The sequence below is a fragment of the Amphibalanus amphitrite genome, unplaced genomic scaffold (assembly GCF_019059575.1).
Source record: "Amphibalanus amphitrite isolate SeventyFive unplaced genomic scaffold, NRLGWU_Aamphi_draft 000172F_arrow, whole genome shotgun sequence".
NCBI lineage: Eukaryota > Metazoa > Arthropoda > Thecostraca > Balanomorpha > Balanidae > Amphibalanus > Amphibalanus amphitrite.
Genome location: NW_024881667.1, coordinates 756,554 through 828,642, shown reverse-complemented (window position 1 = coordinate 828,642; position 72,089 = coordinate 756,554). Strand labels below are relative to the sequence as shown.

The following is a 72,089-nucleotide window of genomic DNA, read 5'->3' as shown; positions in this document are numbered from 1 at the left end:
GACTTGGCTGCTTCTGTCTTGTCGTTTGTCACAAACTGGCTGCCAGAGTGACTAAGGACATCGACTTCTATCTTCAACCATGAGCTAAACGCCTCCAGGGTGGGTCGCACTGGTCGGAGCCTATGCACTTCTCGGCCCCACTCTCGACCAAGCTCGACTGGTAGCTTTTCCACCACTCTTCTCAAGTTTTCGCTGCTCGCTAGGTCGCTTGAGTAGCCCAGGTTACGAAGAACTGTCACCGTGTTGTGGACGACTGAGTAGAATTGCTCCATGGCTGGGAGATCCATGAGAGATGGCGGGGTGCAGGTGAAGACCTTCCGCAGGTGGGCCTGTATGATGTCTTCGTCTCTGCCGAAACGTTCCTGCAAGGTCTTGAGAGCCTCCTGGTAGAGTTCCCCGTCGAAGAGCATGCCGTTGATTGCTTGTGCAGCTGGTCCTTCTACCGCGTTCTGAAGGTGTGCCATGCGCTCGGAGTCTGACAACGATGGCTGATTGTGCACCAAAGCTTTAAACAGCCCAATCCAGCGTGGCCACTCTTGAGCGCTTCCTCGGAACATCGGCAGGGTCAGACGTGGGATGCTCTTCACAAACGCCGATTGTTGATGAAACAAAGGCTGTTGCTCAGAGCGAACATCTGTCACCCAGTTAGCGCGATGCTGTTCGTTCTTGCTGCTCGGCAGCTCGGCGTTGTTTGCGGCTGTCTGCTGCTCAGGTTGCAGTGTTCGGCGCTGTTCTTGTGGCGGTGGTCTACGCTGAGGCAGGTCGACCGTTACTGGACCCTCCGCCACATTGCACTCCCTGGGGACCAGAGCGACGTTCTCGCCATCGAAATCGTGCCGTCTCTCCCACTCAAGGTCGCTCTCAGCTGCCTTGCAGAGACGTGCCTTCACAAGCGCTCGTTCAACCTCTTCCTCCATAGCCTTCTCCTCCAGCATGTCCTCTTGCTCCTTCAGCATGTCCTCTTGCTTCCTCAGCATGTCCTCTTGCTTCCTCAGAATGTCCTCTTGCTCTTTCTTCAGCATGTCCTCTTGCTCTTTCTTCTGCCGCTTCAGCATGTCCTCTAGCTCTCTCTTCTGCCTTTCTCGTTCCTTTCTTGCCCTGAGATGCTTCAGCTCGAGGGCCTTCATCTCTGCAGTTATTTCAGCCTCCCTTGCCACTGTTGAGGCCTTTGAGCATTTTGAAGCCCGGGACCCACTGACCTTACTTCCGTCTCGCCGTGGAGCGAGCGACATCGGCTTTTCCTCTGTCTCGGACGCTGAGCAGCCTGAGGACTTCAACTTGATGGCATCTTCTATAGCCTTGACTGTTGAGGCGTGCCTGGCAGTCATCCGGGTGGCATACTCTTCCGACTCCTCTATCTCTTCAACTTCCTGCATCTTCTCCATACAATCATCATTTATCTTCAGGACGCCGTCCAGCGCCGTGTTCAGGGCCTCAAGCCGCTTCCTAAGTTCCTCTTCGTTCGCACGGCAAGTGATTTGTGTCTCAGCCGCGTTACAGGCACGGGTGAACTGGGCGGCCTTGCGGCCACGCTGCAGCTTCAGGACCTTCAGCTCACTGGTGGCTGTTCCTTCCTTCACTCCGTCATCGACCCTGTTCTGCGGCATCGCCTTCCCGTTGCTTTCCTCTGTTGAGTCTTGAGGCGTCAGGGCTCCCAACTCTCCAGCAGCACGTCCATTCTCTGCTCCAGCGCCGTCGCCGCTCCGTAGCATCATCTCTCTGTCTTCTCCCTCCTTTGAATCTTCCATTAGTCTTCACTTAGATCCTGCAGGGGGCGAGTTGATACCACTTGACGAACACTGGCGAGGGTTGCTACTGCGGGCTGTGCCTCTGGACCTCTTCCTCTGACTTCTCACCTCTGGCCGGGATCATCCGGCCCGGAGGACCAGAAAATGTTGCAGACGTTCTTCAACTTGACTCAGTGGACTGTATAACTGTGTGTGTGTTGACGTCTCGCATCATTTGGTGTGGCGACCGGGGCCTGACAGGATATAGGTTGATATGGTAATGAGGCGAAATTGGGAATTTATAATATAAGAAGTGGATGCTATATGAATGGATATAATTTTGGATCAAGGTTTAAGAGCACTCTTTTCAGAGCGACAAAGGAACCCTCTTTACAGAGAGCATGTTAAGACCTAAAAGTGTATGCAGAGCCCTCTTTTCAGAGAGACAAAGGAACCCTCTTTACAGAGAGCATGTTAAGACCTAAAAGGGTATGCAGAGCCCTCTTTTCAGAGAGACAAAGGAACCCTCTTTACAGAGAGCATGTTAAGACCTAAATATAGAGCCCTCTTTACAGAGAGACAAAGGAACCCTCTTTTCAGAGAGCAAGAGGTATTAGGAAAATAAGGAAACAGATAGGAATGATAAGTAGACCCGGTCACCGTGAAATAGAAGACTGCATGCGAACTGACTGTGTGCCACTCTCCCCGTGCTCTTATCCGCCGCTGCACTCCACTCTTCACCATTCACAGACACAAGATTCTTCCGAACTGGTGAGTATTGCAGATGGCGAATAGGCGATGACAACACAGTATCACTGACAAGAAGAGTTGGCCAGAGAGAGCGAGGCAGCGCTCTCTCGGCGCCGAAAAGTAAAGAAGTGAGAGCGAGGGTTGCTCCCGCCCCGTTTATGTACTGGGTCGGGAGGACACAGATGGCGACGGAAGTGATGAAAATAACAAAGAAGCTACACACTACACGGCGTCCTGGTAACCCTACCACGCGGTCGGCACATGTCGGCCTAACGGCTCCGACCCGCCGGGGACACAGTTCCACGTGCGACGCCACGCCAGCCCACCCCCTCCCCCGGGTCAGTCCCTCCGGTAACAGCGCGTCCTTTCATACAACTGCAGCTGTAAGACACGGTCGCAGGGAGATAGGAGCGTCCCGTCACCCGATCACTGCCATAAAGTCTCTCGCGGACGGCCCATCTGACGGCGGCGTGGCAGGGGGATGGGGCGGTGGCGGCGCGGAGCGGCGCCGGCCGGGATCACGAATCGGCCCGGCCCGGCAGCTACGATCAGAGCCGAAATGAGCCGCAACACCAACTACCTAGTGCAGTTTGTCGGCAACAGACACCTATAGGATATAAAAACTCCTCATGATAGCGTCAAAAACGCTTAGATGTGTCATTTTACAGTGACACCGTGCAGGATCTTTTGACACGACACCTAAAATGGGAGTCAAAATTTTGGGAGTCAAATGACCCTTGGGTATGTGATTCTGACCGAGATCATTTTACACTAAAAAACGGTGTATGGACACTGTTTTTCAGAATCGGATTACACCATGGGTGTCAGTTGATTCCCAAATAGGGGGTCGTGATTCCCGGGGGGAGTAATTATTTTTCTCCGTGTACTCATTAGGCGGACTGAAAAGGCTCCTATCGCCCATTTTCAGCTCTGCCAGATATTTCCACTGTTTTCTCATTATATCTGCCATAGATGGGTCCAGAAACTAGAAGTCTAGGGAGGGCAGGTCGAGGATTTTGATACTGACGGCCCTGGTCGTGTCTGATTCGCTGTTTTTCTTTCTCTCTGAAGACTGATTCTTCAGAGTCTGCACTTACGCCAGATAGACCGTTTGAAGGTTATTTATGACTACAAACTTGTTCGTGCGTTATTTAACGTCTTTCTGAGGTATCTCCTTGATCATCGTATGCTTCAAACTGCCTCAATGCTTCAAAATCATCGTTTTGTGTCGTTCCTTACTGAACGGCAGTGGACCATGCGTGCCCGATTGGTGGGACATTTTCAGGCTCCATTGGGGCCGAGGCCGTCGGTGAAAAGGGACAAATGATGACACCATACAAAATGTCCCAGATTTATCTATCACGTGCATTGCTTTTTTGCACGCGATTTTTCGATTTAGGGACCATCATTGACGTTTACTTTTTAACAGTTAAAAAAAAATCACCCTGTACATAGGTAGTATTGGATGTCAGCTTTGGTAGCGATTGTTGTTCATTCATCTGATTTATTAGACTCTCAGACGTTGCCTTCGATTTAAATTTCGATGCTTTCGATTCTATTTTGTTTAAGTAGCCTATCACAATCCACCAATAAATTGGATAGATGTTAGAAAATTGTATCGATTTATGTTGTGTTAAATCTCGGAAAGTCTTGCTCTGTTCCTTATTCATTATTTGTATCTATATTTGTTCTACAACTGATGGGTTATCACCTTTCACTGAATGTCACCGTGTTACCGAATATGCATTTCAATCGGTGGTGAATGCAATTTCTTTTTGTGTGTTAGTGTCTGACTGGGGTTTCACTAGCATCCAGTTCCGTATAACAATACCATAGATGAGTAACATCTTTCAACAATAAATTATTCTGGGAAGCATATTCTGCAACGATATCGAGTTCCTGAATTCCAGTTCTGAGGTACTACATCTAGCTAATAAAGTATTCGATACGATTTCTGAGAATCAACAACGCCGCACAACATATATATGTCTATGTATCGTGTCAGACATTGTGATATTTATTCACTTTCGATGACAACACAATAGCAAATATTATAAATAGCCAGACGTTTCGGCCTCAGGGTGCCTTCGTCAGTGACAATATCGAGATAGGTACTAATACATTAATAAATTAATCAATATCTTTTACACTTTCAAAATACACATGACCTGGACATTTTTCAACCATTCTGCACATGAGACTCTCATGAGAGTCTCATCATATATGTCTATTTAAAATGAAGGATTATCACTTAGATTCGGTTTTCGCGTGACATGCTTCTGCCGCAAAAACATCCAGTTGCTCACATACAGTTGCTCACATATGTTTATCTCTTTTATCACTTGAGTGTTGCAAAATCTTCATCCAAACATTATTTGAACCACGGCCGGCTCCGATTTCTCGAATAAAGACAGAATTTCTCGAATTAGCAGCAAAGCCGACCGCAGCAAAACAACAATAATTACATAACTGCAAAGTTCGAAGGCCTATTACAACATTTTTGTGTGTGGGTAAAATAAGTTTCGTCCCTGAGATCCGTGCCGAGCTCAACAGCTTGGCCTTGGTGTCTAAAAGATGGTTGCTCAATCCCAGTGTTTATATACATATATATATATATATATATATATATATATATATATATATATATATATATATATATATATATATATATATATATATATATATGCAACAAACTTATGCCAGATTAAATATAGCGAACAAACTAATAAGTGACGTTTCGACTTTTTATTGCTAAAGTCTGCTTCAGAAGTTAACTCTGGCAAGCCATATCTGCTTCTGGCGCAGCAAAGACAAAACAAGGCGAATCGCAAAATACACTTCTACACACAACGAGCAGAAACAAGCATGGTCCTCCGGTTTCCTGGAAATTCAATTGCGGCTGTATCCACCAGGTGCAAACTACCCCACCTAGCCCTATGCATCCGCAATAAAATACGGTGGATATATCATTAATTTACCGCACCATCGTCGGTACAGTCAACGGGCGCAAATCACACAGTCGACAGACAGCCCGCAGTACACCCGTGCTCTGCGGCACAGCCTACTTGTCAGGCAGCCACTAAGGATTTATGATTAACCCTCGCATGTGTAGGGGGGGGGGGGTCGGATGGACCCCCCCCCATGGTTTTTCGCGAATAACTCGCGTAAAAAGCGGCCGATCGCGACGAAACTTTCAGTACCCTCGCATTGATCAATTTGACACCTACCCTGAAAATTTCATGACCCTGACCCAAATGACCTTTGACCTGTGACCTCTTTTCCGAGACCATGTTTGGCCGGAATCGCGATTTCGCGTATGTCGGCTCGCACTAGCCGCGTGTTTGCAAGCTTTTCGTGGTTTCAAACGTTCAAACATGTGATTTGATGTTACTCCCGTCTGTGTCAAGGTCACCTGAGGGTCAGGTCAGGTCATTGACCTTTGGTGACCTCGGGTGACCTCGGGTCACTTTTTCGAGTTTTACATGTTTCTAAGCTAGTTTTTGGAGCTGAATTCGAATTTAGCAACCATTTGAACATTTACGAAGTAGTTTTGGTGACTTCGTAACATGTTACGAAGCTGTCAGAGGCGGTTGACACGTACTACGAATACCCGTCACGACGCCTACTGGTTGACCTGACCTGACCTGACCCGACCTGGTCTAAATGCTTCAAGACATCATCTGTGATCAAAACTTACACGATATTCGTGATCAGCACCCCGAAAAACCCCTTAGCACCCACACTTTACGACTTTCTAACAGGTCCCGATTTTCCCGACTTTGGGTCATTGACCTGACCTGGAAGGTCAACCAATGACCTAGGACCTTAAAATTGGGTATCATCGGCTTCCTCTCGTCACGGGCAACACGCTCGTTTTTTCCGCGAAGCTCTAGCTCGATCAGGGGCGAAACGGCAAGGGGGGGGGTCCAACCGACCCCCCCCCCCCTACACATTAGAAGCTGGCAAACGCCGCACACATGCGAGGGTTAAAACGCTGTACCATCGTCAGTACAGGCATTGGGCGTAAACAACACAGTCATCAGGCAGCCCGCAGTACACCCGTGCTCTGCGGCACAGCCTACTTGTCAGACAGGCACCAGAATACCTGACAAGAGCCCTCGATCTGACGTTTCTAAGTACTATAGCGAACTGTTTCGAAACGGAATAGAAATCGAAATCGAAAAAGAACAGGCATATCTTGAGGAAATCTGATAGGTTAAAAAGTATTTTCAAGAGAGATTCAATGGTAGCTTACAAGAGGGGAAACAACCTAAAGGATCTACTAGTGCATAAGAAAACGAGGAGGGCACTTGCAACCCGGGGAAGGCAAGACTGTGGAGGCGATTGCGTTATCTGCAAAGCCTTCTACGAAGGAGAATCTGTCCCTGGAGCACAGGGACCTGTGCACTACGATAGAACTATTGGTTGCAAAACTTCAAATTTAGTGTATGGGATCTGGTGTGAAAAGTGCAAGAAGGTGGTTTATGTAGGACAGACGGGAGACACTATATACAGGAGGGTTCAGAACCATCTCTCATCAATTAGGTGCAACAGAGTTGGGAGAATCCCGGTTAACAGGCACTTTACAGTGGAAGGGCACACAGAGGGAGACTTCAAAGTCGTTGGACTAGAGAGAACCTGGGGTAACTCAGAGGACCGTAGAAAATTTAGAGAGATGAGATGGGTGGGGTTACTGGGAACACAGAGGGACAGTGAGGGAGAGAATGTAAGAAGGGAGGGTTAGGTATACTCTAACCGGCTGCCCGGTGCAGGTACGTTTTGGTCCGACGTCGCAGTCTTCCATGGGTGCCTGTGGGGACGTGTCTAAGTTTGGCGCGTCCCCGCAGTCACCCATCTTAGGTTGCACCGTTGGGTGCGTGGGTCCTTGCAATGTACGGCCGGCTTTAGAGGACAGTGATTGACGTCTTACCTCTCGAAGATGCCTCTAATTTGTGCCGCTACTAGATAGTACGTAGAGGGCCTGTTGTAGCCCGCTCCAGCACCGTTTTCGCCAAATGTTTACTCTGTGGCTAAAGAATATAGTCGGATCGCTAAGGCAGTTTATCGCATTATTCCGTTTCGAAACAGTTCGCTATAGTTCTTAGAAACGTCAGATCGAGGGCTCTTGTCCGGTATTCTGGTGCCTGTCTGACAAGTAGGCTGTGCCGCAGAGCACGGGTGTACTGCGGGCTGCCTGATGACTGTGTTGTTTACGCCCAATGCCTGTACTGACGATGGTACAGCGTTTTAATCATAAATCCTTAGTGGCTGCCTGACAAGTAGGCTGTGCCGCAGAGCACGGGTGTACTGCGGGCTGTCTGTCGACTGTGTGATTTGCGCCCGTTGACTGTACCGACGATGGTGCGGTAAATTAATGATATATCCACCGTATTTTATTGCGGATGCATAGGGCTAGGTGGGGTAGTTTGCACCTGGTGGATACAGCCGAAATTGAATTTCCAGGAAACCGGAGGACCATGCTTGTTTCTGCTCGTTGTGTGTAGAAGTGTATTTTGCGATTCGCCTTGTTTTGTCTTTGCTGCGCCAGAAGCAACCCCAGAAGCAGATATGGCTTGCCAGAGTTAACTTCTGAGGCAGACTTTAGCAATAAAAAGTCGAAACGTCACTTATTAGTTTGTTCGCTATATATATATATATATATATATATATATATATATATATATATATATATATATATATATATATATATATATATATATATATATATATATATATATATATATATATATATATATATGTTACAGGCAATGTGTGGAATCAGGCATTCTATAGAATGCCTAGGCATTCTATAGAATGCCTGACCGACCAGGCATTCTATAGAATCCCTAGGTATTCTATAGAATGCCTGACCCACCAGGTATTCTATAGAATCCCTAGGCATTCTATAGAATGCCTGATTTTCAGGCATTCTATAGAATGCCTAGGAAATGCACGAATCTTTCCAACATATCAGTGTATGTTGTATAAGATTATGAGCACAGACCGACATGTAACATTACTATTTTCTGCCAGGCTATACCTTGCGGTCAGCTATTTATGTTCATTCAGTCAAATGTTCATTCAGTCATTCATGTTCATTCCGTCAAATTTTCCGGTCAGGTATTCAATCTGACCTTATTAGGTCAAATTGTATCAGGATTTCATTCTGAGAGTACAGAGTATTTATCTTAACGCTAGAAAGACGATGGTGGTAATGTCAATATCGGAAACGCCTTTGGTAAAAAAAAAATTACACAGAAAAAAGTTTGACAAATCGTCCATTTTTGGAGGTGTTTGGTTTCTAAGGAATTGATTTAAGGTCAAACTGGAGAAAACGGATACGAGCCAAAAATGGACAAAAATTGGCCTGACCTAAAATGGCTTAGCTATTTGTTTTAGATATGGCATCCTTTCGAACATTGCCAAAGAAGAAATGGAGTAAAATTTCATAATTTTGACGACCTTTCTAATACTGCGATGGCCCAGAAGTCAAGCTGGAAGGGGAGATCGAACAACACCTAATCCGGCTCTTGTTACGGCCGGGCCACCGCCCGGACGTGGAATAATGAACCATTTATTCAGGTTATTCCCTGCCATTACAGTGTGGGTTGAGCTGTCCATTGTCCATGTATATTGAGAGTCGTTACACGAAGTGCTTATGACGACATAAAATGTGACCTTTGGTGTATTCTTCACCTTCATTTCTAATATCAGAACAAAGCCATCGTCATTCGCAATCACTTTCGATTCAAGCCTACGGTCCACCCTCCCAGCCAACACTCTTCTAATGCAGCTTCGTATCTGTAGCAGCATAATCCTCCGAGGGTAACCGTTGAAGCGACTGGTTGGCCTGTGGCTCTCCCGCGTGCCTTGCGCCGTGGCTCTCGCGTGCCAACGGGATTGGATCAGTTGCTGCTTGCGGCGCACAATTTGGTGGTCGGCATAGCCCAATTTCTCCCTCGCTTCCTCTCAACTCATTGCCCTGAAATGGTCTGAAAATTAGGTAAACAAATAGCATTACTGCCACTGACCCCTAATTTTCGAAGTGTGTTTCGGACAATCAAAATACTTAGGCATTCTATAGAATGCCTGGGAGCTTAAGCAAGGCATTCTATAGAATGCCTAAGCAGTCAGGGATTCTATAGAATACCTAGGGATTCTATAGAATGCCTGGTCGGTCAGGCATTCTATAGAATGCCTAGGCATTCTATAGAATGCCTGATTCCACACATTGCCTGTAACACACACATATATATATATATATATATATATATATATATATATATATATATATATATATATATATATATATATATATATATATATATATATATATATATATATATATATATATATATATATATATATATATCATTTTAGGCTCAAGAGAATTGTGGCGGTTTGCACGATCGATGCAAAACATCCTCCTTCTTGTCCAGATTGTTGGACGTTGGCCTGTACTCCGCTTGGTAACCACATTGCGACTGTTTTGCCTAAAACCGCAATGGGAAGTGCTGCTTCGGTACTGATGTAAGTTGTGCAGAGCTTAGAAAGTCATCCAGCAACAGCGCCGACTATCGTGAGAAGAGGACAGGTTACTGACGTTAAAGTTGAAACAACAGTGGGCCAAGGACCCACCTCTGGGAACTCCAGCACTGATATATGGCCATTCTGGGACTATCCGGGCATCGCGTCCCGTTTCTGCCCACAAGAGGATGGACTGGGATCCAGACGAGTTTCCAGTGGTCCTATTTGGCTTCACAAACTTGGTTTGGAGCTGCGTCAGCGAATCAAAGGTGATTAAGCACTATAGTCCATTTTATTTCAAAAGGCGCACGGCCCGAAAATCGATTTTAGAATTGTCACGTGCAAAGTGATGGTTTTTACAGAAATCAACGAACACCGGCTTGGCACGTTTCGAAATCAGACTGGTCGGCTCGGTCGGCTGGTCTCTGACTTGCGCTAGTTTGGAAAAAAGGTATAGACATACGACTCATAATGAGGAACTGTGAATCGAAAATGCTTCCACACGGAGTCTAGCCAGCACTAAACAAATGATTAAGATGATCACGTGGATGACCTGTTTGCAGACGTCCTACAAAAGTAGCACACCGATTGGCATTTTGTTTTACGTTTATTTCTGTTGAGTACAAAAGAAACATGAGCCAGCATATCTGCCGATATATTTCAATGCTGATCGATCGATTTCTGCATTGGGAAGAAGTCGGGTATGCGCCTACTAAGTCTGGAAAGACTTAAAAGACGACTGAAGTTTGTACGTAGTATGCGAGAACACATTGTAAAACAACAATATGGAACGTCACCAGGTTCAGCCGCTAACAATGGCATGTTTTCCATGAGCTTGCCGTTCAGAATTCCGGCCTCCGACAGATTCTGTCTTGAATGTATACCTAAAGATTTGCCGCTTGCTAGTTTCTCAAGTGATGAGCTGGCTGTGGAATCAATGCTACTCTAGGAGTGACGTTAAATTTGCATGCAAAATCAACATAATGGCGCAAATCTATGAATTTACTAACATTCTGCAATGCGACACGATTTATAAGCTAAATTGAACAAGTTGCTCTGTTGCAGCTGTACTGCGCTGTACCAAGAGCGCTGTACTCAGGGGGTGTCGAAGTCTAGTAGGAAAATCTGGCAAATTCCCTGCGTGACGTCACGTCGGGGATGACCGACGGCACCTTGCACTGAAAGATACGGCAGAACGGCTATTTTTGAAAAATGATTAAAAATACTTTTGTGCTGTTATGACGCATAAAACGCTTATCAGCATGTTCCTCATCATGTGATAAAGGCATATCCGTGGTCGAAAATAGCTGAGCCCCTCCCAATTTCCAACCACCGACCTCATAAGCAAAGGATGTAAGCGTAATCCTTAAGGGCGACTTTCCTATACATATCCGTACATATGCGTCCTTATGGAAATCGGTAGTGTGACGATTGGCGACGCGCGCGACATCTGTGTGGCGACCAAGTGGCGACTGTGGCGACACCTGGTGGCTGCTTTTCTGCTGTATGTAGGAATTGGGGTTTTGCCAGATGTGGTTCCTACTGCTACACCACTATGTTGACCCAATACTAGAAAAGTTATTTTGCTAGTAAAAGGCAAGCAAATTGAAAGTTGATTTATAAAATTGCTTATGAATGATTACGAGATAATAATAAAGAAATTTTGATTGAATAATTATTTAAATAATCAACCGTGAAACTATATTCTGGTAGGTTTAGTAGAAATAAGTCCGTGCAACCTTGTATTTAGGGCCTTGGCTGTACTGATCTTTCAAAAATGGCCGAGAAATTCATTTCAGCTTGCTTTATTTTCTAGCGTCTCGCACGTGCCAACTCCAAAATAATACTTCGGGCCATGAGCCTTTTGAAAAAAAATGGACTATAAGTACATTTATTTAACATCGATAGAGCACTCATTATCTTCAGACACCCAAGTCAATAGGTATTTACACTATATAACATTTGAAGAAGTCCTTTACTAAACTGTTCGAATGAATTAATTCCAACGTTGACGCTTTGATATAAGCAAACTATACGCAGCAGCTGGCATTATCAGTCGTGTGCACCTGTTTTGTTTATTGAGAATGCGTATCTTTATCTGTTTTCTCCATGTGTCTTCATTATCTCCGGGACTTTCTCGAGTCGCGCTTGTTTAATGCATCAACTTTCATGTGAAGGAGAGTCCTCAGCGTCATAGATGACCGTCGCTGCTTATCACCGAGGTCACTAGGCGACAAAACATTAACCCATCGCGACCGTTGGCCAGGAAGACGTCCGGATGCCCTCAAGCATCCCTGCACCGGAACGCAGCGTGTTTGTCAGTCTCGTTCAAAGAACACATCACAGCACGGTCAACAGTCGTGCTCGCTGTCATACACACAGACGAACATACACACAGCTTTGTGAAAACGAGTGACGCGGCGGTCGGCGACCTCCGCCGCCTTATCACAAACAGAAGCCAGCCTCGCTCGCGCGTCAAGGCCACACAATGCACCGACTGCAGGCTGACGGCGATTGACGGGGCTGGGTGCGCAGGGGCGACGCAACGAAACCGCAAACACACACTGTGAGGCTGAAACAACTCGATTGAAGCACTAAAACAAAGTTTGTTTACTGCATTCACTATCCAACTGGCAGAGTCCATTGATGCCAACTACACTGAGCGAGCTCTTTTCAAGAGGGTGAGTTATTTTCAACCCTGCAGTCCCGACTGCAAACACGGTCCAACCTTTTGCCGAACCTGTTTGCGCCCCTGTTTGCGCCCTTGAAGTCGGCTACGTCTGGCTGTGTCCGGTGTCAGCCGGATCGGTCCGGTTTTTGCTGGCAGAGTCCGTGACCTGGGCCGTCAGTATTGGGAGGTGCGCGAGGGAAGACGCTGCGGGCCGGCAGTGGCGACCGGCGCGACCGGGCGCAGATACGACGCGTCTGTGTTTGTGAGAGGTCCGCGCAGGCGAGGGATGTCGCCGGCAGTCTCGTGTCTAGTGGATTTCACAGCGCCGAACCGGAGGAAGAAACGGGTTAGGTTTCAGGAGTAAGTAGATGACTTCAAGTGACTTGAGAGGAAGGTTACCTAATGTGAATCGCCGCATCCAGTGTGATTTAGTAATTCTAACGTGTTTGAATGTACAAGACAAGATGTTGGTTGGTTCACTGCACTGGTGACATTTGTCGGGGAACACAGACGCCTCAATGGCGAGTTTTCATATTTGTGCACGTTGACGGGCACCGCTAAAACCCCTAATTTTTGTTACATTGCGGCGTATATGTAATATTTTGCAATGTGCTATTATGTTATATAACATCGATAATGTTGCGGTTCGTGGGTGGCCTGCAGCGGCCAGCAAAAAAGAAAATAAATAAATAAATAAATGAATGTATTTCTAGCCAATTTCCCAAAGAAGAGCTGCTTTGGAAACATCGCGTCCTATTGCAATTGTCACGACAGTTTTTGTCGGGACTGAGATGGTGCCATGCAAAACTTGCATTGTGTAACGACGCACCGCTTTACATAGGTATTATACGCTTTTACCTGCTAAGGTTGCCTCAACCATTGTCATGAGGCATTTAGCAGCCTTGCCTAAGATGCATCATAGTCAGGAGCCTGCCAATAATAGGGTTAACTCACCAAAAAAAAAGAAAATTAACGTCCGTATTTTACTATTTTCAGTGAGCTGACAGCGTATGACACGCTTACCTCTCCATCCGATTTTCAAACAAACGACGCCCTCGACGTGTCGCCGCGCCCGGCGGCGCTGCCCGAGGGGTCAGCAGAGACCGGCGACGGGTCGCTGACCTCATACCCGGCCCAGACGAGTGCGTGGATCACCAGGACGCCTCTCACAGCCACATGGCACCTGCCCAGCCTGCCGGCCGCCGGTCTGGGAGGTGGTGTGAGCGGAGAGGACCCAGCGGCCCAGACGTCTGGGTGAGTGGGTTTGGCTGCTGCTGGGTCAGTAGAATGGTGGGTGTTTACTAGAGGCAATTTGTTTGGTTATTGTGGTAGGTGGAATGACCAATGATTCACAGGCGTAGAACGCATATTTACTACGATTAACACGCCCAGTACTGCATATTGTGTAGAAGAAATAAAGATTTGATTTGACAAATAAAATGAAATAAAGATTCATTCATAGATTTGTAAACTACAGCCTAGAATGTCTTACAATTCAAATGTTGCCAGAACATTCAAGCGCGCTGCGCACTCACCACAACAATCCATGGAAGCCGCGCTCTTTCGCAGCGGCCCGATTAGTTTACACCCCATGACGTGAATGGTAAACACTGGACGGCAGCGGCGTACCCCGGTCGCTGAGGGAAGCGCAGACGGTGACGCATCACGCGCTGTCCTCATGTGCGCCTCCAGAACTGCCGGGGGTGATGAACCCCGCCGGACAATAACCGAGTGTCCCGCATTTCAACCGGTCTTAGATCGTCACATACGACTGATCTTTATGTGGTCATTGGGAGAGTGCAATGTTTGAAATAAGCATGACCACTTAGGTTGGATGCAGGCCAGTGGCGGCGCCACGAATTTTCGCCAGTGGGGGCAAGCTTGAGACTGACCCGACTGTTGTCTGATAACGCCGATCTGCAAAATCCATGAGCACATTGTCCCTAGATGTTGTCATTCAAAATTATTTTGGTTTTAGGTTTCATGCATAGGCGTATTGAGTTTAACCATTAACCCTCGCGGGCCCGGAAAGGGGGGGGGGCGTTTTTCGCCTCCCCTGGCGAATATTTGCGATACCTCACGAACGCTTAGGGATAGAAAGACGAAGCTTGCTGTACCTCATCCCCCATTAGTTTGACATCTTTTGAAGCAAAAAATTTGGACCTAGCCTCCTTGATAATGTCTCAGAGCCGATTTTTCTAGACTCCTGCACGGCAAACTTCGTCGTCACAGACGTGAACTTCAACCAGCTGCCAAAAATTGAGTTTTAGAGATAAAGACAAATTACGAGCACGGTTGTGTAGCATTTGACCCAGAAAAAATACTTAAGTAACTTTGGTGACCTGAGGTCAGAGGTCAGGGCAACGACCCCGAGCTGGGGCTTTAGTTTCTTTTTTTTCGCAAATAACTTCAACAAAAATGGTTCTGGAGCTACGGCAGTGGTACCTTCGCATTAGTCTTGTCGAGACGCGTCGAATGACATATATATTGTTTGGAAAAGGTCAAGTTTTATGTTGACCTCATGTGACCTCGAATGACATTTGGTTGATTTTTACACATGGAAGGTCATTTGTGATGATTTCGTAGCCGCTGATCACGATTCTTGGCCTCTGGCATCCATTTTGCTGTAAGCATTCATTTAGAGCCTCAGTATGGCAAAACATGTTTTAATTATTATGCCTGACTTGAATAGTGAAATAGCCTCTAGCAAGGATACTCTCTTGTGACTTTGACCTCGTAGCAGTCTTGTATCGTAAGCTTAAGCACAAATAGGGGTCCGCTAAGCTTGAAAACATATCAAAACATCTCGGAATTTAGTATACAAGATATAAGAAAAAGTGCAAAGTTTGTGGTCAATTTTGAGCATGATCGTGACCTTGAATTTGAATGTTATGCACATCATCGGAATCCACGGATTCTCTTCTTTTGTTCAACATCCCTTTTAGCCGATTTTATGCACCATGCCGTCCTCTGGAACACGTACTTTGAGACCACTACATTAATGCCGGTTTTTGCCTTTGACCTTGAATTCTGACCTTGAAAACTGACCTGAGGTCAAAAAGTTTCGGTGCTTTAGAATCTTCTCATAGATACTTTTCGTTTGGTACCATTTTTGTTTCAGTAGCTGCCTTATTAACGGAGTTAAACAGGGGGGGGGGGGAGGGCTACCCCGGGCTGCGGTGGTTAGGATTACCCCCGGGCCGCCCGGCCGAAATAAAACTATAAAACTAGATTGCGAGACACAAACCTGTGAAAACTACTGAAAACGTTATGTTGTTCGTTGAGATGTAAAATGGTGTGTTCCTCAAAACTATAGTCAGTACCTATTTCTCATTTTCCCCGTAGTACGTATATATGTGCGATTCTCTCACATACGATTGATATAGGTACGAGAATAAGCTCCATTAGGGCGACCCACATACAATTCCAGATAACCCGGGATATACATACCTATCACATTTTGTCATACCTCTCTGAGCTCAGTCTCAGTCTAAGGGTTCCCAAAAGAGGGTGATCTCTTCTCTGGCCGACTTTTGATAAACTGCTTCTCAACCTCCTCGAGATCAAGCTCTAGGGCAGCCTTTTGGTGAATGAAAATGAGTAGGAGAATGAGTGGGAGTACGAGATATGCGACAGACGGTCCGAGAACGAACGTTCTGCTGACGCACTTGATACGAGGACCGTCAAAAACAGGCGTACTATTATAACCGCCTATAATGAATGTTGCACCGGTCTTCTGTTCCCATACATCAGCCAAATTTTGTGGGGGCAAAAACATAGTCTTGCCCCCACGGCCTCCTGCCAGTGGGGGCAGTCTGCCCCCACTGCCCCCACGGTGGCGCCGCCCTTGATGCAGGCGTCCGAAAAGCTGAATTATGTGGTAATGTTTTAGCTTTCTAAAGGGGTTTGCATTGGTTGTTCTGTATTTAAGTGCCGTGGAAATTGGTATGACAATTATAATTTGCATGCAGGTTTCGTCACCAGTCACCAGCCTTCTCATTAGATTATGAAGCAGGATTGTTTGGATTCCATCTTCAGAGGTGAAAAAAGGTGTCAACTCTCCAACCGGTGTTGGAGACAGAGTCAATCCAATAAAGGAAGGTCGTCGGAGACACAACCACTTTGATACCTAACAATCTCGTTTCATTGTTGTCGTCAAATTCTTCTCGTTTTATTTGATGGACGCAAAAAATCAAATCATATTGAGTCTTAGTTCATTACGAGAACTTCATACTCCACAGCACAGAGCACTATATACACTATACAGTATACATAGACTGCCCCGGAGACACCGCACACAGAAGGTGGTGAGAAGGTGATGACTCCTAGAGCCGGGCGGAATCCATAAAGACGATTCTCTGTGACGCTTGCCGCGAAACTAGACCTTACGGCTGTCTCCGGAGACACGAAAAAATTTCAGTAGCGAAAACGCTAGCACAAACCCTGCGCACTTGTGACAACGCGGCGCAGCTTCTGAAAATACCGTTGGGATAGTAGCGCGACAGTGAAGTGTGCTTGAAGTGACGGAAGAGAGTGGTTGGATCTTAGGATCTACCTAGGTAAGAATAAAATAAGACAATGGTTGAGGTTGGGGAATAATTATCGAAGTTGAGGAATCAATAGGTACCTACTGAGGAAATATCGAACTTTTTAAACAAAAGTAACATATATTGTACAAAATCCCTTGTTAATGATTTTTATGATATAGTTGATGCAGAAACAGTCGTTTTCCTTTCATTTGTTTTATATTTCAGTTCAAAGTTCAGTTCTGATTGACTGATTTAGGAATGCATGTGAAGGTGGTACAATACATTGATTGCATTTTATTCTACAAATACTTCAAAAGGAAAACAAAAGACAAACCTGAAGTTTCTGTTGCTGATTGCACTTCTCTGTGAATTTCAAGAATTTTAGATTAAGTATTCATTAGAAGTTTTATTTAAGCTTGATGTTGTTTCTTATCCTAGCTGGTCCTAGCATCAGCCCATGATGTGTAAAACTTGTTTCTATGTACCCATTATACAAACCACATGGTTTGATATTTGCAGATTGAGGTGCACAGCCTCAATGCAAGCATTTGCATTTTGCAACAAGCATTTACCTATATTATTGAACCATTTCTGGACTTTCTGTTGGAAGTGAAGGGCAAATACTCCAAAGTCATCATTTTGATTTTACAAATATTAAATCTTTGTGGTCTATATCAAAGCACCCATTTTGCTGACACTATCAGGTAAGGACAGAGATCAGTCTAAATATGTGCATGCATCTCAATAATTTAAAACAATCCAAATCTTCATTGGTGCTTATATCAATGCAAATCTGCTATTTTCATTGGCTTATTCCCATGCCTTAGATTTCTGCATGGCAGAGCAAGCATTTATTCAAAGGTAATTATAGCTTTAAAATAGTAGGGATATGCGAGATGACGTTTTCATTATCAATGCATGACTTCATTCCAGTAGCCAAATCAGTCCCTTGCAGTTCTGCATTTCTCGACCTGCCAACGGTGGCCATGGCGGCTGGTAAGGCCCCGGTCCGGCAGTTGGCAGTAGCGCCACCTACACTGAAGGTCGGCGGATCCCGAGGCCACGGGCCGGCCTGGCCCGGCCGTGGCGGACGGGCCGGGGAGCGGGCGGCAGGGGGTGGGGAGGGGTATCCGGGGACGACGGGCAGCATTGCACTTTATAAACAAGGTTGGTATAAATAATTTGCCTGTAGTATCCGCGAGTCATTTTAAGGCAGGCGCGACGTTACCCAAATATGACTTGCTTTTAATTGGAGAGTTGGTAGGCAAATTAAGGCATTTGCGTGTTGCTCATTAACTAGCCCTCTGTTTGGAATAACACCCGGTAATGATGCCCACAAGTGCAGTGCTAGCCTGCTTTTTTGTCTGTTTTAGGTATACATAGAAATGATTGAACGCCCTGCTAACCTTAATTTGTTCGTAGGTAATTCTTACGATTTGCTTGAAGTACCGACCTCCGAAGGGATAGTCCTTTCGAAAGCTGATAATTGCGTCCGGCTTTTATTTTAGGAAAATAACACCCATTGTATTCATAAGCATTGCTGATTTAACAGCAAAGTAAGTTGAAAATTTCAATTACCTTGCCTTTGTGTAGATGAAGGAGAGCAGCCACTAGCACACACGTCTAGCCGATCCCCTCACAGCCTCCACACTGCTGCCCATTGCCCAAGGACCGACCGTAACATCTGTGTGCCATGAAATGGTACAACGGCGTCTTTTATCAGGCGGACCCCAATGCGAACGCCACGCGGACCGTCCGTAATCGAACGGTTGGTCCAGGACGACTGACGCAGGGCTTAGCTGATTTTGTCTGGTCTGACACAAGCTCTATAAGCATTGGTAAACCATCAGTTCAATCGTTTTGAGTTGACCTCGCGATTAAAGCATAAAGGCTAGCCATTAGTCTATCCCAGAAACAAATACACCCTTCGCATTTGTTCGCGGAATTCGTGGTAACTGCGGTTCAAAAGCATGGGAACACAGTATAAACATAACCAGTATTCCAATGGGTATTGTTGGGTCCAGATGGCAGAAAGATGGCAGAAAGTTTTTGAAGGTATAAAAGGAACACTCCCCCCAAAAGCAACTCCAAAATCCAAAATATTCTGTTTCCACTTTTTGAACTTTTTTCAGCTCTTGAAAATACTTCACCTTTTATCTAACAGAACTTGATTGAGTGTCTTTCAAAGCCAGAAAATTGTAGGGGTTGTATAAATAAGGGCTTCGTGTGCTGCTCAGCCAAAAAAGTTTACAATTTGCCTGGAGACAGAGCCAGTATGCCAGCTTATACAGTTGGAGACAGCGTAGACATTTTTTTCACCTCCGTCCATCTTCACTAGACATTTTAACCGTGCAATACGTTTTAGCACTGTTCCGGGTCTAGGGTCATGTTACCAGCAGTCGGTCAAAGGGTCAACTGAATACCAGCCATAAACACGACCCACTGACCCGTACTGTGCCACCCGGCGGTACAGATAACGAGTGTTGCTGTATTCAGGGGCCCTGTGGTGTCTGTGAGCGGTCCAAAGGGCACGGAATGAACTCCGTGGTACGATCCCATCCTGACCCCGCCTACCGCAGGAAGGTCAACAAAGGTGCAAGATTGCTGACAATCTATATGCCACCGTTTGAAAACTTGCAGACTTTTCAACACGGCAGCTAGACTCCGCCGCTTCTATCAGAACCCGGCTGTTGTTGTTGTTGTTGTTTGTTCCCTCCAGGTCGACCTCAGTCGACTGTAGCCTGACGGCTCTGCAGGGTCCTGAACGCGGCCGCCAGGGCCGCGACAACTCCGTCGCTCCGCACCTCTTCCCTGTTGGGTCTGATTGTCCCGGTGAGTCGCAGCCTGGCGCCCATCAGGGCCGGGCACTCGACCAGGACGTGGTACGGAGTATCCGCCGTCTCTCTGCACAGGGGGCAACGGGCACCCTGGCAGTCCACGTCTTCGCACTGCGGGCAGTGTCGCGACGGGTTCCGGCCGATTCGGTGGAGGTACTGGGCGGAGCCTGACCAGTGCCCCGCTCGCAACTGGTGCACATCCACCGCCTCCGCTCGATCCAGGTGTCTGACTGGTCCCGGCAGCTTCGCTCCCATGAGGCTGCGGTACCATCCGCGCGGCCAGTCGCTGACCCACTGGTCCCGCGCCGTCCTTGCCACCGCGCGGTACACCGTCATGGCGTCGACGGGGACTTCCTCTTGGTCCAGTGCTGAAGCTTGCTTCGCCAGCTCGTCCGCTCTCTCGTTCCCGGGCAGGCCGCAGTGGGAAGGTACCCACTGTAGGTAGGTACGCCTGCCGCGGGCCGCCAGCTGTTGAAGCGCCGCCCAGATTTCTCCTCCTATGAGGGTTGTTTGGGTAGAGGGGCCACCCCGGAGTGTCGCCAGAGCTGACTGGGAGTCCGTGCATATCACGATCGGCTCAGGAGGGAGGGTTTGTCGGTCCAGCAGGAACTTCAGCGCTTCTCTGAGGGCTACCATTTCAGCACGGTAGCTGGAGCAGACGTTCCCCGCCGGCACCGTGAGTAGGTGCTGCTGGCCGTCCGGGTCCTCGATGAAAACGCCAGCGCCGCCGTTTGTGATGCCTCCCTCCACCGAGCCGTCGGACCAAACCCAAGTCGCGCACTGTGGCAGACTACCTAGGTGACAGGTCGCCGCGTCTCTCTTCTGTGTGGGAGTCGCATTCAGTGGTAGTGGTCCCACGTCCAGGCTGATGGTGACCCCGCTCTTCACTTCCCACGGGGGGACGCTCGCCTGCGATACTGGGTCGATAGGGGGGCCGACACCGGCCGCCTCCCACATCTCTCGTCCCAGGGTTCTCCAGCCCGTCACGGATCTTAGACGGGCCGGGGCGTCCGACGCGGCTACTCGATGGAGCGGCTCCTCCGGGGGGAGCGCAGTCGCCTTGGCCAGGAAACGCGCAGCCAGTGTCCTTCTCCTCACCGATACCGGGAGAAGGCCCGCTTCCGCCATGAGCGCGTCCGACGGAGTGCTGCGAGTGCACCCCGTGACGACTCTCGCCGCTGCTCTCATTTCCCTCTCCAGAAGTTCCACGTGGGAGGGCGGCGTGGCAGGAAGCCAGGCTGCTGCGGCATGCTCCAGGGCTCCTCGGACATAGCCGCTGGCTACTGTCCGGAGCAGGTCCTCCTCGAGGCCCCAGGAGCGTCCGGACAGCTGACGCAGCTGCGCGATGCGTGGGCGGACCTTCTTCCTCAGCTTATGGCAGTGGGGGCCGAAGTGGAGCAGACGGTCTAACTGCACGCCGAGTAGGCTGATGGAGTCCGTGGCTGACACTGTCTTCCCCGCCATCTTAATCTGGCAGTCGACTGCGTCGCGGTGCCACTGTGACAACACCAGCATCTGGGTCTTCTCAGCTGCAACGACCATCTTCGACTTCTTTGCCCAGGCGAGAAGGGCGTCTGCAGCCCTCTGGGCCCTGTCCTTGGCTAGGGCCCTGTCCTGGGCCCTGTCAGAACCCGGCTCGGCTTTCCGCTCACCCCTTGCCGGGTCAGGTCACGTGACCGGTGGCCGCCGGTGGTCCGGTGCGGGTCACCGACCAATCAACGGCCGCCACGAGCACGCAGCCCAGGCGGCCGCCCAGGCCAAGGACAGCGGTCTGCAGCGGGCGGGGACATGATAGAGGACTTCCGTCGCTCCTTCAACACCATGTGCACACTCTGACAATATGTGCTGACAAACTGACCGAGACAGACACCGCTGTCATACAGTTGACATACATACATACATACATACATACATACATATGTTACAGGCAAAGTGAAAACTCGGGCATTTTGCAAAATGCCTAGGCAATTTGCAAAATGCCTGACCCGCCAGGCATTTTGCAAAATGCCTGGGAGTGGGTTTTCATATATTCCACCGTTTTTGTTGACTACAGGCGTTGATCATAAACGTTCCACTGTGACTGACCCCACAACACATTTCTCATGTGTTGTGGGCACATGTGACACATTCCACGGTCACGAATACAGGGTGTCACGAAATTGTTGCGAGATGTTGTGCTTGTGTCCCGAAATGTATTGCATCGTAGTTGCGTTAGTGCTCTCCAGCACCTGGCTGACAAGTTATCAGCGGCCACATGGTCTGTCCCCGCGGCACCTGGTGAAGCTCAAATAGGCCTCTGTAGCCCATCATGCCCCAAACGAGAATCCCCAGTGCCCAGTGAGTGCTTCACCGTCTCGACGGTGCAGCGCCTCTGAGCTGCTGTTGGCCCAGAACTGCTTGTCTGGACGGTTAGTGACTAAGAAGAGCTCTAATAGCCGTTTTCACGACGGGCTATCCGGCGAGTGCACCTAATTTGACCAAATCTGCACCTAATCTCTTTTACAGCAAATATATTTATTTTATGAATTTATTTCAGTGTTTTAACCGATGATGCTCTCTGATAATACGACAAAGGAGGCATATAAGCAATTAGTACCTACAACCCTAGCTGATAGCTACTAAGAGACACTGAAGTCTGAACCTCATTTGACCAAATATGCACTTAATCTGCACCAGATGTTAACCAAATGTGTACCAGATGGCCGTCGTGAAAACGGCTAATATCGCCTCACGGCCTCATCATTAAAAAGTCTGAATCTCTAGTCCTGAATGGTCCAGATTTGGTGGGTTTTGTCGAAATCCAGCTGCACCACTAATGGATGACGATAAGTCAGGGTTGCAGCCTGATGTTGAGCGGCTTCAGCTTCATGGTAAAATCTTCAGATACCGGGGGATGGCCGATTTAGATGCCCTGGTGCCGGACCCGTTCAAATTACATCCATTCAGCACTCAGGAGGGGCATGGAGGGACAAGACCGCGTCAAACGCGTATCAAGTTCGTGACACTCTGAATACCTACGTGTCGAGAAGGAGCCAACGCTGAATGGACATGAGCCACCGTCTCCGTACCTTTCGTATAGGTATACGGAGTTGTAGCCATAAAAGCTGCGATGTCCAGTATTCTGCCCTCGTGGGCAACTGTTCCGGCAGAGACGATTGATAATGTACGTAAACGTGTAACAACCAAATTTTCGCAAATTGGAAGAGTATTCTTTTCTGATCAATATCCACCCTGCATAGTATTTTCAAAAAGCCACCAAGAGCTCTTAGAAACAGTACAATCATCGTACCGAGCGCATGTTTACCCACGAAACCACGCCCGGTGCTCGGCACCCGACGGCCGCTGGGGCTCAGTGACCTGAACTCGGCTGCGCTACCCGGAGAACGCAGTGTCCCCTCGCTTGGTGCGCATTGACAGCAATGAACTTTTGTAAGCGGCAGTTACAAATGATGCTTACCTATACATCGTCGCTAGTGCGAGTTTGATGCCAGGCATTTTGCAAAATGGCTGGGAAAATATTTCAGGCAGTTTGCAAAATGCCTGGTGGGTCAGGTAGTTTGCAAACTGCCTGGGCATTTTGCAAAATGCCTGGCCGGTCAGGCATTTTGCAAATTGCCTAGGCATTTTGCAAAATGCCCGAGTTTTCACTTTGCCTGTAACACATACATACATAAAGGTTTATTTGACCACGTGACAGTCAACGACTGGTAAAAAGGCCGTACATGAGCTCCTGTGCAATGGTGGCACCACATGAAGAAGTGAGAAGCATCACAAAAATTAAAAACACAGTGCATTTCAAAAGAGCTCCGAGCATATCTACGTGGGGATCACATCCTGTTCATTAGATCTACATATGAGTACAGGCACAGTGGACTTTTTATACCGCTCAGTTTTGGCCCGCGGTACGACAAGCTTTCGCTGCCGGCGCAGAGGGCGCCTCACATTTGCCAGCTGCTCGCCCGGGTACAGTGGGTGGACGGGGTTGGCGAGGATGTCGGCCGCCAGCTTGCAGAGGGCAGCATCGCGACGCTCACTCAGCGTCTCGAGGTTGAGGAGCTGGCAGGCAGAGGCGTAGTCGGTGTAGATTTCGTATCCTATCATGATTTTGCAAGCTCTTTTCTGGACTTGCTCGATTGCTTGTGCTTGTTGCTGTGTCAGTCCCGTGTGCCACAGCTGAGAGTAGTATTCCAGACACGGACGAATGAAGCTAATGTAGATGGCGCGGATATCGCTCAGATCTGCATGGAACTGACGGAGGACTGTGAGCATGAACAGCCTGCGTGAGGCGTTTTTTTTTGTGATATGATTTGTATTTGCCGTCCGCTTTAGGTCAGAAGTAGTATAAACGCCGAGAAGTTTCATGGTAGGGACGATAGGTACTGGTTCGTTGTTAACCCTATTAGTGGCAGGCTCCTGGCTACCCCTATTAGTGGCAGGGGGGGGGGCTGTTTACGACCCCCCTTGATATCTCGAGATCTAACGGGCCGATTTTCAAAATTCAAACGGCATTCGATTTGGCTCAACGTGATCTACATTTCTAAAAAAGAAAAATTAAAAATGTCAATAGGGGGGGGGGGGTAGAGGGGGGTAAAAACGGGCAAATTGCAGATACATTTTAGACTGTTTATCACGGCCAGGTTTCTGAACCAATCTTAACGCAACTTTTGCCGATCGATAGAGAATGAACCAGGAATTCACATGGATCCTAAAAATATGCATTTTCAAAAATCATAGGCGGATACAGATCATTGAGATTGGGGGTACACAAAAAGCATAGTAAATAAGGTTTTTGTTGGTACTGTTTCTAAAAAGGGTGGTAATGGTCTTGTTATGTTACAATTTTCTTATGAGAGAACGACTACAATTGTATTGGTCATGCATAGGCGGTGTCAGGGCACCTATGTTGGGAGGTAAAACATAACCCCCCTTTTTGGACGCCTGGATCCGCCTATTATAGCAAAAACGTGTCAAAGGAGGATGCACAATAACTTTGTATATGTTATCACATGATAGCTTTCATTCACTGTTCGTAAAACTGCAGGTGCAGCATCGTGATCTTCGCCCGAATGACTCGCTTCACGAATAGGACCCCCAATTCCCAGTGCTCTGGAGCCGCCCCTGGTAAAGTTATGAACTTGAAATTTTCAGGGAATGTGCCTAATTTAGTTTTAGGAAAAGTCAGAAAATTTCTGCATCGTAGCTTCAGCGGTTTCGGAGATATTCCCGAAAAACCTGAGGGGTGGATGAAAACAACCCCCCCCCCCCTGCCACTAATAGGGTTAAGGGTTACTGCGCCGTCCATATCCGTGTTGTGAGAGAAGTTGCAAATGAGCATATGACACTTTTTTCCGTTGATAGAGTGGATGCGGCCGTCTGGACTCTCTGGAGAACAATGTTTGCGTCTCTTGCAGGTGACAGGATGCCGATACTGAGGTCGTCCACATACTTCCACCGATGATCTTCGGTAACATAGCAGTCATTTATATGAGCCAAAAATGCAATCGGGGCGATTTTGTCCCTTGGGGCGTTCCACACGTGGTAGTGAGCTCTGTTGAGACAGGATTCGAGCCACCAAGTCGAACGACCTGTTTCCGGTTGTTGAGGAAGCTGGCTTCTGTATAGGCACGGTGGATGGACGAACTTGCTGGTCAAGTAGCTTCCTGAGCACGACAGTTGATATTCTATGACGCAGGCACAGTGACAATGTCGCCACCCTCGTGAATGTACATTCGTCAATCAGGAACGGGTTGATCCGATAGGGACTCTTTATCCACCAATTACCAAGGCCTCAGCGCTGCTAGCCGCCGCCTAGTACTGGTAGACTGTGCCGCATGGCTTGAGTGCTGAGCGGCACAGTCTATCCAGTATCCACGCCGTTTGGCACAGGCTTGGGTCGCCGGGTGACTTTCACCCCCAATTTCGTGATCTGAGCTCATGGCTCAGACAGACACCTCTGTCACTCACCCGACTAAAGACGTAGACACCGTGTCAGCGTCACCACTTGTGTGCTCCCGAGCCCCGGCCCCAGGTGTGACGGTGCCGCCCCCTGTGCCCTCTCCGGCAGGTGGTGGGACCGCAAGGTGTCGTCCATGTATGTCTCGGCTCCACTGACGGTGCTGCCCTCTGTGCAGTGTCAGGACGCCGTCGATATTATGCTGGAGGAGGGCCTCGACCAGCTGCCCGTGGTCAGCCAGCCGGGGTGAGTGCTCTACCCGGCCACCTCGGTCACTTCACAACGGCTTTTTATATAAAGCTACTAAAAGACGTCCAATTTATATTCCAAGCAAGTAGTTAAGGTACATTATTTCAATAGAAAAACACAATTCTAGCGAACACCTACTGTTTAGCCTTCGCTTGGATAGGCATAGCCACATTTAGCGACGCTTTATACAGCCGTTTTATACACATGGAGTTTTATAATAAGAGCGTTAACCCGCGCCCTGCTGGGGGGGGGGTGTTTGAACACCCCCCCTTGTGGTTTTTCGCAAATATCTCAAAAACGGCGGCGCGGAGCGCCGCCGTTTTTGGTACACCTTATCATACATCAATTCTACACATGTTGTGAAAATTTCAGACCAAGGTCATGCAAGGTCAGGTCACCAGGTCACTTGAAGTGACCTTACCTCATAAAAAGTTTCAATGTCTGTCATAGCTACACCAAGTGACCGATCGCTTTGAAACTTTCAGCGATTGCTAAGAGCAATAGCATGTACAAAATGTATATCATAGAATTTTGATATCGATGACCTAAGGTCAGGTCAATTTTGCGACCTCCCCATTATAAGTCAATGGGAGAAAATTGAAATGCGCCTCTTTTGGACGAAAGACATTATAAACACTCCCAAACACTGAATTACAAGTGGTTTAGACACACTGAACATGAAAATGGTGTCCGTGACCCCTGTTCCCAGCCAGCAATTCGCTTGGGCTGAACTGTGGCAAACGTCGGGCAGCTTGGGCTTAGCTTGGGTTTGCCCACTTTGATCAAAACCAATGTATTTTTTACTAGGGCTGAGCTGGGGCATGCCGCAGCTATGCCCACGTGCGGATAGCAGTAGCTCAGCCCGACATCTGCCCGCGCATCCAAAACAGGCTTAACTTGGGCGGAGCGCGGGCTGATCAAGCTGGCTGTGTCCTTCGGCTAACTGGAGTAAAGCCGGAGTTTAGCCATACTTGTTCGGCTGTTCGCGCATGCGCAGTTCTGCGCCAATCATGTGCAGCGTTTGTGACAGTCTGCGCGCTGTGCGACGAAACGACACACCGGTGTTGGGGCATTTGGTGGTTGATGTTTGGGCGCGTGTGACAGCGGGAAGAAGGGATAGTGCTCATTGCTCTTATCAAGTGGACTGGCATGGAGTTTTACGGTAGGTAATTGTATTGAATGGTGCGCTTGATCGTATGTAAACGTCATTATTTTGACTGAGTTTCACGCCATCAAACATGAAGCTGAATAGCTGTTCAGCCTGGCGACTTATACCCTCGCTCAGAAAAGCCGCATTCCGTGCCTTTATATATATCTTTGTGAAATACCAGCACTTCTGAACCAGGAAAATGAAATACAAAACACAAATATTTGTCTACTTATCACCGAGCACGCTCATTCTCTGTCCGCGTTGAAAAATTCGAATGAACATTTTATACGGATCAATGAGAAGTGCTGTTACAGTATTAATGCAACAATAAGTTATTTTTCAAGCAAACATGCATTGTAAATTAAACCAATTGATCTCTTTTTCAGGTACGTACCATTAGAGCAAATGGTTCCAAAAAATGGAATAGTTATACAAACCAGGACCGGGTGGACGCCGCTGTCGCCCTCGCCAAGTGGTTTAGCGGAAACTGCCTGCTTATAATTAAGTAGGTTTACCTACATATACGGAAACTGCGCCGAAAGCTGGCCGACCACCTACTGCAGATGTGTGTGTGTGTGTGTGGAGGAGCCAGACGCCTCCAAAGCTCCCATTCACCAGAGTGAAGTTCTTTATAAACGATTGTTTGCTAATTGCTTTATGTCTTATGAGCGATTACTTGCTGTCCTTACTTTATGCTTTCGGTTAAGTGTTCAATCAAGTATTATGAACGCCGAACGGGGAGGGAGGCTAGCGGGTCTTGTGATTGATTTATAGTTTTGATGGCGCTTTTTCATGACTCATGACATATTATTGAGCTGCAGTTTGCAGTCCACTGTTTCATGTATTTGTGTTTCATTTGACGTGTCTGTAGTCGTTTGAAATAAACATTCAATCAAAGTCAACCACTACTTTCCTTTCGCAATGCTCGATGACCGGTTAACAGAGCATATGAGTGACCGTAGCAATTTTAAATATGCATTAAAACCACACAACCTGCTGAAAGTGCATTGCCTGCTCCTTGCTACTTGATCCAGTGTGAAGCAAAAGCAAGATGAAGTCAAGTCGAGACTTGAGAAAACAGGAGCCGTCACTCGAGCCGAACCCGAGCAAAGCCACAGCAGTTTGCAATGTATAAACCCCATTCACTTCTATGGCTTAAGTCGGGATAGACAGGGCACACAGAGTGGGCTTGCCGGAGTTCAGCCCGCTCGGGCCCAGAGTAATCTCCATTATATAAATGGATTCACTGCTCGGGCTTAAATCGGGCTAACGCCAATCGTCGCTCAACTAGGGCTAAACTATGGCTGCCCGGAGCTCGCAGAGCGGGCATACCTCCGGCAGAGCATGGGCTTTAGTCGGCGTTTCTGTGTCATACGCCGACTTTAGCCCAAGCCCTAGCCGACTTTAGCCCGACTAAAAATCTCGGGCAATCCGCACTTGAGCCTGCTTGGGCCCGGAGCAAAATTGCTGGCTGGGTTTATGCCCTGAGGTCATCTTAGGTCACGAATAGTATCTAACAGTTTTTCGCAAATAACTTTTGATAGAGGCATGCTAGAGCGATGAAAACGCCTTAGATGTGTTCAGCTCGACGATACCGATCGACTGATATGCAACATGACCCTTTCCGGTCAGGTCATGACCTTGACCTGAGGTCAAATTTTCAAGTTGACCTTTCAAGGTCAAATTATAGTTTATTCGATGCGTCTTGACGAGAGGAACACGATGCCGGCAAAAGTAAGCTCGTACAAGGCTTGAGTCAAAAGTTATTGCAGAAAAACTGTTTCCGAAAAATCGGCTATTTTTGCAGTTTTTGCCCCCTGCAGGCAAAACCGTTGACGTTAGGTCAAATCTGAGAGAATTTCTTAGAAAGGGCGTTAATAGGGCTATCGAATGCGCTTTTCCGGGGCGCTGTAGGTTTATTGGTTCCCGAGTTATGCGCTGGCTTCTTGGAAATTGTCGACATTCGACCTTGAAATCGGCGAAATTTTGCCTTCAATGACCTCTGGTGACCTGACCTTTGACCTGACCAAAAAATTGACCGAAGTGATTTCCTCATTATTTTTGACGCTCTTTCGAACGCCGCCTTCCGCGTGTCGCTACGTGGCCCAGGAGCCGAGTTAGAAGGGGGAGGGGTGTTCAAACACCCCCCCCCCCCAGCAGGGCGTGGAAATCCAGGACCCCCAGCCGGGCGCGGGTTAATTTATTTATCCAATTCTTGTGTTAACCCTCGCCCATATTGGTGTTTTGCCAGCCGCGAACGTATAGGGGGGGGGGGGGTCCGTTGAACCTCTCCCAGACGGGCAGCCGGCCGGCTGGGCAGTTGCCAGGTGTCAATCAGTACGGGTCCTGCCGGGTATTCGTAGTACGTGTCAACCACCTCTGACAGCTTCGTAACATGTTACGAAGGCATCAAATCTATGTGCTTCGTAAATGTTCAAATGGTTGATAAATTCGAATTCAGCTCCAAAAACTAGCTTAGAAACATGTAAACTCGAAATAGTTAACCGAGGTCATCAAAGGTCAATGGCCTGACCTGACCTTCAGGTGACCTTGACATCCACCCTAATGCTTGGGACCAACATCATATCACATGTTTGAACGCTTGAAGCCACAAAAAGGCTGCAAGCGCGCGGCTGATGCGAGCCGACATACGCCGAATCGCGATTCCGGCCAAACATGGTTTCGAAAAGTAGGTCACAGGTCAAAGGTCATTTGGGTCAGGGTCATGAAATTTTCAGGGTAGGTGTAGACTTGATTAACGCGAGGGTAGTGAAATTTAGTCGCGATCGGCCGCTGCTTTTTGCCGCGAGTTAGTCGCGAAAAAAACGAGGGGGGCCCGTTCGACCTCCCCCCTTACCGGGCGAGGGTTAATACCAAAAGATCACCAAAAAATCAAAGAACCCACTTAAAGACGAGGTCGAAGTCAAACCGATCCGTACTTACATGCACGGCTACATTACGTTCTTTGTGGCGTCTTTGCTGTCCTACCGACTCTGTAACTCTACCCTTCTGAGCACCGAACACTTGTTGACCTTCCCTCGCCTTCCGTGGAACATGGAAGATCATACTCCAAGGTACTGCCGAAAAGCTTCGTGAGGATGACAATGAACATTCCAAGCATTGTTTTTTTTTCGACACAGCAGCTGCAATGCGGAATTTATTTACCTGTTGACATGCAGGTATGTCAGGCGCTATCACTAAGTGCTTTCACACTACTGTGGCTCAAGACCGTTTAGTAATACCTGAAAAATGAAAATCAATTAACTAACGGCGAAACGTTTACATGCCACATTTCTCCTCTACACACAAACAAACAATCGAGCAGACAAACAGACACGTTGATCAGCCCAAGCCGAAAAGTAGGCTTATTTAATTTTGTTTGTGAATAGTTCCCTATAGCTAGGCTCGCGTGGTTTGGGCATTCCGTGATGAGTTATCTCATCCCGCTGTGACACCGTGCCTTTCTGCTCCACAGGGAGCTGCTTGGTATTGTGACTCTGAGGTCACTGATGACGTCACTAGCCGTCCAAAGGTCGCTGCCGTCCACACCAGTCGGAGAGGTAAGTGAAGTACTCGTATGTGAGGGCTCTGTATTGAGCTACAATAGAGCGCTTAACCCGCGCCCTGGTGGGGTCTGTTTATAACGCGACCTGGTGGGGGGGGCTATTTTTTGCACCCCCCCCCCTCGTATCTCCGAAATTACTGGACGGATCCGCAAAATTCAAACGGTGTTCGAAAGGCCTGTCAAATTTGTCGAAGGAAACCAAATTTCATTGACCTCGGGGTCACCGATGACGTCACAGGTCAGGTCAAAGATGAAATGCTTCACCGTTCACGGGTCTTCTAGGGCAGTGGTCGGCAGGTCATTCGGGGTTGTGCCCCCTTTTTAGGCGCCAGGCAGGGCCATTACCCCCACCTACCTGACCCCATTGCTGACACAACCAAGTTTAGGCACTGAAATTCCATACCTTCTGGAACTCTTTGGGTATTTCTGCATTTCCGATGCATCAAATTTAAAACATGACACTTCCTCCACAAAACATTTAATATATCCCATTTAACCCTCGTACATAAAGGGGCGGCCGGTGGTTTTTCGTAAAAGCTCACGTAAAAGCCGTTGGATCACGACCAAATTGTACCCTCGAGCCAATCATTTTTTTTTTATTTACCTGCCCGGGAAAACCTGAGGCCAGTTTTACCAACAGAAAAATAACCGCCTGCCGGAGTTTTTGCCTAAAAACCGCTTCACATACGCGATGCACGATGAGCATGTAAGTGGATAGGGTTTTATCGTATGTGAAGCGGTCTTTAGGCGCAAAACTCCGGCAGGCAGCTATTTTTCTGTCGGCAAAACTGGCCTCTGGACCCATAATGATTATTGGCTGATGAGCTTTTTCTGGAGATCATCTTGAGCCATAAAATCTCACTTCAAGAAGTTATAGCGGGTCCCGATTTTCTCGACACTTGTCTTTGACCTCCTGAATGAGACGAAATGACAAAGGACCTTAAAAATGGGCAGCAGCGGCTTCCTATAGTCACGGGTAATACGCTGTTTTTTTATGCACAGCTCCATCTCAGAGTCCGAGAGGCTGCGGGGGTCCGATCGACTTCTCCCCCTTACGTTAGCGGCTGTGGAAACGCCAACAGACGGGCGACGGTTAAAAATTGCAGCTGCTTTTGTACGACTGTGCGGAGCCGCGGTGAGATGGTGAAGCGAGCAGCTACGTGAAAATTGGTATCTAATCAATGTGTGCTATGCCTTTGACCTAGGCTAATCTTTGAACCCTGGGATGCAACGATGGTTCCATCAATGGAGCCACTAACTCTGAAAAGCTAGGTTTTCTCAGAATCCCTCATTACCCCCACCGAAAGGGCTCCATTACCCCCAAAGGGGCATGCCCCACCATTTGCCGACCCCTGTTCTAGGGAATGCGCTATAACACCGAGGAAAACGCATTTTGTCGAGAATCAGCGATAGGGCGTCAGTTGCCTAGTAGATATGTTGCTATAAGAGGTCACTGACAATACCAGTTCAGGTCACAGGTCAGGTCACCAAGGGTCACAGGTCAGGTCACATGAGCCCAACTTTACTAAGGTTGTGTGATGCATGTTTTATGGCCAATTTTTCATTTCCAACTCAATGGTGTTGGTTATAAGACTATCAGGTACGGCTTAGGTCACTTTCTGGTGAAGTGCAGGTCAAGGTCAGGTCTAGTTCAGGCCAAAAAAGGTCAAATTTTAAAGTTGATAGTTTTGCATAAAATGGGTATTGATTCAATGCAGCTCGTCACGGGGAGTCTAATGGTGGTCTTTGTTTTGCGCTACGGGGTCTAGAATTGCTAAAAATTGAGTTTGAAAATTTGACGTCATCAATTTTGAACAGTTTTTTCGCTATAGCTTCGCCAAAAAAAGAGGTATCAATCTCAAATTTGGTATGTGGATGGAAGGCGGTAAGGACTATCACAAATATTGGAAGGCGGTAAGGACTATCACAAATATTCCGGTTTTTGTGAAAGTCAATTTTTTTTGGATTTTTCGATTATCATATCAAAAAAAAATTATTTTTTGATTTTTGGGGGTCAAAATCTAAAAATTTCAAAAATCCGAGATGGCAGTTTTGTAGCCCTGTCTATTCTACAGCTTTTATGTATTTATCATTTTTCTGTATGTGCAAAGCTATAGGCCTGACAGCTCTTCCCGCGAAACCCTTTTTGGGTCGAAAACGGCAGAACATGACGTCACTCTGACAACATGACGTCACTCTGACGTCATTTCCGGCCAACCTATCTTAGCCTTTGGAAAAATTTTTGGTCACAATGTGTAAAATTGATGTCCGGAAGGGTACTGAGAGTTTGGTGACGATCGGCGGAGCGGTTCTGGAGATATATCGAAAAGTCTGGAGGGGGGGGGGGGGGCAAAAAATAGCCCCCCACCAGGTCGCGGGTTAAAGGGACAGTATCACCATTTTGATGAAATTTGACATTGCATAGGCCCCACCTTTCTGGTCCGGGAACTGAAGACCGATCCTCGAAGCTCCACACCGTTATCCCGCTATCGCCGCTCAAAGTACGAAAGGTGTACTACACTTTGAATCGTGCTTCACTATCTTCACTGTTTAAATGTTTGCGCCGTTTTGAATTGACCGCCAGTAATAAAACTTTTACCCTGGTCATTTCATCAAATTTTATAAAGCCAAAACGTTTTTCGCACTTATTCATCACCGTTAAATTCATTAAATAGTCGTAGACAATTTCCGCTGTTACCTTCGGATTCTAGCGGCTCAACAAAGGAATTCCTCCAGCTTGAATCACAATCTCCCTCCAATGTATGACGTATATGTATGACGTCATCTGATCTGCTAAAAGTACTTCACATTTGCTTCAAGTACGAGAATATTGTCACGTGATATCTTCTGGGCAATACCTAATGCTGCCTTTTCCTAACGGCAACTCAATCAGAGGAGCGGCCGCGTAAGCGTAGCGTCAATAATGTATTATCTGCGCCAGTTCTGTAGTAACTTCGCAGGCTTCCAAAGTGGCGGCCATGCTTGTAGTGGTGGTTCGCTCATGAAAATTACTCGCTCATGAAAAAATATTTTTCACCGAGTTCGGTCCTCAAACTATGCTTTTCTGATTCAGAAAAATAAGAAATGCTAGTAAAAAAAAAATCAGCTCCATACATTGATTTTTTTTCGATGATACTGTCCCTTTAATCGCCGTCACCATTGTTTGGCTTTTCTCGCCAATCCCGACGAAGAGAGGTGCAAAGTTACAATTTTTTGCACCTTCGACTGCAATTTGTGTTGCTACCTTTATGTCAGCTTTCATTTGCATGACTACTTTAAGCTTTATTGCGTGATTTTGATGATGCTTATGTAGGTAATTTTTCTCTTGGACAATTTGGGCGACGTTCGAAAACTGCCTTGGCACATGTGTTCAATAGCCACTGTCTGTTCCCAATAAACCTTCGAAAATTGCAGTAGAAATTAGCAGTACTCAAAACTGAACATCTATGCCTAATTCTTACTCAAATCTTTGCTTTCAGTCGAATGAGCCAGGCATGTTTCGAAGCATCACAGCATCACATGTTTCGAAGCATCAAGCTCAAGTTTCCTTGGTCACGTTTCCGATTCGGTTCGATTCAATACTACTTTCAACGGCTGTCGAATATGGATGTCCGCTTTGTAATTGGCGCTACAACCGGATTAACCTTGAGAACACCAGCTCGCCACTGTTTTGTTCAATTCCAGGCGCGTTGGGATAGGAAGCAATACCAATCCCATGAGCCGTGCGATTCCGTGTTTCGGCTTAATCGTTGATCGCTACTTGTTCGTACGCTCCTTACACGCCGTAATAAGATTTATCATCGCCGCATGCCCCGCTCACTTAGCATGTACGACACGCAACCACTGTACGGTATAATCGTTCACTTTCCCTGACATGCACCCAGCTGTTTGCCTAAGCTCCGGTCCAACCTTTTTCTGAGGCGCATTCTTGTCGCGCCAGTGTCTGTGGCCTGCTCGTCGTCCGGCTATCAGTATGATCGGTCTGTCAGCCGGATATGGCCGCTGACCGTGGCCGTGTGTTCCTCAGGTGATGTGCCGCGATCTGTGCACTCTGTCGCGTGATCACACACTGCTCGAGCTGTCAAAAAAGCTGCAGCTCCACGGCTGTGCGCTGATTGTGCACAGCCAGCGGCGTGGTGAGTACCGGCCTCGTCACCTCCCAACATGGCGCGCGCGCCGCGGCGAACGGCAGCGGGCGACTAACGGGCAGGGCTGAACTCGAGTTCATGGTACTTGTTGTCAGGCCGACAAAGGTATCAGACGCGCCAATCAGTGTGGAATGTTGTCCATGTGGCCTTGGCTTTACCAAACGGGACTTTTCAGAGGTGTGCATCCTTTTCGAGTGGCATTTTGGATGGACTCTGTGACTTTGCCAGACTTTTCGTTTCCCCACGTTGCAATTACGCTGTAACTACCAAAAGGAGGATGTGGATTTTTACAGTTTCGCTAGGATTGCCAGCTCATTGAAGACCAAATATAGAACCGTTTGAAGCATCAGTAAAAAGACTGGGGTGTTAATTATAGCTTTTGAAAAAAGACATGTTGACATTGTCTTTTTAACAGGTTAACTAAGGAAACTAGATACTGATTTCATTTTTAATTGTACTTTGCATTGCAACAACACAAGCCTTATTAACTTCGTCTTTATCGCCATGCTTTTCATTTTGTCTTTAATGAATCACGAAACGTGCGATACGCCTCCAGTATTATGATTAAATATTTAAACGTCCCTTTTCTGAAAATGGTCGGCAAACAATGTCCAGATACCTATCTGCCAGTACACTTTAGCACAGCCGTGGTTCAATGCTGCAATGGAATGACTATGACATTATATTGTGCCTTATTACACATTGTGTATCGCGTCTTGACTACAAATATGCATGACTGACAAGAACCGTTCTTTTTCAGTGACGGAGCAGGGGAAGGTAGCAAATAAGATGGTCGTGATTGGTTTGGTGACCCCGACCGACCTACTGGGGTACATCGTAAGGACCAGCCTATCGGTGTAGTGACCTGACCTGTGACCCGACCTGTGACCTCGACCGAATCGACTGGAAGAACAGAAGTTTTTACCGTCATGGACATCGGAAAGTCATTTCGATCGCTGCCGGCTGCATAATTCAGTGTTTTAAACTGATGTATTTGTGACTTGATCATGTTGAGTAATAATAATATGGCAACATAAGCTACGAGACTTCTTGCTGTTGGAACATTTATGAGAAGTGCGCAAGAAAAGGATAAGTCGAGAAACAGCCCTCAGCTATATGATATGGTCATTGAAGCGTCATATTCCGAACGTGAATTGGCTGGTATGATAGTGTCAACACTTATACGACCCGAATAGGAACCACAGTTCTTTTGGAATTATTTCCATTCACTCCGCAACGTTGCCTGTTGCGTGGCGCTCTAATATACGAGCAAACTGCTTCCGAAGAGGGGACTGTCAACTCATAAATGAGCGTTTGGTCACTTTGTGGTCCACGGCAACCACAGGCGCGGCAAGGTCAATAATTATTTAACTGCCCCCAGTTTTATGGTTTTGTTAGATTTGGGAGACAACATTAATCCTGACCCAGCCAAGTGCCCGGGCCAATTACCCCCGACCTCTAACAGATGCTCTGAAAAGCTATCGAAAAAGTTGTTCATTTTTATAGATCATATCATGTAAACAAATATCAAACAATATGTATATGAGGCAGAGCTGGGTTTCAGTTACCACCTCAACCCGTGGTCCTTATTTGTTTTCACAGAGTGATCTCCGTAGCTCCAGTGTAGATGTTCCATCCGATAAGCGTGCCCGTCTCATCCCGGCGAGGACTGGGCGACATTCTAGGAAATCCACGTCACCCCCCCCCCCCTCCGTGCGCGGAGGGCGGTGCGGGTATTTGGGACAGGGCAGGATGGCGGGGACGGGTGTACCGACCGTCCCCCACAGGAGGAGCCAGGGGCGGGCCGGATGACCCTGAGCGTCGTCACCGACACCCTATCCATCGGCCACAGACATCCTTTGCGAACTGGCACGGCCAGAACTGACCAGGATTTGGCTCAAAGCAATCGCAATGCTTGCAGTGTCAATATGGTGTTAACAATGTACTGACGTTCTGGAATTTCAGCTTTTTATGGTAGATCTATTACAAAGCACTCTTCATTTAAATGCAAACATTACACGGTCAATGATGCGAGATCGAGTCATTGAAGGTTCATACCTAAGCCGTTGGTAAGATTGTCAGTCTGAAACAGTACTAATTAACTGAACGACGTTTGTCCCCTACTATCTGTGGAGACGAGATCTGATCACTGATTTCTCGACGATTTTCTGGTCAGCAGGCACAGCAGCCGCATATCTAACAAATTGGCAGAAGTTCAGAACGTGGAATCGCCGCCCAAAGTTGGGGATCATTTCCAGGCCGGCATGCCGCAAAAAACGCGGCATATGGCCTTCTACTGGGTTTGAACTCAATTTAATCATGTCCGTGAGTTACGTCAGCTTTTCGTCCTGAAAATCATTAATTGGAATCGTTTTTATATCCCATTATGGAGGTGGTTCCTGGAAGGAATGATAACCAGTTCTATAAGTGATTCCAGGCATGATGGTTTGGTCAGAATCTTTTGAATCAAACGCACCGATATATGAATTTGAAAATCGGAATTTAACAGATAGCACCGAAATCAGTGTTTGTGTCAGTCGTGCTTAGGACACGTGAGCTCAGCATATCCAGTAAACACATGGATTCCAAAGTTTTGCATCACAATCAATAGACAAATATTGGAAATAGTGGAAACGCTATTGAGACAATAAGATGCAGCCATGACAGAATGATGCACCTGTCTCGGAGGTCACTTAGTTTACACGTTTCCACTAGAAGCGGGTGAAAACTAAACCATTTCATAATAATGAAATATTTCGTAATGCATATAAAACGATATAGTTTCATATGTTCATTGAAAGGAAAAACGCTAAATGATAAATAAACCAATGATATGCAACCCAGTGTAATAAAGAAATAAGGTGCACTGGTCGGCTCTGAACAGGATGAGTAATACACCATGCTACTCGAAACTTTTGGAGGTAGAAATTTTATAAGAATCGTGTATTTGACAGTAAATGTGACATACAAATGCATTTAAATAATAAAAATAAAATATTGCTGTGACACACAGATTAAGCGATCACACCTGAGCCATGCGACACAAAACACCACTGACGATACAACTAGCAGATACTGTGAAGATGGCAGTAGGCACCGTGCACACAATGATAAAACCGGCTAAAATGTCTACTTGTTTCCATAGCTCTGCTTCCTCGAATAGCCAGGCGTTCGCTTGCTACCGATCGGACGGTAGGCATAGACAGGAACGTAGCCGTATCGGGGTGTTTTCGAAAGACGACCGGCAAATCCACTGACTTCATTAGGGTCTGCTTCGCCAGCTTCGTCCTCAGAGTCATCCTCAGAGTCATCATCAGAGTCTTCATCAGAGCTATCAGCCGAGTCATCACCCGACTCATCGGAGTCCGAGTCCGAGTCATCATCAGAGTCTGACTCGCCATCGGAGTCACTGATCTGTTCACCGTAGTGGGATGGGGGAGGGTACTTTGCCTCGCCCTCGAACGTCACCTCGGCTTTAAAGCCATCCTGGTGATCTGCCAGGTACCGCACCGTCTGTACGCGTCCGTCCGGCAGCGCCACGCGGTAGGTGCCCTCCTGGTCACCCTCCTCGTTGCCCCTCTGCTCCTGCTGGAAGTGGGTGGCGCCGTGGCTCACGCCGTAGGCGAAGCTGTGGGTTTTGTAGCGCTCGGCGTTGTCCCTCGGTCGGACGTGCAGCGCTCGGGTGCCGGCAGAGACGACAGTGAAGAGACAGGCGACGACCAGCAACACAACCAGCAGCAGGAACGGCTGTGGGACACACCGCGGGCGGCAGTGAGGCGTGGATAAATACTACCTCTTGTCACACTTTATGATAAACAACGCGCAGCCCCAACGGATAAATGGTTTGTATTTTGTTAGGCTCGAGTGGTGATAGCCTGATCGTATTTGAACGATTTTTCAGCATTCTTATTGTAAAACTAGATAAACACTCATGTTTGTGATGCAGTTTCATCAAAAAATATTATTTTAATTCCATAAATAAATGCGCAATTGCACTCAATTACGATCTCTAAAATTATTTTATTATAGATATGGAGTGATATTGCAAAGAAGGCACAGAATTGTCCTACCTTCATGTTTCTCAGTTGGTGTATCCCCTCCGCAGTCCGATGTATACTGCCACCATGCTCTATCAGAGTTCTCTATAAGTACCCTCCGGCTGGTCTCGGAGAGCCTTGGCCAAACACCGGGATGCAGTCTGTCCTGCCGACGGCCGGGGGCGGGTGGGGTAGCACAGCGCGCTGATTAAAATCGGGGAAGTTACATCAGCCGTCATTACTCTGTCTGAGACAGAGGGTCACTCCATCTGGCGACCGTCAGCCGACCCTCTGCCAAGGACTGCTCCCATTGTTCCCGAGATTCCCATGCGGTCCGACTGTTCATTATGCTGATTCAATGAATTGTAAACTAATCGATCTAAATACGTCCACGATAGTGATACAATTGTCTTTCGTGAAATTGAAGGCAGAGGTTGTATGTGTAGTAACTGCTAGCTACGTAATAATAATGTGAAGCTGTAAATGTGCCTGAATCATGGTGACATTTATGCAACAAGTGTAAATACTAAATAGTAAACATTGAATTTTTAAACGATATCTTTTATTATGCGTCCACGCTTGAACACAACTAGAGATGTCAGTCGGATACCAGCTTTATGCTGATACCGAGTTGGCATTTGGTATTTCAATCCTAATTTGTTTGGTATTTTGTTGCTATTGCTACCTCACTAACGTGTAAGAGGCTGTGACATTGGCAAAAAGTTGGTATTTCCCTCATATTCCCAAGTTGGTTCGATTTCGGTAGGGTAGTGTGGGGTAATTTGAACATATTTTTACGTCTTCTCCGTTGTACCAAATTCCAGTTCAACCCTGGATGAAGAAAAACTGCTTCAGTAGCGCAAGTGTCACTTGCTTTCACCATGCAAGCCTCATTTTTGGACGAGCCGAGCATACCTTGAATAGCATAGCCTCACTTCTCCACCAAGTCACGGTGTGTTCAAATTGCCCCACCGTGGGGTAATTTGAACATACTGCCTTTACCTGTCATAAAAACGATAGTCTCGCCAGCACCGATGTTGTTTGACCCTTAAACAAATAGGCAGAACAATTCTAAACATACCTTTACTTGAAAAATCAACACAACAGCAAAAATAACAGTTGCAGAGCATCAATATCTGCACGCTGCACACCGGTCAGTTGACAGAATTCGCCCCTCTTCAATTAACAGAACGTCTATCATTTTTGTTCGATAAAAACTCTCCCAACCGTACTACATCTGTTAAAGTGATGCCAATCGAAACCTGGACATTTGGAGTTCTAATTTTGTCTAATGTCCAAATCGGAATTGGTTGGACAAAGGTAGCAGACTGGACAACATTGGACGATGGCTTGCTACACTTCAGCGCTTTTTATAAAGTAATCGTGCATAGCATTGATTGGCGAATGGAAAGCTTGTTAAGCTCTCAATATATTGAACACTTTTTGGCTGGTAAAATTACATGATAAGCAACATAAATGACAGTTTTGAGTGTTGATAGCTGCATTATTTTCGGACATATTTGGACAAATAGTTGACTTTAACATTTTTGGACGGAAAATCAACAAAAATGCTGGACATTAGACGGATATTAGACGTAAATTTTCTAAAACTGGCATCATTTATCTGCTACTGCCTTGGGTCGAAAATATTGGCAAAAAAAAAAAATGGGAGCGTTGTTTTTCGGAGCTATCCCTGTCTTCATTCAAATTCTCACACTATGTTCAAATTACCCCACGCTAAAAGTTATTTAGCCATTTTAAAAAACAGCGCTCAAAAGCAAATTTCTTGGATTGAAGGCACTGATTAGGTCATTATACAACAAAAGCCGTTGCGTATTAGGCGCTAGCAATGCAAGATTTTGCGCTGCAATGAAGTTGCAATGACGTGTTGTTAGGCGTTTTTCCTTGCGAAATTGATTTTTACACTGTGCGTCAACATCTTCATTCCCGGAAACTTTAAACCCCGTTCATATGATAGCCCTTTTTGTTACGATTATTTCTCTCACCGGTCTTATTGTCATGCCACTTATGGATTTTCCGTAATTTTCTGTTATTCACACTATGTTCAAATTGCCCCACATGTTCAAATTACCCCACCCTACCCTATTTCCCATGGTTTTGGTTGGTATTTGGTTTGGCTTCGGTAATTCGAATTATGTAACTGACATCACTAAACAGTAAAAGCAAACGCCCTTTGCAATTAAATCGAATACCTGGAATCACCTCTCCGCATTTTTTTGCATTCAAATACAAGAACTGTTGCAAGCATCAATGCATCAGAAAATACCACATGCATACTACGCCTAGCACATCAAGACACTGTTGTAAAACAATGCTACGTGACTGCAAAACTCAGAAATTTCTAAAAGCTTCAAGCACCAAGATGGTTTTTGAGTTATCTACGAAAAATATGAGAAGGCGTAATCCTTCCCGTCCTGCGAATTGTAACTCTTAATTCACTAACTGCTTCAGCTTTTCACACATAACTTCACGTAAGGGCATAACTATATGACCGGCGTAGCGCCGGCGCCATAGTCTCCCCAGACAGAGCTATAGGCTCAGGAAGGTCAACGCCAGTCCGGTGATAAATTTCCCAGAATTGGGTTACCTCCCGGCCGCTCTAGGAAGTGCATCTTGTCCGGTGTCCGTAACCTTGAGACATGACCCACGGGAGGAGGATTGGGGACAATGGAAGGCGCGGCTTGGGGGTGTGTCCCTCCGTCTACGAGTTTTGATTAACTTATGATATTGTCCTTCGACTGATTTGGTGATAATGCCATCATGTCACAGCGCATATGCGCACAATTAGAGAAGTCTTAAAGGTGAGGCTTATCCCAGTCAGCCATCTCAAATGGGGCTCACATGGGCTAGAAGTGGAGAATCTTGGCTAGTGAATTTACAGGCTCTTAGAGAATGAGAGTAAGGATAAACCTAACAGTATAGACTGAATGATAAACCTACACGGATGCATATTTCAACAACGTATGCGCCCAAAACATCTCACAGTAGTCCGAATAGTCACTTCAAGGAAGCATTCTAGCCATTTCACCCCATTATCAAGTCATTAATTAATCATCCAATTATCTCTAGAAATTATCTCTGGACAAGACACAAAGGATTTAGGTAGCATCCAATTCGGCTCATCCTCAGGACCATTTCCATTCTTCACTTCCTTACTCCATGCTGCAAATTAACTCGTTAAACGCCCCCAGTCGATATCTCGAGAGCCGATGGGTGCAGCGCAACGCGCTAGGCAGCAAACGAAAGAACGTGGCGAGACGCTTCGAATGAGTGCTTGAAAGTTGAGTTTTGAGGTCACAACTCGGGTTCAGGACTGGTCAAACACCTGAAATTGGGCTTTCAGTGCCATAGACTTCAGCACCTCGCACTGGGCGTCTCTCGTCATAAACTCTGTCAAGATTGTGCAAAATGGCCTTCATATAAGTGCTACATTTGCGTTAGATCCATGTAAGGGTCAATGAAGTCAGGGTCAAGGTCAGGTCAATCCGGAAAGAAGATATCCCTGAAAATCAAAATTAACATTTGCAGCATATAGCATATTTTAATGGGTACTTTTAGGCGTTTAGCACGATGATGACATTCATGTAATATACGAGTACCTGTTTCGTCGAACTAAAAGGTCAATTAAAGAAAAGCATGCATGATGTTCGTGAAGTAGTCCCAAGAAATAGCCATGATTCAGTTCAAGGTTTTGTAAAATGTAGAACTATAATCAAAAATCGAATATAGCTACTTTGTTGCTCATGGTATTGCTCACGGTACCTATTGGTCATACACTCGTTGGATGTCTGACCGAATCCAACATATAATCAAGCGATGTCTGCAACTTCAACAATTCGAAGGAAGCACCTGAGTGTATGTAAGAAAGCTACAAAAGCCAAGGCGGCACAAAACAGAGGCATATGGCGAATAGGACCCACCTGTAAATAATGTTGGCTGGGTAATGTGTAGCTCCAAACTCTGACAATATTACCATCCCGGAGACTCACGCACACGACCCTACAGCGACCTGTGCCAGCCAGGGAATCAGAATACATTCAGCGAGCGTGACCCGGGCGGTGCCGGCCTCAGGCGTGTTACGGGTCACCGGTGCAGAAGCGGAGTCAGGTGGCAGGCATTGGGAGGTGCGTCAGCAGACACAGCCATCGCGATATGATCTTGTAACCGATATCGAAAATGAGCCGGCTGGTTAGCAAGACAAGATAGTTCAACATATAGTTGGTAAATTTTAGATATTTCTACATGCCTATCGTTCTTCAGATTCATGAGAGATATTTAACTTTCGGGGCTGCATGCTTCTGTAAAGGTGATTCAGATTGACATGCAGTAATTGACAGTTTTGGAGTCCATAAACCTTCGTCGTTTTCAATGTCCACGAGCCTTCATCACTCACTGAGCTGTGAGGCTTGACTGTCCGAACCACCCATAAAAAATATAGTTAATACCCTGACTCCTATGGTGACCTGTCGGTCGGGACTCGGGGCCGGCTTTGTGCTAGAGGGCCGACCTCTCGCTCTCACGGGTTACGGACAAAAGTACGTATCGCTAAAGTACGTAGGACAAAAGTACGTAAGCAAAAGTACGTAGGATTAAAGTACGTATCGCAGAGGTACGTACAGTATAAAGTACGTATGGACAAAAGTACGTTAGGGACAAAAGTACGTATCGCAGAAGTACGTACAGTATAAAGTACGTATGGACAAAAGTACGTCAGGGACAAAAGTACGTATCGCAGAAGTACGTACAGCATAAAGTACGTATGGACAAAAGTACGTCAGGGACAAAAGTACGTATAGCTAATGTACGTAGGGTAAAAAGTACGTATGGACAAAAGTACGTCAGGGACAAAAGTACGTATCGCAGAAGTACGTAGGGTATAAAGTACGTATGGACAAAAGTACGTCACGGACAAAAGTACGTATAGCTAATGTACGTAGGGTAAAAAGTACGTATGGACAAAAGTACGTCACGGACAAAAGTACGTATGGCAGAAGTACGTAGGGTATAAAGTACGTAAACGTATGGACAAAAGTACGTCACGTACAAAAGCACATATAGCAAATGTACGTAGGGTATAAAGTAGGGTAAAGACGCAAGGTAAAGACCTTGGACAAGACGCCCCAGCTAATTTATTTTGCTACCTAGGCCTACCTAAATTTTGTCCTACATCACCTGGAAGGCCAAATTTGTGCTCAATGTGTTCTTTGGAGTGAGGGCTGCGGAGTCGATGGATTTTCGGCGACTCCGACTCCGACTCCGACTCCGGCTTTCAAAAACCAGCTCCGACTCCGACTCCGACTCCGGGCAGAATTGTCGACTCCGACCGACTCCAACTCCCGACTCCAACTCCGCAGACCTAGCAGGGCTGCGGAGTCGACAGATTTTCGGTGACTCCGATTCCGACTCCGGCTCGGGTTTCTAAAATCGACTCCGACTCCGACTCCGACTCCGGTCACAACTGTCGACTCCGACCGACTCCGACTCCGACTCCGACTCCGACTCCGCAGCCCTGCAGTTTGGACATTTTACTTTAAATTCCACCCCTCAAATTCATTCACTTATGATCGGACTCCCAGCTAGGAAGTGATTTGTGAAGCAACTGCAAAGGGGCATTTTGCCCCAACCCCAGGGCAAAACGCCCCACGGCCTGAGGCAAGAAGCCCCATACTCTAGAGTCTAGCTTAAAGATTAACATGGTAGTTGGCTAAATCTTATACGAGAGGTCCGTTAGACCGCTGGAGGCACGGCACTGAAGTTAGCACCTTCCATCCTATCAGGTGTTCAGCTATGACACTATTGTATGAGCAGGTTTTTCACGTGCCTCATAAGACCAAATAATAAACTATTGCAATGCAAATCAGTTAACAATACACTTCCTTTGCCATACAGTTGCTGAGAAAAATACATATAAATGCATAGAAACTTGCTGTTTGCCAGCTACCGAGCATTAGGAAGTGGGTAGTCCGAACAACACATGAGGTAAGACGCCCCATGGGGCTTTTTGCCCCGCGACCTACTGGGGCGTTTTACCCCATCACGTAGTTCGGTTAGCGAACAACGCCTTGCGCTCCAGCAAGACATAATTTAACACGAACCAACCCGGCATTATAAGCGTTAGACAATAGTTGTTCAAAATACATAAAAGTCGTTAACCTGATGTGGACTATAAAAGAACGCGATGATACATAATTAGATAACCAAACATAAAAATCACTCAAAAAACACATTTTTGGCTATATCTCCCTAGAGAGTTATCACAATTTCTTTCCAGACTGCTCATAGGTATAATGATCATATAGTGCACGTTTAAGAGAAGAGAGGATCTTTCCCCAGAACCCTGTCAGTTCCGAGAAGCATCGGTGAGGCCGCCAGGCGTTTTACCTCGGCGGGGCGACTTGCCCCGGTCTACCCTACGTGTGGACCAAAGTACGTCACGGACAAAAGTACGTATAGCAAATGTACGTAGGGTATAAAGCAGGGTTGTGCTTGACTCATGAGTCGAGTCAGAAATTTGACTCGACTCTAACTCAAATAAGTCAGATTTGAGTCGAGTCGGATGAAATGTTCAGCTATTGAGTTGAGTCAGAGTTGAGTCGGACAAAAATATTAAGGCGTTGAGTTGAGTCAGAGTTGAGTCAGTAAAATAACTTTTGACATTGAGTTGAGTCAAACATTTAGGAACATGAGTCAGCTGACTCAACTTTCTAGAAACAAGCTTTTCATCCCCCCCCCCCGCTTAACAACTTCGCCCTGGCTCTGCTGCCGGATTTTTTTTCCACCCCCGCCCCCGCTCAACAACTTTTTTATCTGAGTCAATTTTGAGTCAACTCACTTGACTCAACAAAAAAAAAAATTGAGTCAAGTTTGAGTCGACTCATATTTTCATTGAGCCGCTTGAGTCATGAGTCGAGTCAAGGGAAAAAATCAGCTCCTTGTTTGAGTCAGAGTTGAGTCAGGGCTTTCTGAAGTTGAATGATGAGTCGAGTCGGCAATTTTTTTTTTAGTCGAGCACAACCCTATAAAGTACGTACCCCACCCATGGGGTAAGGTGATCAATGTGCAATACCTTTCTTACTCTTAATTTAATGAGCATTTGTTACAAGGCATAGCAAAATTTCTCGATGAGTAAATTGGGCGAAAGGGACAAAGCTATATTATTTGGTACCTATATGAATTTATCATGAGTTCCCTGTAGTCTGGCAACAGGGCAGCAATAAAGAAAAAGTGGCTCAACTTCCACTACTATACCCTACTTCTAGCATCCGTACTTATACACTACGTACTTTGGCATACGAACCGTACGTACTTTTGGCATACGTACTTTTTACACTACGTACTTTTGCATACGAACTTTTGCGTACGAACATTTGCGTACGTACTTTTGGCATACGTGCTTTATACACTACGTACTTTTGCAAACGTACTTTTGCGTACGAACATTTGCGTACGTACTTTTGGCATACGTACTTTATACACTACGTACTTTTGCATACGAACTTTTGCGTACGAATATTTGCGTACGTACTTTTGGCATACATACTTTTTACACTACGTACTTTTGCATACGTACTTTTGCGTACGAACATTTGCGTACGTACTTTTGGCATACGTACTTTATGCACTACGTACTTTTTCATACGTACTTTTACGTACGAGCATTTGCGTACGTACTTTTGACATACGTACTTTATGCACTACGTACTTTTGCATACGTACTTTTGCGTACGAACATTTGCGTACGTACTTTTGGCATACGAACTTTAGCGCCTACGTATATTTGCGTACGAACATTTGCATACGTACTTTTGTCCTACGTACTTTAGCGATACGTACTTTAGTCCTAAAATCCGCTCTCACACAGTAGTCGCTGCGCCGTGGCAGGGGGCGCTGGCCTCGCCGCCTGTGAAGGAGTTTGTGAGTCCAGGCAGCGTGGGTGATGGTGAGAGCCGTTCGTCTGGTGCACGCCGAGGACTATCCTCGCATGGAGAGGCATTGCATCTCTCAGCTCTTCGTGGTACTGCTCTCTTAGGCTGATGGCAAGACGGTGTCAACTCTCATTATTGTTTCTGCTTTACTCGGCAATGTAGTATCACCTTCGAAGACACTTGTGCGTTTCGAACATTTAGTGATATCTTTATTGGTGTCACGAAGGTAATTCCAGATAATTGGAATTTGTTGTCAACAACTCTCGACCAAAATGAGTTAGCGGGTCTGGACAATTGTCATTAATAAACTCAGAATGAGCTGCAGAACCGAATATTCAAATGTGAAATCGAATGCAACATGCACAACTCTTTCGTCTAGCTTCCTGACCCGGCCGATTTCGAGCTGACCATATCCTGAGTCCTAACAAATATTTGCTGCGCTTTTTAAAGACCAGCACGCTTTTTATGATCTAGACTAATAGGTGATCCTATAGACAGAAAATATTATCCTTTCAGCAAGGATCTGAATCAACAACGATAACTCCGATGGCTGGTGCTGGCTATGGGGTATTCAACGGGACCCAATCCATTTGATTTGGACTACCTGAAGATGACTTTTGTTTACGTACTGTTTTTTTTTTTTTACAGAGCTTTGTTATATTTTCGTTCGATGAACCTTTACAGGAAACGAAAAGTGCAATCGCAGCTAAGCTAAGACACCGCTCTAGCCCATCAAAGTCCAAAGTATCCCACTAACGACATGCTTTCTTATGCATGAAGGAGATTTAGGGGCACTATAAGAAGCGGCAGGTCACTCATGGAGGCTTTGTCAAGGAAAAAAAACTACTCAAAAAGTGGTGTTACGTAACCAACAATGCGTCTCAATCAGCTTACTCCGACTGCAGTGTCGATGCAGAGTGGTAAAGTAAGTGCGTATTTCTTGACGAAAGGCACTTTACTCTCGCCGCCGAGGGGGTGCCGCCCTCCCCCCCGTATGATTTTTTTTTTTCGCGATGGCTCCGAACACACCGGCAATAGAGAACTGAAATTTGGCATATCTGACCTTTGATTCAAGCCTGATCTTGTGACACCAGAACATTTTCAGGGCAGGTCAGGTCACTGACCGTCACTGGTCAGGTTGCGTCATAAGTAAACCTCTGCACAGTCCTCAGATGTCACAATTTTGCAACGCCCTTGGCAGTGCCAGAGGAACTTTCACGGGGAGATGGAACTTGCAGGACGATGTATCCTCCAGAGGTCTCACAATTTGTATATCTCGGATTATTTCTAACCCGGCACCGCCTGGGCTATTTCCGTACCCACGACAGCCTGAGGGGGGGGGGGTCGGATCCGACCCCCCCCCCTGTTATCTCGAGAACCAATGGTCGTATCGAGCCCCGCGAGGCGGCGTTCGAAAGGTCTCTACGAGACCTTCCCAAAGCACTCTTAAGATTTTAAGATTGAGGTCAACTTTCGGGTCAAGGTCAGGTCAAAGGTCAAATTCAGGGGTTTTGCATGAATCGGCTTACGGACAGCGGAATCGATAGCTGCTGCTCGAAACTCACCAAAAATGACCTCAAAGGCCTAGTGAAGGTACCATGTGCGTATAGGGGTCATACTAAGCACGGGTCAAGGTCAGGTCAGGTCACGAAAGGTCACGGTTTTCACTTTCTGCTACATGGGCGTGCGACACATGTTTCATTGGCTTATTTTTCACGCCGAATCCGATGGTAATGGTTATATGTGACCCCAAGTCACTGTGCTGGTGATAAGTGCGCATTGAAAGCATAAAAAATCGTTTATATTATACATAACTAAACGAGGGCTAAGAAAAAAGTCAATTTTTCAACTTTTTATTTTTGACATAAAAATGCACTTTTCTAGACGAACTTTGTCCCAGAAATCTAGCGGTGCCATTTGTTTTCACATGCGATGTTCAGAAGTGCCTCTAATTCACGAAAATGCTTATGACGTCACTATGCCCTATGCATGTTTGAGCTATTTCTTACAATTTGGGGGTCAAAAATCAAGATAGAAAGTTGAAATTTGGGGCATCTAATGTTCTAATAGAGCTCTACAACATTTATTCCGGTTTTTTGGAAATTCCCGAAATTTTGGATTTTATTAGCTGTTTTCAAAAAATATAGTTTTTTGAATTTTTAGGGGTGAATAACGCATATTATGGAAAATCCGAGATAGCCATTTTAAAGAACTCGTTAAGCTGCGTCTTTTCATGTCCTTAATTTGCAATTTGCTTTAAACTCTGATTTTTTGCGATTTTTTAAACATTTACCACTTTTTGACTAAAAACGCCATGTAGTTACATCACTAAAATCGATATATCTCAAAAAATTTGAATTTTTTTTCTTAAAAATTGCACAGGAGACGTCAAATTGATGGGGGAGAAGGTATGCCAAGTTTCAAGTAGATAGCGAAAGTGGTTCATGAGTTATTCAAGAAAAACGGAGGGGGGGGGGGGGGTCGGATCCGACCCCCCCAGGCGGTCGCGGGCTAAAGGTCACATGCAGTCAGGTCGGTCACGTGACATGACCATTATAAGTCAACGGGGAAAATGAAAACTGCTATTTTGGCGATGGGAACGATCTCAAACTACCTCAAGCACACGGAAGCCTGAATGCACTCCTTGCAAGGTTAGATGCTTCACGTTTGAATATGACGTCATTGATGATGTCACTAAGGTCATAAGAGTTTTCTTCAATAACTCCCGATCAAATTGAGCTAGCGAGTCGGGAAGGCCACTAATGGACTCAGGAAGACCTGCCGAATCGCATGATATGCGATATGACCTCCTTCGACCAACTTTGCGACCTGGGGGCTCTGACCTGACCATGACCCGAGGTCAACACTTTAAGTTGACCTAACCAGAACAAAAAGTATACCATTCGACGCGCCTCAGCGAGGCGAACACGCTGATGCCAAAATGGCGGCTCTGCGGCCGTTTTTGCGAAGTTATTTATCAAAACCGAACCCGTACCTTGGGCCCCTTGACCTGACCTCAGAGGTCATGGTTGATCTGAGACCTTAAAGTCAGGTACCAATCGCTGAGTCTCGCAACGGCGCACACGCCCGTTTTTTTCCGCGAGGCTCTAGCTCCATCAGGGGTGAGACGGCGAGAGGGGTCGTATGTACCCCTCTCCCTCTCCTCGGCCGGCGCATGTGTAGAAAACCAATAGGTTCGGCGAGGGTTCATGCTTTCCTAAAATGAATGATGCGCAAGACCCAATTTAGGTTGTCATTAAAGGCGGCTCAATAAGTTTTTGTGTTAGCAGGATAGGAGGCATAACAAGCAAGTTCTTTTGGTCAACTCCAATATGTTTCCCATTAGGAACTGATTATGAGGCGGTGATTACTAGTTCCGTGAAGTCGGTCCGGTCGGCAGACATAACGTAACCACTGCTCAGAAGCGCATTACAGATAAGACATTCAAGACTATATTTTGATCATTACGTAAAACAGAGTTAACAAGCACTTTACGACACACAAGTATTGTGACTAGTTGTACACGGGCCGGTAGGCATAGATAGGAATCAGCTCCTCCTGCTCCTGCTCCTCCTCCTGCTCCTGCTCCTGCTCCTCCTCCTGCTCGTAGGAGTCCTGCTCGGGGTACTGGGCCTCGCCCTCGTAGCTGACCTCGGCCGTGTAGCCGGTCTCGTCGCCGGCCGAGTAGCGGACCGTCTGCACACGGCCGTCGGGCAGGTTGACGGCGTACTCGCCCTCCACGTCACCCTCCTCGTCGCCCTGCTCGCTCTGAGAGAACACGGTGTCGTCGTCCTCGACGGCGTAGCTGAACTCGTAGGGTGTGTGTTCGACGTCCTGGTGCTCCTGCTCGTCTCCGTACTGGCCCAGATCGCTGGCCGAAGCCGCCGCCACCAGGGCAAACAGGACAAACAGAACCTGAGAAAACGGACAACAGATTTCGATATGTGACTGTGCTGTATACATTATCGTACAAGGGGTTTGTGAATATGTGGTCATGCAAGGAAATAATTAAACTCACACTGTTATAAGTTTCACATTGCAAGAAATCAAGCGATCATTGCGCATGGAAAAAAGTTAGGAACAGTTGTAAGCTGTGATCACTTTGCTCCCTACTCCCTAATTTACCTTATCCATATTTAGTTTAAACCAGAAATCCAATGCTAGCAAATATAATTTACAAGATCCAATCATTTTTGTCATACCTTCATGATTATATCTGGATAGCTGATGCCGGACCGTTTGTAAAAGGCGTACTACTCGAGCTGTGCCTCCAAGAGAACTGATGCCCTGAATTCCATCTCGAATGTCTTTATATCTGGCTACTGCCTTGGACTCTGGTGTAGTAGTGTTCACACATTACGTCTCAAACTGGTTTGTGACACGGGACTTTGCGTAACGCGCCTCCATTTGACCTTATCTCTGTGTCTGCCCGACTGGACAGTGGACAGGTGTCACCGTGTTGTCGCGCCCTCCGGAGAGGCGGGTCATAATGTGCTCCTGACCTGCCCCGACGTTTGCCGGAACCTCAACGATCATTTCAAGGTGGTCAAAGCACCATATCATCGCTGCCCTCAGTGTATGCGCTTTAGCCGCCCTTGGAAACGTCAACGTTTTATGTATGTGCCCAGCCAATAACAGAAGAGAGCCCGTTTTCCCACACTATTTATGAATGCCAAGCGCATGTTGTAAGTATGTACATCCATGTATCTTTGTAATGCGCGCAAATGTGCCGTGCTTTTTTGTCACGGCAAGGAAGTAGGTAACGTCCCCACTGGCAGCACGGCAATAAACACTTTTCAACGACGACAAAAACAATAAGTATGTGCCGTTTTATCGAGGTTAGTCACTAAAACGCAGGCCCTACCACTTTAATTGCCTCAGCTCAGTATTGTTGGTGAGGAGCGAACCCAGGCTGTTACGCAATGCGTAACGCATGTCTGCTCTCAGAGGCCAAGCGCCGATCACGTGTACGGGGGAGGGGTAGAGGTGGGAGGGGAGAGGTGGGAGGGGAGGACGCGGCACCAGCTGGACTGGCGGGACGACCACGGTCACGCAGATAGCATTTCTGTGTGACCTGTCACGCCCGGCGCCGGAGCGAATATTGCCTCACCGGGCGACCTGTGTTTGTCTTTCGTCACCTGCGGTTGACATTGGAGGTAGGTCGCATACCAGGAGCAAAAAATGTGATTAGGATAATAAAACAATGTTAACAGAAAGCATGTTTTATGAACGTGAGTATACGTTTATGTCACACTTCAATTTTCCGCCCGTCAGTCGATGCTGAGAATTTCAGTGAGTCCAACCCACGCCTACGAAACCCTACTCGTTTCCTTGGAGGATGAACTGGGGCTTCAGCTCTCAGTGAGCGGCTTCTTTAGATGTTTTCCAATGGTTATTGACCTAGGTAGAAGCGATCAGGATAGGCTGCAAATAAACATGTCAGGTACGGATGGCCGAGGTGATGGCTTTTCTGAAAATAAGCCGTCGGACATTCAGAGCGAGATGCAGATAGGAGGACGTTCACATCGTTTGATTGACGGCTCTAAAGAATATCTACAATTTCGACTTTGAACTGCAATCCAAATGTGAGCCCTAATGCAATACCCTAATGAAATAATCACTGTTGTCTATCTAAATACAATGATTCGCATCTCAACTGAAATGGGCTGCTGTAAAGCCAAATGCCATGTCTGCTGAGCTCTGGGCCCACCTGACGTTGATCAGGGTGCGCGGCCAAAGAAATGCACCAAAGCATAAATATCCGTAAAACATCTTTCGTGGTATTCAGCAGTACAATGTTATATGCATGTTTTGATTATATCAACCTATACAAAGGATAGGTAGCTACAGGTACTCACCCGGGCTTACACGAAAATGGCTTGCACATTTGGATGCATGGGGTGAATTGAGAACATTCAGGGTTACGAGTGCTATTTGCCCAACGTTTAGTCCTTCTTATCTTGACCAATAGCTAGTTGTCATGACCAAATGAGTATCAAGCATCATGAAAAAAGACAGATGCATGCAGATTGAAGGTGTAAGAAGGTGTGGCACATGACAGGCGAAATCACTGATTTAGCCTTGAGCCTGGTAATCAGGAGCGAGCACTGAAGTTCGACACACCGCAGAGGAAAGGTGGCCCACGAAGAGGATATAGTCGTCATGCGATCTAAAGGAAGTTTATTGTAGTCGTATAGAGTTGTGGAGATCGGTATCGATGTAAAAATGGCGCCAACAAAACCCCGGCATACCAGATATATAAAGCACACTACTCTGAGCCAGTGTGAGGAAAACCTGGCGGTGCTGCCTCATCGTACCATTAAAGCTGTAAAACAATACTGTACCGCGTGTAACAAACTATCGATCGGCAAGGGTAACGCAGTGCCGTCACTGATAACAAACTATAATAGTGTATCATAATTTATACAAAAATACAAATTGCAAAGTGCAACTGGTCATTGATAGCTTGAAACGACGTAAGCACAATGCGCACCAGCATAGCCTCAGATTTCATAGGTATTATTGCTTTGCCACCAGGATTTTATGAAAAAAAACATAATTTAATTATAGCTCAAGGAAAGAATGGTATTTTCCCTTGCAGGACGAGACGAATGGAAAAAGAATGCGCAAATGTTTATTTGCGTTTTTGTTTGTAAGGCAAATCTGACTGACAGCAAACCTGTTTTTTTCGAATAGACGATATTTTTAATTAAGCACAGAAGACGGATGGTTATGCATTTTAAAACATCATCTTATCCGACCTCATATCGATTTCGAAGTGAATCAGTAATAGGCCCGTCTCCCATCGCTCATCTCCGTGAAAATGTAGCAGAACTGCAGTTAAAGACATCACCTCTGATCAAAACCAACACGATATTCGTGGTCAGCACCCCGGAAAACCACATAGCAGCCACACTTACAGGTCCCGATTTTCCCGGTTTTCGGGTCATTGACCTGACCTGGAAGGTCACCCGATGACCTAGGACCTTAAAATTGGGTATCATCGGCTTCCTCTTGTGACGGGCAGCACGCTCGTTTTTTCCGCGAAGCTCTAGCTCGATCAGGGGCCAAACGCGTGGGGGTCGTACCAACCCCCCCCCCCCTTGTGCCGTCGAAGGACGCGAAATGGCCTGTGCCGGCGAGGGTTAAAAGCAAAATCGTAGGCTCCGTGGCATTTGTGTGCTAGCTTCATAAGCAAAAACATTTGAGAGCTTATTACCATGTCTAAGAAACTATTGGCGGCAGCATTGCATGCAAATGCACCGTTTTCCTGACACACAGCCCAACACTTGTCATGGTACCGACAAAATACACGTGGGCATCAATGTAGTTTTGGGCATCAAAGATCTACAGAATGCACATCAAAAGATAAGAAGCATTCATATGACCGCAAACCTTCACCATTCTTTGGAAGCTACCATGTTGTGGTAAGTGTTGTTTTAGCAGATGCATGCAATCGATCACATCACATTGAACCAATATACTTTTAGATACAAATAATAATTTTTTTCAGCACGGTATATCCGTCAAATATTCGACCACGCATGGTATCATACACCACTCTCTTAGTTCCTCCAGAAGGTCGTGGACTGGAGTGATGTTTCAAAAGACCGCAGTCATTCCCCCCCCCCCCCCATCACACACGGTAGTGTTGCAGAACATTTCTGTCGTTTCCCCGAAGGGAATCAAGCTCCTGGAGCCATGCCGTAGCACCAACCTGTAACTTCATGAAGGCGCAAGGAGCAACAAATCAGAAACAAAACAAATGATCTTGAAACGAATGAGATAATAAAGACAATTCATTTCGCTGTCTGTCGAAGTCGTGTCATTCCACCGGATACGACCGTCTTATTGTGTTAAATGCTGCTGATCCAGCGAGTTCGAAGACTCGAAATGAGGAAATTATTCGCCATGACGCAGATTTTGCGTCGTTGACACATTTTTGGTGACTGGTGATGCAAGCACGGAAACGGTCAATGCACGGAAATGTGGTCAGAAGTCAGCTACAAGCTATGCACCGCGTATCATAAAAATGGTGTCGCTCACATCGAATCATGACCCCAACGTGGGGTACGGCCTTACTGTGAGAACGACTCTTCGCAGGGTTCATGAAGTTTTATGCTCGGCTCTCTGCGAAGAAGCAAGGCGCTGTCAACACGAGAAGAATCACTTGAATATGTCTTGTAGGAAAATGAGAAAAGCCTATTGAAATAAAAAGAAAAACGTTCTGGAATGACATAGGTAATGTAAAAATGTGGACTGCAATATGCATGACAGTACATACACGGCAATGCATCAAAGAAGTCAACCCACCTTAGCGACAGATTAAAAAATGAAAACACCAGCATTTTTGTGAAGTCGCGCAGCTTTGTTGGAGGAGTTAACCCTCAATCCTTTTCTCACCCTCTTGTTGTCTGAGCCGCCGATCTGCGCTGCACCCCTGCCGCGCCCGCCGCCCCGCCCGGCCCGGCGCCGGCGTCAGACGTGCACCGCCCAAGGACCTCTGCGGGGTCACCTGGTACCGGCCCCCCTATAAGATGGCCCGAGGTCAGCGCGTCAGCTAGTTGGCTGTTAGCATCTGTCACAGCATCAGCCTCCAAGATGAAGGTGAGACCGACACTCTGTGGCCAATCTGCTCGTCTAAATGCCGCTCCGAACTCGTGAATAACTTTTGATTCAGCACAAATGTAAGCTCTTCTGCGGCAGGTAAACATGAAGTCTATTCTAGAGATTATGGTGGTATCTGTGCCCCTTTTTTGAAATGTCAGATATGTAAATGCGTTCTTTGTATACCCAGCAATTGCAGCGCAGAAATTATATATAGTGCATACCTTTGGGCATACCGGGTTGAAGCTGGATTCTGCTCTTGTTTTATATAAATCATATACCGAGTAGCACTTGATCTGTTACAACATTTACTATGCTTGATATGATGTAATGCCTACTGAGCTCTAATCGGAAATAATTCTGTAGCTCTTAAAGTACTATGCTATTAGGTTGTCACTTGTTAATTAGTTAGTCACGATGACTTTGAATTCGAGGGCAACTCATAGCAGCTTTCACACCAAACTATAGAGATGTCAATCGGATACTACCTTTTTGGTATACCGATACCAAACCGATACCAGCTTGGTTTAATGTTTTTAGTTAGTTTTTTTTTTATGAACCCTAACTAATATATAAGAGGAGGAGAAATCGGTAAAAAGTTTTGTATTTCCCTAAGTTCCCAAAATGGTTCGGTTTCGGTATTTCCTCACGGTCTAGGCTGGCATTTGGTTTGGTATCGGTAATCTGATTTTCTGTAATTGGTATCACTACACCAAGCTGTTAGGGAATCATGAAACCAGCACCGTGGTGCCTTCTCATTTCTAAAACTGTTGCCATTAATCATGCCCAAAATTGAGTTTTAAATTATCTGCGCATCACTATAGCGTCTTTGCTGCTAATGATTCTTCCAGCAGCTTGTCGACGTTTGTTATTTTTATTTTGTAGTCATTGTCTGGACCTGCGGGTTCGATTTCCAAAACATTGTCTAAAAAACAGCAGCTTTAACAGTGGCTACAGATGCACCCAGTCCTCCACAGTGCCTTTAGATTGTATGTCAGATTTTATGTCAGGCCCCAATGTCTTCAGATTTTACCGGCGATGGCATTAGCAGGCAACATGACACTAAGCTGGTCCGGCTGCTTCTAATCCTGCGCTCTGTTACAAATGGACAAGATTAGCCGGTCAGTTACATTTATACCCAACACGAGGAAAATGTTCCAAAATCGTCACCTCAAAACCGAGCTTCGTCGGCTTCAATTAGTCATATCTACCGCTAAATGTTTACGAATTAGTCTAATCGCCTCAGCCAATCTGCTATTCACAAATCCACTTGTCTTCAAAGGGTTATACAATTACAACCGGAAACTTCCCTCTCCATTCACAAACTTTCAACAACAGCCCACCGGCACTGATATCCTCAAAAAGGCAATCAGGATAACGACCCATCCGTGGTGAGTCACCCCCCGCCGTCTATCCTCCGGTCGATCTGTATGTATTACTGCTAATCTGTGTACTGTCTGAAGGTGTGGTGTCTCATTGTTCCACTTGCCGACGGATGGAAACAGCCGGTTCTCCCGGAGGCGGCCGGGGCAGTTGGAAAGGGGATGGGGTGGGAGGGGAGGGGAGGGGAGGGGCGACCTTGCCAGCGTACCGGCTATGATCACAAACCGGTCGGAGAGATCAGGAGATGTAGCGGGTCCGTCCACGCACCACCATTATTGTGCAACACGCGTAACTGTCGCCATGGCGTCTAATGACGTGACATCAGGGCTCACTGATGCTTTGTTTTCGTTGATATTATTATTTTGGTAGTCATGAGGTTAGAATCACTATTCCACATATTCGTGCTTTGACGTCCTAATGATAGACTGGCAGTAACAATGGCAACCATGGTAGAATGGCAACCATGGTAGGTCGGTATTCGGAAAAGTGTACAATTAGCTCATGCTGATTCCCACTTTTCTGAGATCAGTGACGGATAGGCGGTTACATCACTCCTGCAACTTGAACAATGCAAACTGTGAGCATGGTACGCTAATGGGACCCGCAAATATGAAGGTTTCTTACTTTTTTGTGAATTACAACCCCATCAGTCCTAGCGCTGTTCGGTTTGGTAACCATCATGATCGAATAGCTTTGTAGGCATCACTTGTTACATGATTGCTAATGCATGCTAATGAATGCTGGGTAAAGTTTCTTACTAATGAGGTCCATGATAGTTTTAACACAATATGTAATGGTAATTGCCAATATCACAATTAAAATGTTTGCTCTGATTGATCAGCTTACTCAATGTTATTAGCTTAGTCTGTAACAAACATGATACCACTGCCTTCTAACAATGCAATTAAGAACACAAAGGTCTCGAAGGAAGGAAACTGGGATTTGTCCAAACGTCTTTCCTGCCTCAGCTTTCCGTAATAATATACAAATTCAATAAGCCGTAAGTAATACGTACAAGTGGCCTATTCAATGACAATATCTAAATGGAAAAATAGGCGAAAAATGTGCGGCCATTGCATTGCACTAAGTAAGATCTCGACAAACCACTCTTGAAAGCATGAATTGTCGCTCAAATCAATTATGAACAGCTGAATAATGTATTTTGAGATCTCCATAAAATCAAATTTGGTATATTATTTCAGAGAACGACAATATGACAGACTGATTGATTGTTCAGACAGTTATATTCACCTGTCATTCCTAGTTTCAAGTGTATGTTGTCTGATTGTTTCGGCATTAGCTCCCGTAATGTGTTTCGATCTGTTTTGTCCGGGCCACCACGCCACCCGTAGACCCGAACTGACTGTGACGCTGATTCCACCACCCATGTGACCAAGCGTGACTGTCTGCCATGACCGTGACGCCCGCGGTGTGTCCCACAGCCGTTCCTGCTGCTGGTCGTCCTGCTGGTCGTCGCCTGCCTCTTCACCGTCGTCTCTGCCGGCACGCGGGCGCGCGCTTCAGCCACCGAGGACGACGAGAGCTACAAGGCGCACAGCTTCGAGTATGAGGTGGACCACGGAGCGACCAAGTTCGGCAGGAAGCACCAGGGTGACGAGGAGGGTGACCAGGAGGGCACCTACCGCGTGGCGCTGCCGGACGGACGCGTGCAGACGGTGCGCTATCTGGCAGATCACGAGGATGGCTAAAAGGCCGAGGTGACCTTCGAGGGCGAGGCGAAGTTTCCCGACACGCCGCGCTATGGGGAGGAGGCAGAGGACTCTGACTCCGACGAGGACTCCGATGAGGACAGCGACGACGACTCGGAGGATGACAGCTCTGATGATGATTCCGACTCTGATTCCGACTCCGACTCCGACTCCGATTCTTAGGATGAGGATGACGATGATGATGAGGATGAGGAAGAGGAAGATGGCGAAGAAGACGAGCCCGCTGCGGAAGTGGCAGCAGGAGGCGAGGACCCTGCTGAGCGCCTCTCGGACAAGCCGCTGCCGGGCTACGTGCCCGTGTTTGCGTACCGACCGATTCTGAACTTCCGCGAGGCCCCGGCCGCTGGCTATTCTGGTCTGTTCTTTGCCGTTCGCCCAGTGGAGGCGAGCTCGGGACTGCCAGTCCTCTCCGCTGACGCTCCCACCAACCAGATCAAGACCAAGACGCGAAAGGGGAGCAAGGGCAAGAAAGCACAATCGTAGGATGCATGTCATCAATGGGCGGATATGGGTGTGCTGAGAATGCGTGGAAATTCAACTATTGTGATGCTTGTTTACTTTGTATGAAATGATGTGCGTTGAGGGGATAAGCTGAGTGAACGAAAACCTTGTGTTCCTTGTATTTTGTGATCTGTTCTTTGATCTTGTTCTTGACTGGAAGCTATTAGTTTCCATATTCGTTTATTGTATCGCTCTTTGTGTGTGTTTTGTACCGCTGTGAAAACAATAAGTCAATAAATGCGCCAAATGAGAACTCAACGTTGCAGTAAGTCAAGAAACGCTTTTTACATAGAAAAGCAACGGGGAACTCTTGATAAAAGAACATTTGTCACCATGTTCAATCTTTTACAAAACTAGATAAATGGCAGTCAAATGTTTCCACAACATTACTTAAGCTTGAGTCGCTGTATTGCCGCCGCTCTTACTATAACTTTCAATTTTAATGGCCAGCGCACCAACGGGTTATCCGCCCCCCCCCCCCCCACGAGGTTTTTCGTGAATAGCGGAAAAACCACGGCGCAAAGTACGGCGAAATTTGGTACGACTATTGATTAATTAATTTTGCACATTTTTTGCTAGTTATGATCTACTATTTTGAAAGGTCATGTCAACAGGTTACTTTGAATGACCCGACCCAAATCTCTTTTTTTTGCAACTTTTTCGCCGTGTCAGAAAAACAGTAGATGACCGAGTGCTTTGAAAGTTGCAGGATGTAATAAGGCCATGCATCATGCATACCTAGCTACAATTGTTAGGTCTCGGAATTTGAATACCGATGGCCTAAGGTCAGGTCAGTTTCTTGACCTCCCATTATAAGCCAAAGGGGAACATCAACTGCCTTATTTTATCGCTAAAATGCTTCGTAATGGCCATTATACCATAAGTGACATCTCTCATGACCAACATTATCTATCTTGATGTCAATTGCTTGCTATTGCACAGGTCTAAGGTCATGTGACGCCACCAAAGGTCACCAAACATGTTTTGCTAAATTACTCCTTACAGAAATGAGATACAGCCGCTAAAATGACCTCATTATGTTAACCCTCGCCGGCCGAGGGGGGGGGGCGGGTGCCGCCCCCCCCATAGGGTTTTTTCGCGATAGCTCCGAACACGCTGGCGATAGAGAGCTGAAACTTGGCATACCTGACCTTTGATCCAAGCCGCATCTTTTGACACCAACCGCATTTTTGGGTCAGGTCAGGTCACTGACCTATGACGTCATAAGTGAACCTCTGCACGGTCTTCAGATGTCGCAACTTCGCAACGCCCTCACTGCCAGAGGAGATGTCACAGGGAAATGAAACTTGCAGGATCTAGTATCCATTATGAGTCCCACAATTTGTATATCACGAATTTTTCCTAAAGGTCATATGAGGTCAGGTCATTTTCGTGACCTCACCATTATAAGTCAATGGGGAAAAATTCAAACTGCTATTCTGGAGCCGGGAACGATCTCCAACTATCTCAAGCACACAGAATCGTGATTTGATGCACTCCTTGCAAGGTTAGATGCGTCACTTTTGCAATGTTGACCTTGTGTGACGTCATTTATGACGTCATCAAGGTCATTTTAGTTTTTCGTCAATAACTCTTGATCAAATTGAGCTAGCGAGTCGAGAAAGCCACCAATGGACTCAGGAAGGCCTGCCGAATCGAATGATATGCGACATGACCTCTTTCGACCAACTTCGTGACCTTGGGGTGCTGACCTGACCTTGACCTGAGGTCAACACCCCAAGTTGACCTGACCCGGACAAAAAGTATATCATTCGACGCGCCTGGACGAGGCGAACACGATGCTGCCAAAATCGGCGCTCTGCGGCCATTTTTTGCGAAGTTATTCACCAAAAACTGAACCGTACCTTGGGGCACTTGACCTGACCTCAGAGGTCACCGGTTGACCTAGGACCTTAAAATCGGGTACCAATCTCTGCGTCTCGTAACGGCGCACACGCTCGTTTTTTCCGCGACGCGCTAGCTCCACCAGGGGCGAAACGGCGAGGGGGGGTCGTACCCGCCCCCCCCCCCTCGGCCGGCGCGTATGTAGAAAACCAATAGGTCCGGCGAGGGTTAACCCTCGCCGGCACAGGCCATTTTGAGTCCTTCGACGGCACAAGGGGGGGGGGGGGTTGGTACGACCCCCCCTCGCGTTTGGCCCCTGATCGAGCTAGAGCTTCGCGGAAAAAACGAGCGTGTTGCCCGTCACGAGAGGAAGCCGATGATACCCAATTTTAAGGTCCTAGGTCATCGGGTGACCTTCCAGGTCAGGTCAATGACCCGAAAACCGGGAAAATCGGGACCTGTTAGAAAGTCGTAAAGTGTGGCTGCTATGTGGTTTTCCGGGGTGCTGATCACGAATATCGTGTTAGTTTTGATCATAGATGATGTCTTTAAGCATTTAGACCAGGTCGGGTCAGGTCAGGTCAGGTCAGGTCAACCGGTAGGGGTTGTGACGGGTATTCGTAATACGTGTCAACCGCCTCGGACAGCTTCGTAACATGTTACGAAGGCACCAAAACTACTTCGTAAATGTTCAAATGGTTGCTAAAATCGAATTCAGCTCAGAAAACTAGCCTAGAAACATGTAAAACTCGAAAAAGTGAACCGAGGTCACCCGAGGTCACCAAAGGTCAATGACCTGACTTGACCTTCAGGTGACCTTGACACCCACCGTAATGCATGGGAGCAACATCAAATCACATGTTTGAACGTTTGAAACCGCGAAAAGCTTGCAAACGCGCGGCTAATGCGAGCCGACATGCGCCGAACCGCGATTTCGGCCAAACATGGTCACATAAAAGAGGTCACAGGTCAAAGGTCATGGGGGTCAGGGTCATGAAATTTTCAGGGTAGGTGTAACATACATCAATGCGAGGGTACTGAAAGTTTCGTCGCGATCGGCCGCTTTTTACGCGAGTTATTCGCGAAAACCCTTAGGGGGGGGGTGCATCAACCCCCCCCCCTGTGCCGGCGAGGGTTAAGATCGTCAAGGTGCATAGAATGCTATAAGCATACATTATGTCCTTGAGGTCACATAACCTTAGTTCAACTTTTGACTTTGACTTTCTAGGTCAACATATCTATATTTCGATGTGGATTGACAAGAGAATCATGATGGTGTTATTAGTTTTGTCCTAGCTTGGTTACTTCAAATTCAAAAGCTATTCGTGAAAAACTCTACCTCTATAGCGCCACTATTTTGACTATTTTGCCCTCTATGAAGTTATTTTTCACCTGACCTGGAAGTGACCTTAGTAAAAAGTATACACATTGTCCGCCTGTATCCCATGCCGTTTACCATTTGTCGCTAGTCTGTTTCGTTGTCGAGATATCACGGGAGGGCAAGTAGCCCCCCCCCCACTCCGTTCGCAGTTGGCGCGACCCCCGTCGGTACGCGGGTTAATACTTGTAGCATCGTCATATTGGACCATGATATATGAGTGTGTTCTTTCAGCGAGTGGACACATGTCATGTATCATATTACCAGGTATATAGGTCACATGTTCGTAATAGGTATATGCGTTCAGTATCCGGTTTCAGTATCCTTCAGTGCATCTCGTTCGCAGTCACTCAGAATCTATCTGAAAAGGGGTTTCCGGTCGATGAAGAGCAGGGTCAATGCTAAGTGCTATTGACGTCCCTACTAAGTAAGCGCCATCAGGCAATAAAGCCATTCAGTGCATGAAGCGGGGGAATAGCTGGCTCCCAGCTAATGCGTCGACCGTGTGTGGGACGCATTTAGGGTCGGTGATACGAGATATGGCGTCTATACTCCATAACCTGTATGCTGGAGAGCGAGAGAGAGCGAGAGAGAGAGAGAGAGAGAGAGAGAGAGAGAGAGAGAGAGAGAGAGAGAGAGAGAGAGAGAGAGACAGACAGAGAGAGAGAGAGAGAGAGACAGAGAGACAGAGAGAGAGAGAGAGAGAGAGAGAGAGAGAGAGAGGGAGAGAGAGAGAGAGAGAGAGAGAGAGAGAGAGAGAGCGAGAGAGAGAGAGAGACAGAGACAGAGACAGAGACAGAGACAGAGACAGAGACAGAGACAGAGACAGAGACAGAGACAGAGACAGAGACAGAGACAGACAGACAGACAGACAGGTAAATAAATACGCCAAATTTCATGAACATTAATGATTAGTCTGAATGTGGAATCCCATTTCCTAAGCAACACCAGAACAAAGGCATACACAAAAATGCAACATTGAATTATGTTATTGAGCATCATTTAACCCGCGCCCCGTAGGGGGGGGGGCCGAAACGGCCCCCCCCCTGTCCTTTTCGGTCGATATCTCCTAAACGGCTGAAGATATCGCCACCAAACTTTCAGGACCCCTTCGAGCATCAATTTTACACATTGTGACCAAAAATTTTTCCAGAGGCTGTGATAGGTTGGCCACAAATGACGTCAGAGTGACGTCATGTTCTGTCATTTTCGACCGAAAAAAGACCTTCGCGAGAAGACCTGTCAGGCCTACAGCTTTGAAGATACAGAAAAATGATCAAGACATAAAAGGTGTAGAATTGACAGGGCTACAAAACTGCTATCTCGGATTTTTGAAATTTTTGAGTTTTGATCCCCAAAAATCAAAAAAACATTTTTTTTGGATATATTAGCCAAAAAATCCAAAAAGTTTTTTGAGTTTCGAAAAAACCGGAATATATGTGATAGTACCTACCGTCTTCTATCTACATACCAAATTTCAGATCGATACCTCGTTTTTTGGCCAAGTTATAGCGAAAAACTGTTCAAAAATGATGACGTCAAATTTTCAAACTCAATTTTTGGCAATTCTAGAACCCGTAGAGCAAAACAAAGACCACCATTAGACTCCCCGTGACGAGCTGCATCGAATGGATATCCATTTTATGCAAAAATATCAACTTTGAAATTTGACCTAATTTGACCTGACCTTGACCTGACCTTCACCGAAACGTGACCTAGGCTGGCCCCAAAGGCTGCCTAACCCACATAATCGCATTTGTCATGTAAAATGGACCATAAAACATGTATCACACGACACATTCATATTGTGACCCCCGGTGACCTGACCTCGCTGTGACCTGACCTGGTATCAGTGACCTCAGATAGCAAAGTATGTGTTTGACGAACAATATACCATCGATGGTTTTCAATAAATTACCAATTTACTCGATTTCACAGCACATTTCTTGAATTGCCTGTGAACGGTGAAAACCTGACCTTTGACCTGACCTGTGACGTCATCGGTTTGACCTAGGTCAATGAAATTTGGTCACAAGGTAGTTCCCGGGTAGGGCTATCAAACGCCGTTTGAATTTTGAAAATCGGCCGGTAACTTTCCGAGATCTTAGGGGGGGCCGAAACGGCCCCCCCCCCCTACGGGTGGTAGGGTCCGCCGGTAGCCCTACGGGGCGCGGGTTAAATAAGATGAATACGGTTTCTGCTTCTCCCTGGCCGTTGTGTCAATACACAGTGATACTTGGGGAATGATCAGCTTTTTGCACATACCTAACTCTTGGAGGTATCAAAATAGCGATCATATGTTGGCAGCGATCATCTGCTATGCTATACATGAATTATTGCAAGGTACTGCAATCATCTTTAGAAGTGGGATTTTATATATACATAAGTGCTAGCCAGTATCCACGCCTCCTAAACCAAAAGTATTAACAACAGCTTTCCGTAAATGGTTATAGGATGGGTCCCTTTCCTAGAATAAATCCTACTGAAAAACGACTAAAAACTCTCTTTCCATCACTGATTGTACTGATTGGAGGTATACAGGAGGGGCATTTGGAAACGAAGGCTTATAGACAGTTGGAAATGTTTGCATTTATTTAATTTAGGTTTAACCCAATGGAAGGTTTTTGAGGTCACAACCCCTGAGTTAGCAGTTTGTTGCACAACTCTGACCTTTGTCGTCGGAACGGAACTTCTGAATGATCCAAGAACTTGGCATCTAAACTCGTTGTTGGGTTTGGGTTAAGCACCATAGATTAGCAATAGCATGGTAATATACAGGGTGATTTTTTTTAACTGTTAAAAAGTAAACGTCAATGGTGGTCCCTAAATCGAAAAATCGCGTGCAAAAAAGCATTGCACGTGATAGATAAATCTGGGACATTTTGTATGGTGTCATCATTTGTCCCTTTTGACCGACGGCCTCGGCCCCAATGGAGCCTGAAAATGTCCCACCAATCGGGCACGCATGGTCCACCGCCGTTCAGTAAGGAACGACACAAAACGATGATTTTGAAGCATTGAGGCAGTTCGAAGCATACGATGATCAAGGAGATACCTCAGAAAGACGTTAAATAACGCATGAACAAGCTTGTAGTCATAAATAACCTTCAAACGGTCCATCTGGCGTATGAGCAGCTTTTGAAGAATCAGTCTTCAGGGAGAAAGAAAAACAGCGAATCAGACACCATCAGGGCCGCCAGTATCAAAATCCTCGACCTGCCCTCCCTAAACTTCTAGTTTTTGGACCCAGCTATGGCAGATATAACAAGAAAACAGTGGAAATATCTGGCAGAGCTGAAAATGGGCGATAGGAGCCTTTTCAGTCCGCCTAATGAGTATGGGAGTCCATGGTGCTGTTTAACACGTGTTCAGGCGGGCTGAGTCGTGTCGGTGAGAGAGGGGGTAACTTCAAGCACAAGTAAAATACACGATGGACGTTCCTTCGCATCGTGTCTGCATGAAATCAAAATGTCCCAGAATGCTCGCCATCCTGGCATATAACTTTGCAAGATATATTTGCATTTTAACCCCACTAGACCTCATTACTTTTTAACCCGGCAGTTGCTGGGGTATTTCGCCACCCACCGTTTGCTGGGGGGGGGGGCGTTAAACGCCCCCAGCCGATAACTCGAGAACCAATAGGCGCAGCGAAACGCACGAGGCGGCAAACGAAAGAGCGCGACGAGACGCTTCAGATGAGTACTTTAAAGTTAAGTTTTGAGGTCACAGGTCGGGTCAAGGTCAGGTCAAACACCTGAAATCGGCCTTTCAGTAGCATGGACTTCAGGACTTCGCAATGGGCGCCTCTCGTCATAAACTCTGTCAAAATGGTGCACAATCCATCGTATAAGGCCTACAAGAGTGTCAGCTCCATGTAGGGGTCAGTCAAGCATAGGTCAGGGTCAAGGTCAGGTCAACCGGGTAGGCACATATCCCCGAAAATCAAAACTGATATTCGCAGCCCGTGACACATGTTTTATGGGTAATTTGGGGCGTAGAACACGATGGTGACATTCATTTTATCATATGTGTACGTGTTTGGCTAAAAAAGTTTAATTTAAGAAATGCATGTATCATAGTCGTGAAGTAGTCACGAGAAATTGTCAAGATTCAGTTGAAGATTTTGGAAAATGCGGAACGATAATCAATAATCGAAGATAGCCATTTGATTGTTCATGGTATTGGCAGTCTAATGGCGTTTACGGCATGTCTGTATGTCTATTTTGTGATTTTATATGATTTTTTGAACATACGCCGTTTTTGGTCGAAAATTCAAAAATCATGACGTCACTAAAACCTCGATATCTCAAAAATTTTCTGACCGATTTTTTTTGAAACTTTGTCACAATAAACTTCAATCAATTCCCTACAGGTACCAAAAATTTGGCGCGCCTGCGGCGCGCCGTTTTTATGCTATGGCCCGGCGAAAAAAGTGGGGGCGTTTAACGCCCCCCCCCCCAGCAACTCGCGGGTTAACAAGTAAAAAAAATCACCCTGTATAATACTGAACGAGGCCGGTGTAAATAAATTTTCAAGACCGAGGTCCTTACTGAATTTTTGAACGAGGCCGAAGGCCGAGTTCAAAAATCAGTAAGGACTGAGGTCTTGAAAATTTATCACCGGCCGAGTTCGGTATGTATTTTAGTGTATGCCAACGATAAAATAATTGTCTAGACCGAAGCTCTTAGCCATTTTTTGAACGAGGCCATCCCAAAATGTTGACTTGGTAATTCGTTTTTGACCGTGGTCACTTTGCTTACACCAGTTATTACCACACCCCTCAGGCTAATGTATTTGAATAGGCCAGGCATACAGTAAAACCCCTAACAATTTCTCAACTGATTGTCGTACCGTAAGTCAACACCGTCAGTCCTAGCTTTCGAGCGACTAGGCAAGTACAGTAAGAGCTTTCAACAACCGGGAGTCCGGCGTTCTACCGACTGAGCTATGGGGAAAAGCTCAGCCGACTAAGAGCTCTGGATAGCGTGAGTTGCGGTCAAAATCCAGTTATCACCAGTCACGGCATGTCTAGAAGGTGTACCAGGTGGAGCTACGCTTGTGTGACTTGGTGGCGTGTTTGAATATGCGATGAACAATGCGGAATTACAGTTAAGTTCCTAACTGTTAGGTGAAAAGGAATTTGCCAAATGTGAGTGAATACCGTAAAACGCTGACATATATTGCTCAATGTATTTGCGGCTCCTTGCTTCTCACCATCAACATGTAACAATGGTATTCACTATTCTCATTCTTCCCACATTAGCGCCCTGCACGCCCGCATGCATTGTTCACACAAACGTCACGAAGAAATATATGTATATTGCAGGACATATCGCCCAATCACCTACAAACTACACAACGTGGACGAACATAAGGGCACAGAACCGAACAGGGGACGCCACGAACATGCATATCACGAGGGACACCTCCGTAGGGGAGGCATGCACACAAGAAACGTAGAACGAAGGACGAAGTTATCACGGGACAAAGGAGAACACACACAGTTAACAAGGGACAGACACGCACAACTTTCAATAACGACAGCACACACATAGGAATGGGAAGAAAAGTGGAAAGGGTGATGGAATAAGACAGAGGGTGAGAAGGTTTGCGGTGCGAGCTCAGTGAGCGACGCTGGATTTCGGTCGCTGTGGAAGACGAGCTAGAGAAGTGTCCGCATCTAGCAGCAGGTTATAGCATCATCGCAGCTGCGTTATAACACACAGCAGCGGTTCTTTGGAAAACAAACTCACACGTGACGAAAATAGGAGAGCACGGGATAGCGTGGACACAGCCATCACCAGGAGTTCACAGAATATCAGTGTTCAAGAGCCTGCCGGTTTCGCCAGGCGTTGGCGGATTGCGTGTGGCCGCCTTCGCCGAATGTGACCGCTCAGGCCCTCGATGTGCGCCCACGCGCGTCAGCAGCCTATCGGCGTCTCCGCCCGGTGTTGAACTGGTTTTGGACTGTCTAGTAGGCTCCGCGGCGCTTCCGGTAGGCGGTCTGCTGATGCTGCTGCTGCTGCTGCACGCCCGCTGCGGGAGGGGTGATCACCAGCGTGTTGGGAGCGCCGGCGAACGGCGGCACGAACTGGTTGTAGCCGGCCGGGAAGAACGGCTTGGGGCGCGGCGCGACCGGCTCGTAGAACTGGGCCTCCTCGACTACCGGCACCACCACCTCGGGCTCCGGCACGGCCACCTCCTCTACTACCAGCACGACCTCAGGCTCCTCGGCCTTGGCCGCCTCGCCCTGTCCGCTGGACTCGGCCTTGGCCTCTTCTCCGCCGCTGGCCTCAGCGTAGTTGTAACCGGGTTCGCCGTCGGTCCCGGCATCGCCGTTGCTGCCGGCATCGCCGTTGTTCTCGGCATCGCCGTTATCTTCACCTTCCTCCTCATCATCGTCGTCACTGTCGGAGTCGCTGTCGTCATCGGAGTCATCATCCGAGTCGCTGTCGTCTTCGGAGTCATCATCCGAGTCGCTGTCGTCATCAGAGTCGTCATCCGAGTCGCTGTCGTCATCGGAGTCATCCGAGTCGCTGTCGTCATCGGAGTCGTCATCCGAGTCACTGTCGTCATCGGAGTCGTCATCGGAGTCGTCATCGGAGTCGCTGTCGTCATCATCCGAGTCACTGTCGTCATCGGAGTCGTCATCCGAGTCGCTGTCGTCATCGGAGTCATCATCCGAGTCACTGTCGTCATCGGAGTCGTCATCGGAGTCGCTGTCGTCATCGGAGTCACTGTCGTCATCAGACTCACTGTCGTCCTCGGAGTCGCTGTCTTCATTCGACTCACTGTCATCATCGGAGTCGGAGTCGGAGTCGGAGTCGTCATCCGACTCGCTGTCGTCATCAGAGTCGCTGTCGTCATCCGAATCGGAGTCATCCGACTCACTGTCATCATCGGAGTCGTCATCCGACTCGCTGTCGTCCGACTCGCTGTCGTCATCCGAATCGGAGTCATCATTCGACTCGCTATCGTCATCGGAGTCATCATCCGAGTCGCTGTCGTCATCGCTGTCGTCATCGGAGTCGTCATCGCTGTCGTCATCGGAGTCATCATCCGAGTCGTCATCCGAATCCGAGTCGTCATCCGATTCGCTGTTGTTTCCAGACTTGCCCGAGCCTTCCTCTCCGGAGTCGCTGTCGTCTTCGGAGTCGGAGTCATCCGAGTCGGAGTCGGAGTCACCCGAGTCGGAGTCGGAGTCATCAGAGTCGGAGTCATCATCGGAGTCATCCTCCTCCTCTTCCTCCTCCTCTTCCTCTTCTTCCTCTTCTTCCTCGGCGGCGTCGCCACCATCGTCACCGGCGGAGCCCTCCTCCTTCGACGCTACCTTCTTCTTCTTCTTGCGCTGGTTCTCGCCACCGTCATCGGATTCCTCGCCCTCGTCGTCGTCAGATTCAGAGTCGGAGTCGTCAGACTCGGAATCATCGTCTTCGGACTCGGAGTCGTCGGAGTCGGAATCGGAGTCGTCAGACTCAGAATCATCGTCCTCGGACTCAGAATCATCCTCATCGGAGTCGGAGTCGTCAGACTCAGAATCATCGTCTTCGGATTCGGAGTCGTCGGAGTCGTCAGACTCAGAATCATCGTCTTCGGACTCGGAGTCATCGTCTTCGGAGTCGTCAGACTCAGAATCGTCATCTTCGGACTCGGAGTCATCCTCATCGGAGTCGGAGTCGTCGGACTCAGAGTCGTCGTCATCAGACTCGGAGTCATCGGAGTCGGAGTCGTCAGACTCAGAATCATCGTCATCAGACTCGGAGTCGTCATCAGACTCAGAATCGTCGCCGTCAGACTCGGAGTCGTCATCATCGGAGTCGGAGTCGTCGGACTCAGAGTCATCGTCATCAGATTCGGAGTCCTCGCCGTCGGATTCGGAGTCTTCACCATCAGATTCGGAATCGTCGTCGTCAGACTCGGAGTCCTCACCATCAGATTCAGAATCGTCCTCGTCAGACTCGGAGTCCTCGCCATCAGATTCGGAGTCATCGTCATCGGAGTCGTCCTCTCCGTCAGACTCAGAGTCCTCGCCATCAGATTCGGAGTCATCCTCATCGGATTCGTCGTCTCCGTCAGAGTCGGAGTCCTCGCCATCAGATTCGGAGTCATCCTCATCGGATTCGTCGTCTCCGTCAGACTCGGAGTCCTCGCCATCAGATTCGGAGTCATCCTCATCGGAGTCCTCCTCTCCGTCAGACTCAGAGTCCTCACCATCAGATTCAGAGTCATCCTCATCGGATTCGTCGTCTCCGTCAGACTCGGAGTCCTCGCCATCAGATTCGGAGTCATCCTCATCGGAGTCCTCCTCTCCGTCAGACTCAGAGTCCTCACCATCAGATTCAGAGTCATCCTCATCGGATTCGTCGTCTCCGTCGGAGTCCTCGCCATCAGATTCGGAGTCGTCCTCATCGGATTCGTCGTCTCCGTCAGACTCGGAGTCCTCTCCGTCCGATTCGGATTCCTCGCCGTCAGACGCACTGTCGTCGCCATCAGATCCAGAGTCTTCGCCAGAGTCGTCACCGGAGTCCTCCTCTTCTCCGTTGTTGCCTCCGTCGGAGCCTTCGCTGCCTTCGGAGCCGGCGTCTCCGCCCGACTCCTCGGCTCCGGCGTCTCCGCTATCTTCGGCTTGGACGTCGCTGTCGTCATCGCCACTGTTGTCGATTACGTAGCCCTCAGCAGAGCGCTCCTGGCGTCTGATGAAATAGGGCACCTGGCTCTCCAGTTGGTGTGCGTAGGCCAGCTCCTGGCCATCCTCCTCGCGCGACCGGCGCAGCCTCAGACCAGCTGAGACCAACGAGACGAGGCAGATCAGGACCACCAGGGCCGATACCAACTGGAGTGGCTGAGGGCAGACGACAGGCGACGCACGGTCAGTGAGGGACACCCACACCACCTCCAGCATTCCAAGCTGGCCAAGTACACAATAATGAAAAAAATCAAGTAGTTTTTCCAGAGATAATTCATAAGCCAGTTTGAATACTGAAATAAGCCATAAAAGTTTAATCAGTAGGTGAAAAACAATGATCTCATTTTAGCATAGATTATTTTCAGCTTGATTATTTCTACACGCTTCTTTGCTACTGGTGAATAATAAATATGTAATTAATAATTTCAACATTTGCAACACAAAGACAGCTGCCAATTTCGCGCACAGTGAGCAACACAAAGGTCGCTTGAAAATTATGGGATTAAGTTTTTCGGTTTTGTTCTTTAATGTACCGACGGCAAAATTTCACACACAAAAAAAAGGGTACTTATCATCCGCAGCGAGAAAGAACGCAATATTGTGCCAGCTGCATACATGTATAGGAAATTCGCATGCATCAAAATTCAATGGAAAACCTAAGTTTGAATTTATTGTGAAGCTTTCTGGCAGACTTCATGGCAAATATCTATTATAAAAAGAGATATATTTTTTGGCTCAATGAGGTATGAATAAATGAACTTAGTTTTGAAAACTTATCAATGAATATAAGTGCTTGCATAAAAAAAGAAAATTACAAGCGATAGTGAACAAAAACAGCCATTCTTGACACTTGGCAAGAGACACTTGAGC

At 47.0% G+C, this 72,089-nt stretch overlaps 4 protein-coding genes across 4 annotated transcripts in view; 1 reads left to right on the top strand and 3 right to left on the bottom strand.

Annotated features, from left to right (window-relative positions):
* Positions 1 to 12,849: 12,849 nt before the first annotated feature.
* Positions 12,850 to 36,143, top strand: LOC122383740 (cystathionine beta-synthase-like). Its single transcript, XM_043370473.1, has 6 exons — positions 12,850 to 13,035; positions 13,672 to 13,929; positions 26,106 to 26,240; positions 30,869 to 30,953; positions 34,986 to 35,094; positions 35,867 to 36,143. Exons 1-6 carry the CDS (start codon positions 12,962 to 12,964, stop codon positions 35,965 to 35,967), a joined length of 762 nt encoding a protein of 253 aa, XP_043226408.1. The 5' UTR covers positions 12,850 to 12,961; the 3' UTR covers positions 35,968 to 36,143.
* A 2,006-nt stretch (positions 36,144 to 38,149) lies between these two features.
* LOC122383741 (serine-aspartate repeat-containing protein C-like) lies at positions 38,150 to 43,239 on the bottom strand. The gene is made up of 3 exons (XM_043370474.1): positions 43,085 to 43,239; positions 39,177 to 39,309; positions 38,150 to 38,853 (listed from the first exon to the last, which is right to left on the bottom strand). The coding sequence occupies exons 2-3, from the start codon at positions 39,180 to 39,182 to the stop codon at positions 38,236 to 38,238; spliced, it is 624 nt and encodes a 207-aa protein (XP_043226409.1). The 5' UTR covers positions 39,183 to 39,309; positions 43,085 to 43,239; the 3' UTR covers positions 38,150 to 38,235.
* Positions 43,240 to 50,602: 7,363 nt separating this feature from the next.
* LOC122383768 (adult-specific cuticular protein ACP-20-like) lies at positions 50,603 to 51,324 on the bottom strand. The gene is made up of 2 exons (XM_043370519.1): positions 51,292 to 51,324; positions 50,603 to 51,004 (listed from the first exon to the last, which is right to left on the bottom strand). Exons 1-2 carry the CDS (start codon positions 51,295 to 51,297, stop codon positions 50,603 to 50,605), a joined length of 408 nt encoding a protein of 135 aa, XP_043226454.1. The 5' UTR covers positions 51,298 to 51,324.
* A 16,510-nt stretch (positions 51,325 to 67,834) lies between these two features.
* The window catches only part of LOC122383739 (serine-aspartate repeat-containing protein F-like), a 4,710-nt gene continuing 455 nt past the window's right edge, over positions 67,835 to 72,089 (bottom strand). Inside the window, exon 2 of the mRNA XM_043370472.1 lies at positions 67,835 to 71,375. Within this exon, the coding sequence (XP_043226407.1) occupies positions 68,505 to 71,375 (2,871 nt within the window). The 3' untranslated portion in view covers positions 67,835 to 68,504. The remainder of the gene's footprint in view (positions 71,376 to 72,089) is intronic.

Coding starts and splice junctions, on each gene's coding strand:
- LOC122383740 (XM_043370473.1), top strand. CDS start 12,962: ATGTCGCCGGCAGTCTCGTGTCTAGTGGATTTCACAGCGCCGAACCGG. Junction 13,930..26,105: donor CCAGCGGCCCAGACGTCTGG/GTGAGTGGGTTT, acceptor CCTCTCCGGCAG/GTGGTGGGACCGCAAGGTGT. Junction 26,241..30,868: donor CCCGTGGTCAGCCAGCCGGG/GTGAGTGCTCTA, acceptor TCTGCTCCACAG/GGAGCTGCTTGGTATTGTGA.